Genomic DNA, 72,089 nt, shown 5'->3' with positions numbered 1-72,089 from the left:
CCAACTCACTACATAAACTGACACTTTAACCAAAGAACAGATGCAGATGATACCCACATAGATGTTAGAGACTCAGTATTAATTCACTAACGAGCACAGTGAGCAGGCAAGAACTCCAAGAAGAACCAGAGTCATTATTAGACCACATCTGCCTGACCAGATGGACAGAGAAGGTAGCAAAGTGGAAATAATTTAGACAATTTAAAGATGGGCGCATGGTTTAACACGACCCCAGTTCCAAAAAAGCTGCAACACTACATAAAATGTAGATCAAAACAGAATGCAGCGATCTGCAAATCTCATTAACCCATATTTAATCCACAATGGCACAACATATCAGATACTGAAACTGAGACAATTTACCATTTCACTGAAAAATATAAGGTCGGTTTGAATCTGATAGCAGCAACATGTCTCAAAAATGTTGGCACAAGGCAACAAATGGCTAGAAAGGTAAGTGGTGCTAAAGACAAACTACTGAAAGAGCATTTTGCAACTGATTAGGTTAATTGTCAACAGTCAAAAACATGGAGACAGAGTCTCTTGAAAGTTAAGATGCAGAGGTGCACCAATCTGCAAAAAAACTGTGTCTAAAAATTGTGGAACAATTTTAGAAAAATCTTTCTACAAAAAAAGTGACTGAACAAAAGATTCAACGAATCTGGAGAAATCTTTGTGCACAAGGACAAAGCCAACTGTCAATACTAGAAGCTTATTATCTTCAGGCCCTCAGGCAGCACTGCATTAAAAAAGGCATGATGCTGTGCTGGAAATCACTGCATGGGCTCAGGAACACTCCAGAAATCATTGCTTTTCAACATAGTTCCCTGTGCTATCCACAACTTTAAGTTAAGGCTGTATCATGCAAAGAAGAAGAAACGCTGCTGTCTTTTCAGGCCTAAACCTTATTCAAAACGGACTGAGACTAAATGGAAAACTATTCAGTGGTCACTTGAATTAAAATTTGAAGTTCTTTTTTGAAACTGCAGACACTGTGGACCAAAGAGGAGAGGGACCATCCAGATTGTTATCAGCACACAGTTCAAAACCCTCCATCTCTGATGGTAAGGGGTTGCATCAGTGTGGTATGGGCAGCTTACACATCTGGAAAGACACTCTCAATGCTGAAAAGTAGATAGAAGTTTTAGGGCAACATGTGCTTCCATAGAGACAATGACTCTTTCAGGGAAGACCTTGCATATTTCAGCAAGACAATGCTAAACCAAACCTATCACAACAGCATGGCTTCATAATAAAAGAGCCCAGATACTTGACTGGCCTGCCTGCAGCCCATATTTACAGGTAGAAGAAAACATTTGGTGCATCATAAAACAAAAAAGCAAAGAAGACTCAGGACTGTTGAGTAGCTATAATCCTATATCAGACAACTATGGGACAACATTCCTCTCCCAAAACTTTGGCAACGGGTCCCCAGCAACTTCCCAGACATTTACGGACTGTTGTTAAAAGAACAGAGGATGCTACACATAGGTAAAAACAGCCCTGTCCCAATGAAGTTCAAAATGAGGTAATAATTTCATGAAATGGTAACATGTCTCAGTTTCAGCATCTGATATGTTGTTAATTTTCTATTGTGAAAAAAATGATTTATGAGGTATGCAAGTCTTTTGTTTTCTTTCAGTTTTACTGAGCAGCCCAACATTTTGTGATTCAGGGTTGTAGAGTATATTGAAGTTTCTTTTCCCAATCAAATTATGGTGGAAAAAAGAACATTTCCATGATATTTTGCTTTGTTGAGATGCATGGAATAGTGGCATAATGTGGGCCAGGACAGAGGTGGCTTGCTACAGCCTCGTTAGTTTTAGCTCAAACTAACATAGCTTTGCTAGCTATGTTATTAACAGTACTATACAAGCCAATGTAGTTATATTTAGCAACGTGAGCTTTAGCAAACATAGTTAAAGCTAACCTAGCTTCATAGATAATGTACCCACGTAGCCTACATAGCTGTTTTGTGAGATAGTTAGCTTCATAGCAACATTATCTATAGTTAAGTTAGCTTTAGCAATGTGAGCTTTAGCATACAAAGGGTAAAGATAGCTTAGCCATGCAGATAACGTGGCTGCTTTGTGAGCTTAGCTTTAGCTATGAGCTATGTAGCTATCATAGCTTAATGTTATCTATAGTTAAGTTAGCTTTAGCAACATGAGCTTCAGCAAACATAGGTAAAGGTAACTTAGCCACGAACGTTACGTAGATACTTCAATTTTTTGTGAGCTTAGCTTTAGCTATGTAGCTTTCACAGCTTAATGTTATCTATATTTAAGTTAGCTTTAGCAACGTGAGCTTTAGCAAACAACGGTAAAGCTAACTTAGCCATGCAGACTATGTAGATACGTAGCTGCTATGTGAGCTTTGGTTTAGTAATGCAGCTATGTTAGCTTCATAGCTACATTAAGTGAGCTCAAGCAACATGAGCTTTAGTAAACATAAGTATAGCTAACTTAGCCACGCAGATAACATAGATACATTGCTGCTTTGTGAGCTTAGCTTTAGCAATGCAGCTCTTAGCTTCATAGCTATGTTGTCAATAGTTAAGTCAACTTTAGCAGCATGACCTCTAGCAAACATAAGTAAAGCTTACTTAGCCACAAATGTTACATTGATACGTAGCAGCTTTGTGAGCTTAACGTTAGCTATGCAGCTATGATAGCTTTGAGCTATATGATCTATAGTTAAGTTAGCTTTAGCAACATGATTTTTAGCAAATGTAGTTAAAGCTAACCTAGCCACACAGATAACGTAGATACTTAGCTGCTTTGTGAGCTTAGCTTTAGCTATATTAGCCATGTAGCTTCGGTGCCAGCTAACAAGCTTTTTTAGCTATGTTAGAATGTTTTCATGGAGGACGGGCCTTTTTTCTGTAAGCAGACTGTTCACTTGACTTTTGCTATCAGTTTTTGTAGGTCAGGTTTTTAACTTTTAACTCTTTAAATCCTTATATTTACCTTGACCCTAAACAGAAGTTAAACAGATTTTGTTTCAAAAGTTTTAGCTTGTATTTTTGATCTGACGAGATGGGGCTGTGTGGTGCATGTTTGCCCCATTCTCCCTCCCCATTTTTCTTGCCTCTTTAGCTGTCCTATCCAAATAAAGGCAAAAAAGAACCCAAAAAATCTTAGACAACAAAGAGATACATGGTCTGCAGCCAGACCCCTCTCAAAAATTAAACCATCACTGAGGATGTCTTTCTCCTGGAGGACTCCACAGAAGATTGTAGGTCTTGCCTCCCATACTACTTTATAAGATATTGGATACCATTAGCAGACAAACTGATCTCCCCTTCTTCAAATACATACTTATATGAGAGCATGGACCCACATTCCTTTATCTAAACAGCTCAATCAGAGAGAAAGTGTGTTTGTCCTTGGATAGTCTTCATGAACAAGTCTGGACATGTCCCAGAGGAATGTGAGTTTTCGGCCCTTCGTGCACCGACTATCAACACAAAGTCCGAAAGGCTGTTGCCCTAAGCTCATCCACCACCGCCACCCTCACCATCCACCACCCTCAGCGTGGGAAAACCATCCTGGAATGTCTTTAAGAGACACAGCAGCTCAAATAAACAAGCTGCCTCATCTACAGGTATGTGCCTGAGCAGATAATAGGGGAGAAACTGTCTGCGAGTACAAGCCTTTGTCTGTGCTCGAGTGTTTCTTTCTGCAGCAGCAAAGTGTGTCTGTGTGTTTGTGAGCATCTGAGTGTTTGAGCTTTTCCTCATCAGTGAGCAGTGAGTACACACAGTAAGAGGCGGTAATCAGTACCAATTATCCTCAAGCACGAAGAGAGTCAAGAGGAGCATTCCTCCTCAGCACGACAACAGCTCAAGTCAGGCCTGATTAATCCAAATGTCTGTCTGAAGCAACGCAGGAAATTAACGGGACTCCAAATGCAGAGGAGAGCGAACGCAGCTTTAAAATGATGAGATGTTAACACAAGAGTGACATTTTAATTACCATCAAGATAATAATGGAATTACTTGTTTATTCCAACAGCATTGAATCAAGTCAATGATCAGCATGTTTCTGTCCCTCATAATTAATCTGAAGTGTCTTTCATATCAAGCTCTGAAATGCTTCAGTGAGGACCTGGCTTTGATTTCAGCACACAAAGCTCACATCTTTTCAAAAAGTGCAAAACATTAGCGCTTATTCCGAACCACGGATCCTTGCACACATTGACACACAAACACTCCTTTTTCCTCAAAGCCAACAGAAAGCGAGCAGAGCCTTTGGCAGTCTCTCAGTGGGTTTTCGCTGTTTTAATTGACCTGCAGTCTGACACCCTGTTAATGGGGATTGTAGGAGAAAGAAGAGAGGCTGATCACAGGAATGTGGTCCGAATGAATAGACCTGGTATCAAAAGCAGGAAAACTTCAGACAAACAAGTACCAATGCAAAAGGAGATGAAAAATGTTTGTTTTCCCAGAGCCTGATGGTAAAACAACCGTTAGCCTGTGTGCCAAGTTAAACCAGCCTCTTTAATTTGCTCCACAGCTCATCCTGCCTCTGTCTAACATATATAAACCTATGCAGTCAGTTTTTACAGGTTTCTCCTATGTTTCAGGCCATTCCTTGCCCAGTCCCATTTTGTTATTTCTCTCAGGAAACTCCCATCATTTTTGACACTACCATAAAAGATCAGTTAACACAGATCAATAGGTTTTTACCTTCATCTCAAGATATCAAAGTTGTTATGCTGTTTCTCATATCTATTGCATGGGATATTTTCACATCCATCTGGGCAGCTGCTCATTGCAATTGTTTTGGAAGGGCAGAACTGACCTAATAAGAACATCACTTATAGGAATAACCCGCTCTGGAGTGAACAGAGCAGTTTGCTTACAGGAGAAAAGCTTGTCTTCCATGAAAACACTCTTAACACAGCAGGCATAGCTTACATAGCTCTATTAGCTGCCTAAGCTACATAGATAACATAGTAGGGTTGCCACCTTTTGAGCATAAAAATAAAGGACGCCCCACAATCCTTAGGGCCTCAGCCATCATGGGCCGGAGGAATGGGGTGCCTGTACCATGACTACTATTACCACTCTTTAAGTTTTGTTGTGGAGGCCATTGTTTCCTTTTTGGAGTGTTTTTAATAGGGCTGAATGATTTGAGAAAAAAAATCTAATTGCAATTTTTTTTGCAATTGTGATTCCAGTTTAACATGCGATTACTCTTCAGGTTCCTCACCTTATAAGCCATTCTATATTATAACACACAAAGCTATTTCCCCCAGAAATTTATATCCAACAACCCAAAATCCACAAATAAATGTTCCAAATTTCTAAGAAAATAACTAAGATTTATAAAAGTGCCCCCTTCCCAAAAACATGAAATCAACATCCCAAAAATGTACAAATAAATTCCTCAAATTTTAACAAGAATTCTGAAAAAAAATCAAAGCAACTTCTTAAAAATTTACAGACATTTCCAAAGTTTTCATGAAATTACCTGAAGTTTCAAACCTAATTCTCCCCAAAATTTACAAATAAATGTTAAAAATTTCCCTAAAATACCTACAATTTTCAACAAATTTCCAAAGAAATTCAAATTAAAATTCCTAAAAAATTCAAATAATTCCTCAAATTTCCATAAAAATATCTACAAATTTGTTTGCTAATTTTTCTCTAAAATTCAAATGGATCTAACAAAAATGTCTTATTGCAATTATTTTGTCCTATATTTCAACTTTGATATGAGTTTTAATGAAGGGAGTGATGATTTCATGGATTTATTTTGAAGACAAAAATATACAAAAACAAGGAACGTAGGAACTTTTGTCACTTATTCTGTAAAATATTGACACTTGAATTTTTGCAATATGTGTAGAGAAAAACACCTCTGCCTCAAAAATTTTATAAATGCATATCAGCAAATCAGTGGCAAAGTTGTACGTGAGGGACGAAAAATACGAAACAAATGGCGTCCTGTATTGACTCAAAACAGGACGCTGCATTTAACTGTCAAATACAGGACGATACTGTATTTTAAAGGACGGGTGGCAACCCTATTAAAGCTACGCTAACAAAGCAGCTACGTACGCTGCGTATCAACTTTATCTACAAAGCTCAGTTAGCTATAGCTACATTTGCCAAAGCTCACATAACTGAAGCTAACTTAGCTATGGATATTTGGGCTACAAAAGTAATGTAGCTACAGCTTAGTTCACAAAGCAGCAACATAGTTATGTACCTACATTGTCTATGCAGCTAAGTTACCTTTAGTTACATTTTCCAAAGCTAATGTTGCTGAAGCTAACTTAGTTATAGATAAGGAAAAAATGTAGCTAACGTAGCTTAAGCTAAGCTCACAAAGCAGCAATGTCAGCTACATTGATATGCCTTCTACATAGCTAAATAAGCTTAAGCTGCGTTTCCCAAAGCTCATATCACTAAAGCTAACTTAGCTGTAGATAAATAGGTAACATAGCCAAAGCTACATTGATCTGTTATCCACAAAGCCGGGTTAGCCTTTGCTATGTTAGCTAAAGCTAAATGCTTAAGCTAACTTAGCTACATTGGCCAAGGTAGTAATGTTTATTATTTAGCTAGCATAGCTGAAAACTAGTTCTAAAATGATTTGATTAATAGTTTAATTTTAGATTATACTTCCTTTTACTCTGTTTATTTCTGAAATGCTGCTTAGTCAGCAATGTTTGCAATGTAGTTCATTCGAATGTAACTGCCAGACTTTGTATAATAAAGTCGAATTTTAAAAAATTACTCAAACTTGAAACACGTGCCAGCAAATTATGGCGCTTCCTGTCTGAGCTAAACAGCGTCTCAGATGAACGGTCTGTTAGAGTGGCCATCTGAGATGTATGGTTTGCACTTAGACCACTTTCCTTCCATATGCAGAAGATTATAAACATACTTTCCACCAAGAAAAGCTTTCAGTGTGATTCTTTGCTCTTCTTTTAATAGGAAATGTAGTTCAAACTGCCCTGTAGCTACAACAAAACCACACACACTATCTGCAATTAAATTTCAAGAACTCTGCCCTTGTGACCTAGCAACCTGGTTCAACGGGTTGGTGCATGTTATGGTACTCTAAAGCCAAGTTCAGATTTGCAACAGGATGATAGTAACTGGCTTTTTGTAAGATTTCATGTATCCTTATTTCTTGAACAAGACCAGTATCTTGGTGAATATGTGTAATAGGCAGCGCTCAGTACAATAATAAGGGCTGGATGTTCTCTGTGACAACGCAATCTTGTTTTCCGACTTAGTTGTGAGCTTCTTGCATTAGGGGGTATAAAATGTTCATGTAGAGTACCTCAGGGGGCTCTGTCACAGGAACAACATGGCCTACATACCCACAGTGCACTGCTGTGGGTCATTTTTCTTATAATCATGGTCAACAAGCAAAGGGTCAATGTAAAGGATCAGCCTCCATAATGCCAGACTGTTTTAATGTTTGCTTTCTCTTATTCCTGCACGTGTTCTCTGGTTACACCTTCATTTTTTTGTACCTTGTGATCCAGAAGCCCCTCATTTCAAAGAGTATAAATCATGTCCTATTTTGACGATGCCAGATTTGGGTGAGGCTTTTTTCTCCAGTTGCCACTTCTGTTTCCACTCAGTCCTCTGTGACTAACATCAACAGTCATAGCTTCAGTGAAGGTATTACCACAGTCATCTCTGCAACCAGCTCTTTCACCAGAACCAGACTACACCCACATTCGGCTCTACCAAAATGATACTGTACAGCCTGGTAGAGAAGATGAAGAGCACACGTGTTTATGAGAGAGAGAGGAGAGGAGTTCACCCTCCGCCTTCCTGCCCCCGTGTCTGAGAGCATAATGCGAGCAGAAGTGATTTCATTTGTTTTCAGATCTGGAAGGGCTCCAAGAGAAAATCTGAGCTGGTGTATTGTAATCCTGCGTTTATACATGGTGTAACACACAGGAGCATTTAGCACGCCTCATTTCCTGGTTGGACAAGGAAACAGCTGCTGCATCCGGAGAAGGAAATGGAAAAGGAAATCTTGAGATGAACCAATCAGAGATCCATTTTGACAAGTTAAAGTTCGAATCAGTTCAAAATTAAACTTTTGTTTGTTTTGTTGGACAGCACCAACACAAAAATGTACAAAAGTGCCAGTGGCAGCAACACATCTCAGAACAGTAGGGACAGGGCAACATTTACCACTGTGTAGCATCCACTCTTCTTTTAACAACAGCTGGGAAGTGAGGGGACCAGTTTTTTGAAGATTTGGGAGAAGAATGTTGCCCCATTCTTGACTAATGTGCGAGCTGCCTTCTTTATAATGCACCAAATGTTTTCTACTGGTGAAAGGTCTGGACAGGCCAGTTCAGCACCTTCTACTGTGAAGCCATGATGTTGTGATAGATGCAGTTTAGCACTGTCTTGCTTAAAAATACAAGGCCTTGCCTACAAGAGATGTCTGGAAGGGAGCATATGTTGCTCTAAAACCTCTATCTACTTTTCAGCAGTGATAGTGACTTTCCAGATGTGTCAGATGCCCACGCAGTAGACACTAATGCAACCCCATACCATCAGATGTGTGCTGATAACAAGCTTAATTTTCCCTCTCCTCTTTGGTCCACAGGACACAGCGTCCGTAGTTTCCAAAAGGAATTTCACATTTTGATTCATCTGACCACAGAACAGTTTTCCATTCTACCTCTACCCATTTTAAATGAGTTTTGATGCTGAGAAGACAGCAGAATTTTTGGATCCTGTTAAACAATGTCTTCTTCTTGACATTATACAACTTTAACTTGCATTTGTAGATGGCACGGCAAACTGTGTTGACAGACAATGGTTTCCTGAAGCCCATGCAGTGATTTCCAGTACAGAATCATGCCTGTCTTAATGCAGGGCCTTGAAGACCATCAGCATCCAATATCGAGCTTTGGCTTTGTCACTTGCACACAGAGATTTCTCCAGATTCTCTGAATCTTTTAGTGATATTATGCACCCTAGCTGGTGGGATATTCAAAGTCTTTATATTGACGTGCATTTTTTTGGAAATTGTTTCACAATTTTTAGATCCAGTTTTTTTTTTTTTTTTTTAACAGGTTAGTGTTAACCTTGCAAAGCAGATGGATATGCCTGTTTCTGTGTTTTTCACTGTCGAATCCATCTTGCAAAGCTCCCGTCTAAACCGTTTGGGCCTGGTTAGAAAGTTAAAGGACCAATCAGCAACGAGGGGCAGTACTTTCAGGCACAGGGGAGTCGTGACGTAAGCAAGCAGCAACAAGAGGCCGGTGCAATTATGGCGGAAGAGATTAGCGTGGATGCTGCTAAAGCGCCAGTTTTATCAGAACTTGACAACATTTCTTTGTTAAAAGAAGAACAGAGAACAGCAGTGAGTTGTTTTCTTTTCAAAACGACAACAGTCATGTTCTGACATGTTTAAAGTTGCCATGGTTCACGTTATACCTCGGTAGCTGCATACGCGCACCTTGGTCGTGGCTACGTGACGTGTTTTGTTGCTCTGATTGGGCGGAAAGATGTGACAGACAGAACATTCATCCAATCACACTCCAAATTTTTTCAAAGCCAGTGCCCTTTCCCAAGCGCTATGTATTGAAGGTTATTGAAGGATGTATGAAACAAATCCATCCGGTGTGTCAGATTAGTGTACCTCTGCCCGACATTACTTCTGAGAGACTCTGCGTCTCTAAAATGTTCCTTTTATACTGACCTGTTAGCAATTAACCTTATTAGCTGCAAAATGCTCCTTTGCCTGTTTTTCATTAGTGGCACTTACTTTTCAAGCCTTTTGTTGCCCCATCCCTATTTTTTGTTGCTGCTGTCCAATTCAAATTGAGCTAACATTTTTCATGAAATGGTAAAATGATTTTCAACATCTGATATGTTGTTTAGGTTCTATTGTGAATAATATATGGGTTTATGAGATTTGCAAGCCATCGCATTCTGTTTTGATTTCTGTTTTACACATTGTCTCAACTTTTTTGGAATTGGTAATTCATACAGCCCGACCTCAAAACATACAGAATCTTGTGTATCTTTCGTATCCTACTCTGAGACAAAAAAAACCCCAACTAAGTTAGAAACCATGATGGGCTAAAAAGATGCACTATGACTTTAAAATGTGGTGCAACAGAGGTTGAAAGTCCCATAAACCATACTTATGTCGTTTAAATGCATTTTTAGTGCATATTTAGACCAAACTTTTAATGTGAAATACCTGAGCCTCAGTCAAAACCTTCAGTTGCATTTAAGTTAAACCTACACGTTTCAGAAATACCTTTATCCTTTCTGGTAATCAGTCTCTGCCACTTTCTTCAGTATAATCATCCTCCAAACCTCTTGTGTGTAATCAAAGAGGAGAGGACACTTGGGCAGAGTCTCTGGTGTTTAGGCTAAGCCATCATTTAGTACGCACATAATCAGAGACTAAAATAATCTGTTTATAACATGACTACTAATTTACCACAGAGTGACGCCAGCCACACGACTCCCTGCATCGCTGTGTGGTCACAAACACACGTGGTTGAAGATGCCGAGGATAGAATTAAGTGTGTCTGGGTTCTTTGCATGTACGTGTGTGTAAGAGAGTGTGTGTTCTGTGAGTGTGTTGTTGGCAGCTGAGCAGAGTGTGGAAAGGTCTCGAGGGTGAGAGGTTTTTCCAGCCAGACCCAGAGGCGACCAATGTCCCACATACATCCAGTTTCCTGAGGCGGAAAACAACAATCTGACTCACTGACTGACCCTCCATCTACATCTAATGTGCAGAGGACACATTGTCCCATGTGTCACTGTCCTCACTGTTTTTACTCATTTATAGCAGGTTTGGGTAAAAAATAGGAATGACGATGATAAAACACTTGTATGAGCACTGCAATAAATCCAAGCACAGTGCCAGAAAACATTCATTCATATTTTGACTTGTTGAATCAAGAACCACTAAAATAGAACCTGTCTGACGATGTGAAGTAGGCTTAAATATCAAAAAGCAACACATCATGCTGCCATCTAAAGAAATTTAACAAAGTCATTGACATCTATCAGTCTGGAAAGGGTTGCAAAGCCCTTTTCTGAGGCTTTGGGAGTCAAGTGAACCATGGTGAGAACCATAATCCACAAATGAGGAAAACCTGGAACAGTGGTGAACCTTCCCAGGAGTGGCCAGCCTACCAAAACTGTAAGGACGCATCCTTGACTCGTCCAGAAGGTTGCAAAAGAACCCAGAACAGCATCTAAAGATCTGCAGGCCTCATTTGACTCAGTTAAGGTCAGTGTTCATGATTCAACCATAAGAAAGATACTAGGCAAAAATGACACCCATAGGAGAGTCCTAAGGCCAAAACCACTGCTGACCACAAGGAACACAAAGGCTCATCTCACATTTGATGATCCCTGAGACTTTTAGGGGAATATTCTGTGGACTGACAAGAAAAAAGCTGAGTTTTTTTTGGAAATCATGCATCCATTGTCTGTTAACCTCAATGGGTCCGAAATAATCAGTACCTACATGGGTAAAGGGGACACTCTGTCCTTTTTTGTTTTAACAACTTCAGCCTGCATTCGTCAGCAGAGGACACGGGTCTCAATGATACTAGTACGTGTAGCAGAAGCGTTGGTGTGAATCAATTGTAATTTGGAGAGTATGTAGCTTCTCTCCAGGTGTCCAGTCTGCTGATGTTTATAGTGTAAAAGTAGTTTGGATATATGAGAATTTTTGGGGAATATGATCAGGTTTTGTTGGCATTGATAACTTCCTTATTTGGCCTCCTACTTTTAGCATGTCATTATCTCATCTTTGGGTCCAGTTTACAGATTAAACTACCTGCTTTTACCTATTCCACATTTTTGAAAGCTGTGGCTTTCTCAAAGAAAAAGCATTCTTGCTCAAATAAAATGATTTTTTTTTTTTTCAAATTTTGGGGGATTTTTTTGCCATTTTACCAATTTTTCCCAATGTTTTTCATAATTTTATTCAATTTTTTTCATTTCTTTTTGTAATTTTTCATCATTATTTCTGATTTACTTATCATTTTTAATTATTTTTTCAGTATTTTTTTCTTATTTTTTCATGATTCTTTCGCTATATTTTTTTAAGGAAAAATGTTTTCATTGTTTAAGAAATTGTTTCTAATTTTTTGTCAAAAACCACTTTCATGATTATTCTCGTCTTTTTGTCATCTTTTCTCAATAAATTGTTCTGAAATTTCTCTTCCTAATTTTTTATCAAACTTTTCCTTTTTTTTTTTTTTCAAAAATTTTCCATATTGAAATTGCTGTCTCAACCGAACTTTGGATCAAACTAACAACAGACAAGAGCTCACCCACTGAACTTGACTTCCTATTAGCTAAGCTATCACTACAGCTAGCCTTCTGGTTGACAGATAGGTAGTGTCACAAAGTCTGGTCTCACATTTGATGATCCCTGAGACTTTTGGGAGAGTATTTTGTGAACTGATAAGACAAAAGTTTAACTTTCTGGAAGGTGTGCGTCTAGTTACATCTGGCCTGAACCTAATCCAGAAAAGTCACACATGGTCTCGGGTTCCAAGATGTGTGTAATACATGTATGTAAGTGTGTCATATGTTTGTGCTCCAAATTCAAGAGTCAGGGGAAGTGTGTGTTTGTGTGCTCTTCTGGAGGTTACTAGCACATAGCCCCTTCAATCTACTGCTTCCAAGAGCAGGCAAAGCTTATCAGTTGGTCATTGCAGGATGCTGCTCTTGGTTTCCACCAAGGCACCCTGAACAAGCACTTTAGATCCTGGAAGAGTCTTCATAATACGGCCCAAGAGCCAAGAGCTCCTTGGTGCTGTGTTGTCCACTATGATGACAAGGTCGTTCAGTTGAAGGCTCTGTTTGAGGCGGCACCACTTGCTCCGCTGCTGCAGAATTGGAAGGTATTCTCTAATCCAGTGGTTCCCAAATGGTGTGGCAAGGCACACTAGTGTGACTTGAGACAAGCCTTGGTGTGCCTTGGCTAGGCCAGAGATTGGACCCTCCCCAGTTGTGATTTGTTGATGAGTATGAGTGTTGGATCAGTAGCATTGGTGCTAGCATCCTGGCTAACAATTACCTCATTTGGCAAGCTATTATTGAATTGAAATTGGTGTAGAAATTATCAATACTCATGCTACTTTTTACCAAGTTAACCGATTTGGCTACCCATTTTTCCAGTAATTTTGACAACTTAAAACATTTTTGCTGCTTTTTTGCAATTTTGCAACTATTAAAAATACTTTTGATCCATTTTTTGCAACTTTTTTGGAACTTTTTGCCACATTTGACCCATTTTTGCTACCTTTTCATGGTTTTTGCCTACTTTTGCTATTATTTGGACTTTTTTTTTTGCCAAATTTTTCATCACGTTTTACCACGTTTTAGCAACTGTAACCCTTTTTTGCCACTTTTCTGCCACTTGTAACCTATTTTGTCACCTTTTTGACACTTTCAACCCATTTTTGCCACCTTCTTGCTAATTTTCACTCACTTTGCCTTTGTTTGGCCACTTTTTTGCCTAATTTTGCCAATTTTTTAATCACTGTTAAACTATTTTAACCACCTTTTTACAACATTTAACAATTTTGGCCACTTGTAACCCATTTTTACCAACTTTTTGACACTTTCAACATGTTTTGCCACTATTAACCATCTTTTTGGCCCTTTATGCCAGTTGTTAACAACTTTTGACTTTGTCTTGCCACTTTTTACCCAATTTTGCCATGTTTTATTATCACTTTAACCAATTTTTGCCACCTTTCAGGCACCTTTTGCCCACTTTTGCCACCCCCAGTTGTCTGGGCCCCAGGAACCACTCCCTTTATCCCCCCTTATGGGCCACCTTGACTGTTACATTATTTAAAAAGTCTATTTTGTATTGATATGAATATGGTGTGCCTTGAGATTTTGGCTTAACCTTAGGTGTGCCTTGGGCAAAAAAAGTTTGAAAACCACTGCTCTGATCCATCTTATTGTGCTTGTCTCCATCTCCTCTGTGAGCAGAGTTCATCCCTCTGAGAGAGTCCTGGAGGCATGGTTGGTTTGGTTTTGAGTTGAAGGAGATGATTCAGTGTAAGACGCTCGAGGCTGTTAGGTTCATCAGATTTTTTTGCACCTTAAAAGATAAAATCAAGCTGATGTTGTTGCAATCATATTGGCACACTGATGCCAAAATTTTTTTCTGTCATGATTTATCTGTCAGGTTTGGATTTTTTGTGAAATTTTGCATCAGTCCAAGTAATTTAAATGGGCGATTGATGATTTAGATCAAAGTCCACTGCTTTGTTCTCACTTCCCTCTCATTTTCTCTCCCTCTCTGAAACCTCACTTTAAACGCCGTAGATTTTTGGTTTATTATATGGATATGAGCCATGGAAATATAACAGATAAAGGCAGAAGTTTGTTGCCTGCTCACAGGTCAGAACAGAGACTGAATTAAAAAGTTGCTCTCAGGGCACAGGTGGCCTAGTGGTTTAAGCCGTGCCACATATACGTGTGCGGCCCTTTTCCACATGTCTCTTCCCACTCTCTCGTCCCTATTTCTGACTCTATCCACTGTCCAAAGCTCAAAATAAATCTTTTGAAAAAAGTTGCTCTCCATCTCTCCAGCACAGCGCTATGATGCGTGAGTGGGTGCTGTTTCAAGCTCTCTGTCAGGATTATGGTTCTTACAAAAAAAAAAAGAGAACAACACGTGTTACCCCCCAACTTAGTTGACACCAACTAACCAATAACGCTGTTAATGTGCTATTGGGGCATATGTCGGGCACCTTGTCATAGCAGTCGCTTTGTATTGCATTCCTTCAGTATCTGAGTTTATGTTAACAGTAGAGGCTTCCTTCACGTCTTTAGTGGTCACTGCTCTTGGGGTTGTATTTGTAGCTACGGACCTCACGTATTCCTGTTCATCAGTCTCTTTTGTGGTACTTTTTTTACAGGGGGTCAGCAATGTTGTCCTTTACTGGAATGTGACCCACTCTGAAATCATATGGTTGGAGCCTAGGTGCCCAGCGGTCAATACGGGCGCATGGTTTTGAAGCTGGGTTGTAGATAGCCTCTAAGGATTTGTGGTCTGTGTTAAAAGGCGGACTTACAAGTTGCAGACAAAATTCCAAAGTCAGAGTAAAATCATCTGAGTCTTGCTAAAATTGCAGCACGTTCCCATTGTCTCAGTCATCACGTGTAAGGTGGTCATAGGAGTGGATTTGGACAGTTTTAAGGCAGTCTTTCTGCAATCTTGACGCTCCAGTGTTGTGAGTCTTTAGTCTGATTTTATGCAAATTGTGCTTTCAATGACGTGACCATCATCCACAACCAGTAGAAGCCGGTGCGTGTAAGCACATTAACACGCTTTTTCATTGGAAGCTGTCCAGACCCCTGCTCCTGGCTCATCATTGGAGGCCCTCCACACCCTTGCTCCTGGCTCGTCATCGGAAGCCGTCCCAACTCCTGATCCTGACTCGTCGTCAGAGGCCGTCTGGACCCCAGTTCCTGATTCATCATCGGAGGCCATCCAGACCCCTGCTCTTGGTTCTTCGTTGGAGGCCGTCCAGACTCCTGCTCCTGGCTCATCATCTGAAGCCATCCAGGACCCTGCTTCAGGCTCGTCGTCAGAGGCCATCCGGCTGTCTAGACCCCAGTTCCTGGCTCGTTGTTGAAGGCCATCTGGTCCCCAGTTCCTGACTTGTTGCTGGAGGCAGTCTAGACCCCAGCGTTTGGTTCCTTGTTGGAGGCTGTCTTGACCCCAGTTCCAGGTTCCTCATCGTCAGAGGCTGTCCAGATCCCAGCTCCTGACTCTCCAGATGACGTCCAGATCCCAGTTCCGCACTTGTTGTTGGAGGCCATCTTGACCCCAGTTCCTGGTTCTTCATTGTCAGAGACCGTCCCGGCCCCAGCTCCTGATTCCTCGTCAGAGGTCATCCGGATCCCAGTTCCCAACTCGTTGTGGGAGGCCATCTTGACCCCAGCTCCTGGTCCCTCATCGGAGGCCATTCTGGCCCCAGCTACTGGTCCCTTGTCGGAGGGGGCCTGGAGGAGGGACTTAACATGAGTCCAGAAGGCATGAGAGTTCAAGTGGGCTGCCCTGGGGTAGCCCAGAGGCGCACAAGGGTTCTGGCGGGTGGCCTGGCAGCAGCCCTGATGGGCAGGAGGGCACAGATGGGCAGCCAAGCGGAGATCCCGTGGGGAACAAGGGTTCATGAGGGTGGCCAGGCAGCAGCCCCAAGAGACATGATGGCTCTGGTGGGCGGTCAGGCGGCAGCCCAAGAACATAGGTCAGGGCCAGGAACTCTGACAGGGAGCCAGGAACAGAGGTGGGGGTCAGGACCTCTGACGGGGAGCCAGGAACAGGGGCCAGGACAGCCTGAGGCATGGATCCAGGGGCTGGGGCCGGGACAGCCTTCGACGAGGGACCAGGAGCTGGGCCCGGGACAGCCTCCAGTGACGAGCAAGGAGCTTTCAAGGCCCCAGCGGTTCCTGCTTCCAGTGCCCCACAGACTCCTGCTCCCAGTGCCCCACTGACTCCTGCGTCTGGAGCCCCAGAGCCTCAGCCTCATGTTTCCAGAGCTCCAGAGCATCAGCCACCAGTCCCAGCAGAGCACCGACTGTATCCTGTCAAGACTGAGTGCCCTCAGCCTCCTGTTGCAGCTAAGCGCCTACTGTATCCTGTCCCGGCTGAGTGCGCTCAGCCTCCTGTCCTAGCTGAGCGCCATCAGTGTTAATTAAGAGATAAAAAGCAATTATTTATGAGATAAAATGTTGGAATAATGAGTTAAAAGTCAAAAATATAAGATGACTTTTTGTCTCAAAATTTTGACTTTTAATCTAAAAATTTTGACTTAGAAATCTTTTTTCTGTTTTTTAATTGCCTAACTTTAAATGTGATTATTTTGATTGTTTAATCTCATAACGTCTGCTTTTTATCCCATAATTTTGACTTTTCCTCATGATAATGATTTTATCTCATAATTTTGACTTTAATATTATAATTCGGACATTTTTTAGTATAATTATTTCTTTTCATCTCATAATTTTAACTTTTTGTCTCATATTTTTAACTTATCTCATAATTATGACTAAGGATTCCTTTTTTTAAAGGATTGCCTAACTTTTTCTAATAGTTTTGACTTTATATCTCATAATTATAACTGTTTCTGTCATCGTTATGACTTTTTATCCTAAAATTTTGACTTTTTATCTCATAATTATGAGATTTTTCTCATAATTCTGACATTTTATCTAATAATTTTGACTTTATATCTCACAATTATGACTTTTTCTCATAATTATAGCTTAATATCTTATAACTGTGGCTTTTTTGTTCATAACTTGAACTTTCCATTGCATAATTTGGACGTTTTATCTAATAATTGGGAACTTTTATCTCATAATTTTACATTTTTGTCTCATAATTTTATCTTGTTATCTCATAATTATCACTAAGGATTCCTGTTTTCAGAATTTCCTAACTTTTTATCTAATATTTTTGACTTTTTATCTCATAATTATGACTTTTTCTCACAACTATAGCTTGATATCTTATTATTATGACTTTTTTTGTCTCATAACTTCAACTTTTTATTTCATAATTTTGACTTATATAATAATTGGGAACTTTTTATCTCATAATAATGGCATTATATCTCATAATTTCATCTTTGTACCTCATAGTTATGACTTTTTATCTCCTAATTATGACCTAGGAATATTTATTATTATTATTATATTTTAGAACTCCTCAACTTTTACATTTTTTCTTTTTTATGTGGAAGAAATGGGCTTTCATATTATTGACATTGAACAAATATTGACCAATAAAATGACGTACTCCTCTTTTAAACTAAAAGCGGTTTAGCAGCACATCCCCCTGATAAACATCCAGCTGATCTGTTTCTGTACCGTAAATGGAAGTAAAAGGGTCTAATCATTGTTTACTTGTCCCTTTAGCTCCAGAATGCTGTTTGCACATTTAAAACCCACACATTAAGTGTTTAAAATCGATGCTGATGCAGCTCTGATCAATGTCGTCACCCCTGCCTCTCTGATTGAAACTGTTTAATTCAGCTGATGTGACTGAGAGAGGGGGGAGGGGGGAAATGACTCGGAGCGACTGATCCTGAACCCCTTTTGACCTTTTTTAGTCATTAAGAAGGCAGGCCTTCTGTTTTCATATAAACACGGCACTCAGCTTAAAGACAAGCTCATCTTTGTGTAACTGACTTCTTTGTCAGCCATGAGACTGGAGCGCACCCTGAGGAGACTGTCACACCACTGACATGAAGAGAGCACCTGATGCTTTTACGTTAGCAGCTGGAATATTGTTGAAGTAGCTGTTTTTCTTCCTCTTCTTCTAGGACGTGACACTTGCAGGGTTCACCTGTGTGTTTGTGTTGAGGAAGTTCAGTAGAAACAAACATAACCATGTATAGCTGCAGTGAAACGGCCCCTCACGGGTTCCTGAAACTGCGGTAACATTATAGGAGGCTAATGCTATCACTGACATATTAAGCTAACCACAAAAATGTCACTGCTTGTTCCAGGGTGTTTTGGGGTTAGCTTCTGTTTTAAGAGTTGTTGTTGCTGGGGTGTAATGTTTAAAGAGTCAGCAGGTCTGGAAGAGAGGTTAATGTAAACTATAAAACAGTTATTTAAAGAGTAGTAGAATGAGTTTTTACGACTTTTGAGACCAAAATACCAAAAAAATCAAAGTGAAAAAACTTGAATACTGGAAACAGTCCTGCACTAAAGGACAGATATATTATCAATAAAATGATACCTGACAACTGTGTAGATGTATAGGGTTAGGATTGGGTTATAATACCACCTAATTACCAGAAAATTACAATATTACGGGGAATTGCTTGATAATTGACACTTAAATACTAGGTAAAAAGTACTAGGATGCATTAATTGTCATGACAGGAGTATATGTCAACCAAAAATATACAACATTACATTTGCAGCTGTAATAGGGAAACAAAAGTATTAATCCAACAGGATTACAATTACCTGTGGGCCCATGGGCGTAGCAAAGGGGGACAAAGGGTACTGATTACCTGAGCCCACAGAAGGGAGGGGCCCTTGAGAAGCCTGCAATGGAAACTGTGTTTTTATTTTTCAACATTAAATCAAAAGTGACAAAATGAATTAGTCATCAGACTGAAATTTGTTCCAAATAGAGTAAAATACACCACTGGGGGGCCCTGCTCCTCCTTTAAAAATGTCCAAATGGTGTAGTCCAGCACTGCAAAATAATAGAAGTAAATTTAATTTAAACATTGTAAAAATATTGCTCATAAATGGGGAAATTATGGTTCAAAATGCATTAAAATGCATAGATATTTGTAAAAATGATGCAACACTTGTTGCTCGGCTAGCTGGTTGAGGGGGCCTAATGTAATACTCTTTCTGGGGGCCCAAAATCCCTAGCTATGCCCCTGTGTGGTCCCATGATGATTTGTGAATTACTTCCTGACATCAGTGTTTAGTGTGGTGTATCACATGGGATTGTGAAATCTGAAATGTTTTGGAATTTGCTGGAATTTACTGGAAGGTGCAACATCACTGCAGCAATGAAAACACTTTTTTTTTTTTTACTTAATATCATATACAGCGGTTTCTGTGGGTGTCTTCATGTGTCCTATAAATTCTGTTAACCTGAGGTTTTAATAGACAACATGTGCTAAAGTACTCACCAGCCACTTTATTAGGTACGCCTTGCTAGTACCAGGCTGGACCTCCTTTTTGCTTTCAGAACTGCTTTCTCCAACGAGGTGCTGGAAACATTCCTCAAAGATTTTGGTCCATGTTGAAATGATAGCATCACACAGTCGCTGCAGATGTGAATGTCCCGTTCTACCACATCCCAAAAGTGCTGTACTGGATTGAGATCAGGTGACTGTGGAGCTTTTTTGAGCTTTGTGGCATGTTGCATTATCCTGCTGGAAGTAGCCATCAGAAGCTGGATACACTGGTCGTAAAGGGATGGACATGGTCAGCAAGAATACTCAGTGGTGTTAAAATGATACTCAGTTGGTGCTAAGAGGCCCAAAGTGTGCCAAGAAAATATCCCCCAAACACTATCACCAGCCTAAACCACTGATACAAGGCAGGATGGATCCACGCTTTCATGTTCATTGTGCCAAATTCTGACCCAATCTTCTTTTGTCCAGTTTTGTTGAGCCCGTGTGAATTGTAGCCTCAGTTTCCTGTTCTTAGCTAACAGGAGTGGCATGTTCGAAGTCTTTTAAATACCCTTCTGGTAATACCCTTACCAGAAAGAATATTACACAGGGCCCCCCCTTAACCAGCTAGCCAAGCAGCAAATGTTCCGTTATTTTTACAAATATCTACACATCTGTATGTATTTTTGAACCATAATTTTCCTATTAATTTTCCTATCAGTAAGCAACATTATTACTATGGTTAACTCCGATTTACTTGAATTATTTTGCAGCACTGGGCCGGCCATTTCAGCCATTTTAACTCCCTTTTTTTTAACCACTATTTGTGCCCATTTTTGCCACTTTAACCCGTTGTTGCCATTTGTTGTTATTTTTTGCCGCTTCTAGCCTTTTTCTTTTACTTTTAAAATCCAATTTCACAATTTCACCACCCTTTCAAACATTTTTTGCCATTATTAACCCATTTCAGCAATTTTACTTTAGACAGTCGTTGTCTGCAAATGACTGATCTTGAATGTGTTTAACCACTTCCAGGTATGGGGGGGTCCCAGGTCTTTGGCACTTTATTTTGGGGGTCGGGGGCTGAAAAGGTTGAGAACCCTTGCCCTAGGTAATACTAATAGGACACTTGTGTGAGGTTGGGTTGATGGTAAATTTGAGGTAATATTTGTGATTTGTTTCTGTAAGCTGCCCCTCTGACATTTATAGACATTTGTTCCTGTTAAAAAAAACTTAAAAGCATACATTTAAGTGTATTTATTTTCACTTAGATAACAAGGAAGAACTTTTGAATTATCATTTGCTAGACAGTTGCTGTTAGAGGTATGAAAGACGAAGGCACTCCTTAAAGGTACCAAAGAATGAATGAGTAATAGTAAATAGTTACACATTTGCCAACATTCAAGTGAAATTCCCCTGAAATTCTGACCTGCTGCACTAAAACAACAGACACTGAACTCATAGAGGTGTTCTGAAGATGTTGAGAGGTTGTGTAAATGGTGTTCATGCTGCTGTATGTCAGGACGTGACAGTGAAATTCTAAGAAGAGTGAGAAAGATGCAGTATACAAACCCATCAATCAAACTGAACCGCTGTGGGATCCATTATTTGTGCCTAAGTGTGTGACTGTCTGTCCTCTGCAGTAAATAACTTTCTGAGAAGTTTTCCCATCCACATAGACAGTGAAATTCAGAGAAAGGCATGATGTCACACTTTGACCTTTGTGCTGTGTCTTTAACACACACTATATCAGACGACTATTCTTCTGATACTCAATCTTGGCCTTGAGTCCATGCTGTGGATGATTTTTCCCATGCTTCCTTGGCCTCTTGTGAATCACTCATTCATATCACTTTTAATTATAGCCTGAATCCCTAATCTGCCTAAATGACTCCATTATGGTTCTGCAAACAATTATTCTTCAAAGTCGAACTCTTTTGTTAATGATGGATGAGTTTTTGACGAGAGAAAGACATTTGGTAGATTTATATACAGAACAGTCTACACATTACAGTGCTGTGAAAAAGTATGGGTTTAAAGGTACAAGGGCAAATACTTTCATAGCACTGCAGCTCCACGTTTATGTATTCTTCATATTTTTTTTACAGTTTAGGCAAAAATAATTTTACACATGGCTATAAAATGTGTCTTAAGATTTTACCATAAAATCTGGGTCATAGGTTGCACTGATACTGTATGACTTTATTGCAGGGTTATATTTCACATTCATCTTGGAAACCTCCCATATTTGGAAGGGCGGGACTTTCCAAAAAAAATCTTGAATGGTGATTGGATGAACTTTCTGTCTGTCACATTCATTATGGGCCAATCAAAGCAGCAAGAAAAAACAAGGTAGTGGACATGCCCAGTTTGGCTGAGTAACCTGAGCTCATCAGACAGGTGCTGTCATAGTTTATGAACAGTGGAGCTTGTTGGTGGATAAAACCCACAACGAGACTGGATGGGAGCAGTGCAAAAAATCTCTCCTTTCAGTGCTGCTCTTTCAAAAATGAATTGCTGTACAGCTCTAAAATGGTTGCCAAAGCTACATCCAGGCTAGCTTCATTGGGGTCAGTTATTGCTATTACAAACTCATGCAGAAGCATGTAAAGAGAAGAGCTGTCTGTGCAATTCTTTGGACTTCTTTGCTCTTCTTTTGACAAAGATATGTGGTCCAGTTCAGATAATGCTACTGCTGTAGCAACATCCGAGCTAACTGCTAATCAGCAGCAATGTATACTGGCTCACAGTATAACTTAACTTCCCCTGAAACTAACACAAACGTGTGCCAAAACAGGCTGAGAGAAATGGAAAAAAGTGCTGTTCTTTTCTCTTTTTAATAAAGAAATGTGGTCCAGTTCTGACAAAACTATCGCTATATCATCTGAGCTAATTGCAAACTGTCAGCAGCCATTACTATCAGCTTCTAGTACAACTAAACCCCGCCTTTAGCTTATTCTCCTCAAATGACACTGACTACTTAGGTCCAAGCATTGGGGCTTTGCAAGACTGATTTGCCTCATGATGGACATGGAATCTGGCAAATCCATCTTGCTTTGCAAGGCTTTACAATCAACATCATCAACTGATTTAAGGGAGCTATTCCAAGCATTCAAAGTGTGAAAATATAATCATTCTTAAGCTACCTTTGTGACCTGAAAGTAGTGATTAATGAATATTCAGGCAAATAATAAAAAACTCACAGAGAAGCTGCAAGAGGCAAAAAGCCTCCCAAGGCCCAGCTGGGACAGGCATTGCAAATGAGCTCTGGTTATAAATGCTGTGATGTTTACTTGCTTCATACTCGTCCCTATACAAATAAACATTAGATAAGAAATAAAGCCTGGATGTGTGGTGTCATGCAACACTCATGTATGATCCATTTCCACAAAACAGTCCAACTTGGTCCAGTAAGGTTTTGCCATGTTTTAGCACATTAAACTCTGATCTTTCCTGTGTTTCCTCAGCTGATGTCCATCTCACTTCTTGCAAAGATCACTGTGTGTAAAGTAAGATATTTATAAAGTGTTATTATTTTTCTGTTTAAAGGGGACATATTATGCAAAAATCACTTTTTGGGGCTTTTTTTAATAAATATATGTGCCCCTGGCTTGCAAATAATCCCATCAAGTACTAGAAAAACTCCATTCCCTCCTCCCCTCTCTTTCTCCATCTTTCAGAATATCTGTGCTGAAACAAGCTGTTTTCATATTTTCCCCTCATGATGTCATGTGGGGAGTTAGCCCCGCCCCCAGGTTTGGTTGGCCTTCCCCATTTGGAAGAAAGTTCCACCCTCCTCTCCTGATCCTCCTCGCAGCTGCCAACTAAGAGGAGAATCAGGAGAGCCACATCCATTAAGCCACATCCATTTCCTGAGAGGGGCGGAGTCATTAACATTTAAAGCTACAGACACAGGAACAGCTCGTTCTGAGCAGGGCTAAAACAGAGGGGGTTTTAGACATGCAAAAATCTGATACTGGAGTGTTTTTTCAACAACAGACTTCCCAGGCATTTTTGGGACCTCTGAGACTAAAATAAACTTGTCCTAAAAGGGTAAAATATGTCCCCTTTAAGAGCAGAAAGAGTTTTTTTTTTGTTTGTTTGTTTGTTTTTTTGGCAGATAACCGAAATGACTGAGGTCTATTTTTAGACTTCAATACTTTTATCTGACTTTCAGTTGTTTGAGGATCTGTTTCAACATCAGTGAACTCTCCATGTTTTGAACATCTGCATTAGAGAAAGGCAGCACATGCTTGTTTGTTTCACCCCAATCTGACATCAAGAAGGAATCCCTCTCTGGTTTAAAGCAGGGGTAACACACTGATGACAGGCTTGGCAGCCACAGACATGACTGAATAAAGATTGCAGTTGTTCTTAAATCTCCGGGTTTAGCCTCTCGGTCTCTGAGGTGGACCCCAGATATCCCAGGAATGAGGGGACTGTCTGTGTGCTGTTCGAGCTGCGGACACAGCTTAATCCTGCACCGCTGGGAGAATACTGATGAGAGGATCTGGACCGATGGAGGAGAGTGGGTATATATATATATGTGTGTGTGTGTTTTAGTGCTGGGCCTTGAACCTGAAAGACCCACAGTCTTATAATATATTTATGGGAGGTGTCACACACTACAGGGAGGCGATATATGAAATGCACACCCTGGAGATAATGTACAGCCTACAGTGACGGCATGGAAGGTTTCAACAAGCTGATACACATCTCAGTCCTACGCCACTGTACCAACACAAACACAGGGTGGAGTTTGACTGGGATGGTGGTTTTAAATACAGGATTACATCATCCCCTGGACATTTGAGGCATTCTGTGTAATCTACTTTCTGCCCTTCCGATCTTTATCAGTTTATATTCATCATGGGTAGCTGTCGTCAGGATTGACACAAAGGCTTGTTTTGAAAAGGTCACTAAAGGCGTGCACCAGCATTTTTCTCCGGTCCACACCTTTATTAAACCCAGCATGACTAATATCAACCTAAGCTCATAAGCACTATTATTCTTTCTGACAGTTTCCTGAAATCAGACCAGTCACTCCTTTGTTGATCCTTCAGTAACAGAAAAATTAGTTAAGAACATAGAAGTACAGACGATGATTGAGCCACTGCTGTCTGAGAAAGTGAATGTTCCAGGAAACTTAGACTGAGGGAGTTTATGGATGGCAGACTGCTGCCATCTGGTGGTTGTCACATGGAACTGCATCTTCTGCAAGGCATATCACGCTATAAATACTGGTCTCTGAAGAGTTTAAAACAAGATCATTATGCTAACTAAATATATATATGCATTATGCATATTGCATGCTATATGATATCTAAATTAATGTTTTTCAAAGCCAGCTAAAATTCTTTTAGGAAATCACGGCCTTGGGGTCCTCCATGCTTAAGAAGAAAAGGACCATCCAGGTTGTTATCAAGGTAAAGTTTAAATGCCAGCATCTGTGATAACACAGGGTGTATTAGTGCCTATTGCATGGGTAACTTGCACATCTGTGAAGGCATCTTTAATTCTCAGAGGTTCAAACAGTTTTGAAGCAAAATAAGGCCATACCACCTGAGCATGTGGTACTAGTACCTGAGGTTGAGATATACAGCAAACTTGGTCTCACACATGAGGCAGCTGGTTCCCTGGGCAAGGCAGTGTGGCGCTCCTGGTTCCTGAGCATAAACACAAAAGTTAAAGTCTTTCAGTCCTTGGTCCTCCCTATGTTCTTGTGAGGCCTGGATGCTGTCTGGTATCCAGAGGCGCTGGCTGGACTCCTTTGTAATGACCTCTCTTTTGCACATTTTTTGGGCATTGTTGGCAAGATCAAGTGCCTAATGCTTGTGTTCAGGAGGGCAGGGATGGGGAGGGTCAGCTGCTGCATATGGGAGCAGCATCTGTACTTCTTTTGGCACCTGGTGTGCTTTCCCAGGCTGGATCCAGCTCACCAAATACTGGGTGCCCAGGGCCTGGTGGGCAGGACCACGTGCATCGAGGAGGGTTCCACTGGGAGGATACCTGGAGGAATGGAGCATGGGACTGTCTCAGGCCTGGTTGATCAGATGGCCGGAGTAGTAGGGGGCCAATGTTGATGTGGAACTTGCCAAACTGGCACATGCTCCCATGTGGATCCTGACCTTGAGCATGTCAGATTTTGTCTGATCTTGGATGCTTAGCAGGGCCAGTGCTGGTTAGTACTTGGACAGGAGATTGCCTGGGCATATCAGGTGTGGTAAGCTTTGGGCGGCTGTGGATAAGAAGGTAGCATCGGTGGTCTCTCAACAAGAAGGTCATGGGTTCGATCCCGCACCCCTGCAGTCACATGTCAATGTGTCCTTGGGCAAGGCACTTAACAGTCAACTGCTTCCACTGCTGTGTGTGAATGTATGTATATGGAGGGAATTAGTCAATAGTGATTGCCATTCTACATGGCAGAACTGACCTGCATGATAGTTTGAGTAATGTGACTTGCACTGTAAAAAGATGCATACAACTCAAGCCCATTTACCTTTAACCATATGCTTCTATCCAGAGGTTGTGTTTTTCAGGCATGCCCCCGCTTATTTGAACAAGACAATGCCGAGTCACATTCTGCATAAGTTACAATAACATGGCTTCACAGCAAAAGGGGGCATGTGCTAGACTGGCCTGTATGCAATCAAGACCTGTGTCCTATTGAAAATGCATGGCACATTATAAAGGGCAAAATACATTAATAGAGACCCTGTACTGTTGAGTGATGCTAGATCACACAAGAATGGGAAGGGATTCCACTTTAAGTTCATCATTAGTGACCTCAGGCCCCAGATGCTCACTAAGTGTTAGAAGAAAAGTTGATGTAACACAGTGGTAAATAGACTCCTGTCCAAACTTTTTTTGGAATGTGTGGCAGACATCAATCTCAGAATATCTGTATATTTAATAAAATAAAAAAAATTACTTTTATCAGTTTGAACATAAAATTTCTTGTCTTTGTGCTGTATTCAATTGAATATAAGCTGGAAATTATTTGAAAATCCCTGTATCCTGTTTTATTCACATGTAACACAAGGTTCCATCTTTTCTGGAATTGGGGTTTGTAGAGAGAATTTAAGAAATTCCGCAAAAGGGGCCACTGCCATATATGCTGATTTTTTTTTTCTTTATCAGTGAAACAACAAAACAAATGTGTGACATGCAAGACAACCTGACAAGTGACACAATGGCACACTAAAGTCAAAGCAAAAGAGAACACTACTGAAAATTTCAAGGTATGAGAGCCAGAGACAAAGGAAAGATGAAGACAGAGCTACCACTAGGTGTCATGCTAACCAACCAACTCATGTTCCAACCCTAACACAGCCCTTTGAAAGACCTGAGGTATTTCACACATAGTTTATAGTTCAACACAGTCTTTGGGGCTTTTGTGTATACGGAACTATCACAGCAGTGAGTCTTTGTTCAGCATTCATGCCATGAAAGTCAGGAAGTTGACAAATCCAGATTTCACCAAACATGAGCCAACAGGTTTTTACTTCAGCAAGTGAGCTGAAACTTTTAGTTCACATGGCTCTCTGTTCCTACCACGAGCTCCCTTAGGCAAATCAATTGATGACATTTCATACAATACAGCACAAGCAGTCTTTCTGCTTCTAGCCATTTCTAATTTTTTATCTGCATGATCTGAACATGATCTAACAGTGACTTTAGGAAATCATGTTCAGATCTGCATGATCTGAACATGATTTCTTAAAGTCACTGTTAGATGTGAGTTCAAATAGCCCTATCCCTCAGTACACATTGTAAATATGCTCAGTGTGCTCTCACATGTCACAAAGCCGTAACGGACCTAAACAGCTCAGGTGGAGCTCAGGCAGAGGAAATGCATGATTAGATATCTGACAACAGAAAACTATTACCTTTTACAGTGTTCATTGTTTAACTAGGCTATCTCTAGGTTTTTCCAAGAAAAAAAATCATACACAATGGTATACGTAATGGTTGAGGTGCTGTACATTGTTTGTATAATTACAATTCAGCTAAGATTTTCAAACCTGTATCTTCTTGTGCTAAGAGGAAGCTCTGGTCTATGCTCACAACAATACCATGGGTGTTATCAGGATTTCAGGAGCCCCTTACAGATCATATAAGGCCCAGCACCACTGCCTCTGGGAACCTATGATATATTTATTCCAAACATCCATTATACAAATGACCATTTAAAAGCTTTAAATTGGGGGTGGTCATAATTTTCTACCTTTAATAACTTTTGTCTCCACACAAAGACTTCTCCATTGAGTCAGGGTGAACATATGTGCAGCATTTAAATAAAATTTGTTCATGCATGTTCTGGATATTGTGTTCACAATAATTGCCCAGATGTACAACAAACAATCCAAAAACGTAGGCTAATGGCTCTGGCTGCAGCTATCGCTGACCCGGGGTAGCCACATATCCTGTAGGCATTTTTCTTAAGGGCCTTTTCCTCCATTGGGGCCTGGGCAGTCAAACCCATTTCTACCCTACAAAGGCACTCATGTATCATTATCAAAAACGAACTGAAAAAATATTTTAGCCCATAAAATACTGAAAAATATGACTTCAATTAATTCCCTTGTAAAAAGTATTTTCTCTAATGGCTGTTGTATTCAGCTGAGGCAGAATGTGAAAACTGATGTAATACTACAAAATGATGATAACATCACATGGGCTATCATTTCTATTTTGTTGTAGTCTATTTGTTTAAACTTCCATAATGGGTGGGTTTGTTGTTTTTGTGTCCTGTTAGCTTTTCGAAATCCGGTAGCATCACTACGCTAAGCCACACTCTCACACGTGATTGGCTCGCCGCTCTCCAGCTCCTCCAATCAGAGAGTCGCTTTAGCTCCGCCTGCCACATCACTGGCATGGCGGAACATGGAGCAAGAATTCCGCCTATGCGATGGTGACAGCGTCGTGGAGGGGGGGAACATCGATAATGACCATCCTCTGGCGATACAAATCTGTTGCCCGGCGACGAGGAGTAATCCCTGAGGGCAACTAACCAGCTGGGAGCAACTTGGCAGCCACAGAGCATCGGGACACCCACAGCTGTTTGGGCTAACGGCTGCTTTAAGACTTGACAGACCGAGCCGCTTCTGCCCTGATGCTCTGAGTTGGACCGGTGCCTTTCATTCTCTCCGCTTTAACTCCTCGCCTGTTAAAGTTTCTTACCATTGCTGGAGACTTTAAAATATAAAACCATGGATTTGTTCGAGACGCTACATTTGGACGAGCTGTCCCACGGACTGGCAAACTTGTCCATGTTTCCATACTTTGACATGGCGCATTACATCGTGTCAGTCATGGCTCTGAGGGAGCAGCCAGGTAAGAAACCGAGCAGGAGTTAAGTTCAACAGCAAAACTGTTTCCAGGAACGACATCAACACTTGTTATAAAGTTTTGTGGCTCTAAAGGGCTGGTCAGCTTTGTTATGTAAAAGTTTGCAACCAGCTGAAAGTTGAACGTGGATATTAAGCTTCCAGCTATCCTAGGACTGGGAGTTTTGCATTACAAAGCCACACAGGCATAATGGATGCCGAGCTACAACACATTATGACAGGGTTACTCCAATGAAAACTGGCAGTATATATTCTGCGAAGTTAATCAGATTTAATCACCACCTTCCTACCTCTTTGGGGACCTTTTATAGTAATTAAAACATTTGTATTTACCAGCAAAAAAAAAAAAACTTCGCTTCAGTTATACAGTTATTTTATTAAATATTTGATTCATCATATAATCATTAACATATATCTTATTGTTTCCCCTTTTTATTTTGAAAGTTGACTTCATAACCAGAACTTCTCAGTACAATTCAAGGCAGCAGGCTGTGCAACTTCCTCTATGATCATTATGTAATCCTATATTAGAACAGGTACAGTACAAATAGATGGCAAGGTAAGAAATTTATGAAATAAGTCTAACAGATAAATATTTTTTTTCAGACTTTATTTATAATCAGAGTCCAACAGTTACAAAAAGAAGATGTGGGAGAAAATCACAGTGAAGTTGATAGTCCATAACTGGCAAAGGCACTAAAAAGTTAGCTATTATTTGTAAGCATTCACTATTATGATTTCATATGTGGCCCAAAGTCTCTGATGGTGTCCCTGGTTACTATAAGGAACAGGCATTTTTCACAAGCGTAGCATGGATGGTGAAACGGAAGTTTGCATACGCACTGCTTTGATGAAGGACTTTATATATTTAAGTTAAATACTGTAAGCTCAGTTGAGTAAAATAGATGTAATCTACCAGAGAGCTGCAGCCCATTCATCCAGAGATAGGGAAAAGTGCTTATCTTTGGTTGAGAGTCATTGTAGTCAAGTGATGCAATCATGGCTGTTGTCATTGTGGAAACTAGAACTCTAAACCAACTTTTCAGCCGTCTGAATCTAGGCTATGTGTTAACTATTGATGTGAAAAAGTAGTAGTGCAACTTAAATTTCTAACTTTATCTTAAAGAGGTGCAGATGAATATAAATCTGTGTTTTTAATCCAAAAGTAATGTTTAAGTTGATAATTAGCAATGCAACTGTAATGGAGTATTTTCTATCTGCTATCAGATGTTTTTTTAATACAAAAAGCAATTTTGTGTACTTGTTTTCTAACCATGTAAATCCACCTTTATCAAAACTTAAGGTGAATTCCCCAGTAGTCCAAATGACTGTGATATAAGTTTACAATTCGTGATAATTTTACTGTAACAGGATTGTCATAATGTCAGAATATTTAACTTTGGTATGATACTAGTACAAGTTAATGCGGTTTGATACCTGCTTCAGTACCATGGTAACAAAACTAGAAGCACATCTTGTTTTCATAATTACGTAAAAATGCAGGCACTGAACACTGTCTGAACTGCACAAAAATGTTGGCACAATTTCAGCACAGTAGCCTATGTCTTTTCTTTCCCTTGTGCCTGCTTTTGATTTTAAAAATGATACAACTGAGCATCTTTAGTTAGAAAAAAACTTTGGTACTGTTTGATAATTTGGATGGTTAATGCAATGGGGATGTGTTGTTTAAAACATGTTGAATTGAAAAGTGTTTCAGTGACTAAAAGTTTGATAACTGAAAAGGGTCTACAGTTGCTGGATTATAGCAAAAATTTCAGTCAGGATTAATATTAAGATCATGGTTATTGATAATGATTAACCATTGATTTTACATTGGCATTAAGTTCAGTTTTAGTCAAGCAATTTAACAAGCTGAACATCTTGAAAGACAAGCAGTGAATTAATATGAGGTTGCAAAAATGTAAATATTTCATTATAATAATAAAAATACTAATAAACAAAGTTCAACACTTTAACGGAAAGCAACACAAGGGAAAGTACCGCAATGTAAAGTAACACACAATAAAATAATGCAACTTAAAGTAATGTAATGTAAAGTAATGTACTGTGAAGAGCACGCAAAGTGCAGTAAGACAAAATAAAGTAATGCAACATAAAGTACCGCAACATAAAGTAACACAGCGTAGAGTAACGCAAAGTAAAGCAACGCAACATAAAGTAACACAGTGTAGAGTAACACAAAGTAAAGTATCGCAACATAAAGTATCGCAACATAAAGTATCGCAACATAAAGTATCGCAACATAAAGTATCGCAATATGAAGTAGGCTAATGCAACGTAAAGTATCGCAACATAAAGTATCGCGACATAAAGTAATGCAACATAAAGTAAGGCAGCGTAAAGTAACACAAGGGAAAGTAATGCAATGTAAAGTAACACAACATAAAGTAACAGCGTTTAGTAACGCAAAGTAAAGTAACACAACGTGAAGCAACGCAAGGTTGAGTAGCGCAACTTAAAGCAGCGTAACGTAAGTAGCACAACGTAAAGTAATGCAGCGTAAAGTAATGCTATGTAAAGTAACGCAACATAAAGTAAGACAACGTAAAGTAACACATCATAAAGTAGAACAACATACAGTAATGCAATGTAAAGTAATGCATCGTAAAGTAACATAATGTATGGTTATGCAACGTATGCTGTCGGAATGTACAATAATGCAACATAAAGTAACAAATGTAACACAATTTTCACATCCTTATGAGATGCCAAATTACTTGAGAAACATACTTGCAGATATAAAACCTAAATAGACTACTCTTTCCCTTTCTCTCATGGCATCTTAAAATACTTAGCTCATGGAGATTGTATGGATTTGAAGCATGTGCTCAAAAAGCATCAGAATGTCAACAGTTCTGACCAATGTATAGCTTCTACTGTGGAATTGCATCAGCATTCAAATTGAGGCTTCTATTTTGTAAAGAAGCGGTCTAGACAATCAACTAAACAACGACCTGCAGACAGCCCTTTATCATCACTTTACCGTGTTTCCCCTCTTTGTTTTACTCACAAACTTTAAAGACAAACACTTTCCTTGTACCACAGCTGATTGTATCAGCTCACACCAAAGGCCGGCACGGAGCCAGCGATGTTATGTCACGGGGATAGTGTCTACAGAGACAGGTGGACTTTAACTGCATACACACACAGGCCATTGTAGTCCCGCCGCCCAAAGTCTATTTTGGAACTTGCCTTGCAAAGCATCTGAGCTCCCGTGACCTTTTAACCCTTCGTCCTCTGCTCCCATCTATCTGTAGCTGATATACACAGAGTATGGACAAACAATATGGCAGTGGTTGGTAAACACAACAACAAAACCTCATGGATTCCTTGTGTGGTTTTAAGAGGAAATTAATTACTCGATCTAATGCAGAGAGGGAATAACAGTATGTAGGTTTTAAACCAGACAGCTTGCTAATAAAGAAAAGGAAGGCTCACATTTAAAAATGGTGTAGAAGTAGAAACATAAAACAGTCAGGAAGTTGGGTCTGGTTCTTTCTCTCCCCAAAATGGAAAGGAATGCTATAAACCTTTCAACCCTCTTTCTCTTTTCTCTTTCCTGTGCTAAATCTTCCCTTCCTGTCTTAAATTGCACCCAGCCTTAAAGAGCACTGCTGGAGCTTCTCAGCACTTGACAAATGGATAATCAACATTAGCATTTTTCCAAGTTCCAAGCTGGAAAACACCCAATTAATTAGCTCTAAGTCCTAAGAAGCTGTGCGCCAAGCATTTTAAAACAGCTCTCTTCACATGTTTATTTCACTGTCACTGCAGATTATTGTGGAGTTATTTTGAGCGGATTTATAAACATTGCAGCGATTGGTTTGAATTGGACTCAGGAGGACAGACACAAGAGGAAGGAACTGCAGTTGCGTGTCAATCAGCAGACAAATCCAAAAATAACTGGAGATAAGCCACTTTTTCTGATCTGGCGCGGTCTGCAAAGACAGTGTCCACAGACGGGACAAGATAGAGGGTTAAAGGCCCTCCTTGTTATCTCGATCAAAAGGGGTGTTACGATACAATATTTCCTTGTCCAAATCGGGAAATTCGTCTTGGACTTGAGGTGCTAAAAACATTTTTCTGCTTCTACAAAAACACTAGTCTGGGCTACAAAGAAGAGCAACATCATTGGAAGTTAGTTCCCAGTTTGATACTGGGTTTGCATTACCAATTTATCATAGCTATTTAAATATAAAGACATGAGATTGAGGTCAATCTACGAATAAATCTGGTGCCTGTGCTGAAATGTCAGTGCTGGTTTTTAAAAAAACACTACTCCTATGTCATGTGTATAACTTGTTCAATTCTTACATTACCTGAAATATTTCCAACAGTTTTCAAAGTCAGAGATTGATTTTAAAATTGTAACAGGAAGTGACTCATCTGCCGCAACAGACACAAATGAATGTTTGTTATTACTGTAGAAACACTGGATGTCGCATGAAAGAACGCTAGAAAAGAAAGTATAAACTGCTACAGGAAGCTGCCGCTCTGTTGCTGTACTCATTCATGTTTTTGTGTTGTTTTCTTGTCATGGACCATAGCTATTCCCTGCTATCAGCTGTGCATTCATGTGTTTAACCTTGCCCCCATAACACAAAACTCTATCCCCCCTTACCCCCCTGGCATCTCCAGGTCCATTAAAGCCTCCTCCTCCATTAGAGAGAATGAGCCGCTCAGCTCCGTCTACTTCTGCAACTCACTCCATAAGGTTTATTTACTAAAACAGTCAACCACCTGTTTTTGTTTCTTGGTTGAATTTTTCAGTTAATGAGGGAGAAAAGCAGTTAAAAACGAGTCATCCTGGTTTAAACTGTGAGCTACTCACAAAACATTCAGGAATCACATGCATTAGGAATCAGAAAGGGTACTTTTAACAGCTTTTCTCCCTCAAATCCATCCATGAAACCAAAAGGTGGTTTTATAAACAAACCCTACTGAGTGAAGTTTCCTCGATTCAAAGAAAGAAATAAACTACAGAGGTTAGTGGAGCTAAACAGTGAATCTCTACTCATCATCTTTTTTATTGCTTTGTTTGATAGCCCCCCGGCAGCAGAATTTACATCCTTTGCATTTAATTGTAAGGATATAAATTTCTACCGATATTTGAAGTCCACATATCAGCCGCACAAATTGGCACTATAAATCATGTGATGGCCTTAATTATTGGCAAAATATACAACCGTACCATATGATATAGCTAGGTGGTCTCCTTAAGGTGCTATACAGTCAAGGAAGCCAACTGTAAACCCTGAACATTTTGATAAAGCCCCAAACATCATTTGGTGTTTTCACTTTAAAAATATTGGTGTCAGTATCAGCTTAAGTGAGTCTGGATATATTGAGTAATAGCAAAAAACAAGTACCTGCAACTCAAAAAACGCAAAATATCCTCTTTCAATTTTTCTTTTTATATCCTAATAATACCTTATTTTATAGATTGTAAAGTTACTGGTAAATCAGATATTTTCTCTTTAAAAATTCTCAATTAGTTGAGACCAAATGGCACCCTCTGTTGCATCAAAGATAAATTCAGTATGTTGTATGTTTGTTGTATTTTTGTCACATCTATTTGAATAGCCAGTTTTTATATTGATATTAGATTTAATTGCAAGGTATAGTTACAGCTGTTTAATAAAAGAGCATTTGCAGTACGTCATATAAGGCAATGTAGCACAGTTTAACTTAACATAAAGCAGCTCAATGTAAAGAAACGCAACGTAAAGTAACACAACGTAAAGTAACACAACGTAAAGTAGGGCAGTGTAAAATAGAGTTATGTAAAGTATTGCAATGTAAAGTTAAGCAACGTAAAGTAAAGCAGTGTAAAGTAATGCAGTGTAAAGTAACGCAGTGTGAAGTAACAGCATAAGTAACACGACGTAAAGTAACACAACATAAAGTAACACAATGTAAAGTAACACAACGTAAAGTAACACAACATAAAGTAACGCAACGTAAAGTAGGGCAGTGTAAAATAGAGTTATGTAAAGTATTGCAATGTAAAGTTACGTAATGTAAAGTAAAGCAGTGTTAAGTAACACAGCTTAAAGTAACTTAACATAAAGTAATGCAACATAAAGTAACACAATGTAAAGTTATGCAGTGTAAAATAGAGCAATGTAAAGTAACGCAATGTACAATAGCACATCTCAGAGTAACACAATGTACTGAAACATAATGACGCCCAACATAGCATAGTGTAACGTAATTTTGTTATCCTTTTGTGGTGCCAAAATACTTGACAAATGTACTTGCAGATATAAAGTTTAAATGTACTACTACTTCTCTTTTTCTCCTGTCATGGCAGCTTAAAATACGACTGATGATCTGCTTTTTGTAAAGCTCTGATGCTTTTCAATAATGTTGATTACTTAAGTGATGGAGATTGTGTTGATTTGCAATAAACACTGTAAAAGCCAGAATGTATTGAAATTAATTCAACTGAATACTTAATGTAAAAATACAATTCTTTCCCAACTAATATGGTTTTATTTTACTTATCGCTGTAAGAAAACGCCAGTATCTGACCCCTTAAATACTGTGAACTACAGCATTCCTGGCAGTTAAATACAGTTTACCTCACAGGTGGTGCACCTGCGTCATTTACAGTCAGGAATGATCACCTGTGTGTGTCTGTGTGTGTGTGTGTGTGTGTGTGGGGGGGGGTGAGTTGCACAAAGTGTTAACTCTCGCTTGGCTCACAACTCAGTTGGCGTTTCATGCAAAACATCTGCCTTAACCAGAAAAAGCAAAGTCTGGAGGTATTTTCACTAAGAAGATCGTGTGCTGTGCAAGATGTAAGGCATTCTTGCATCACATCATTTCCTCGCCCTTTTAGCACATGTCATTGTGTTGACAGAGCTGAGAAAATTATCTGACTTATAATTAAACTAGTGGGTTAAGATATGCTCCCATTGTATTTTCTGAAAGGTGAAGACTTCTTTTAGCTGATGGCTTTTGTCAAGCAGGAGTACAAACCATCATCAATGTGGCCATCAGCTAAAAGAAGTCTTGCAATTTTTAGTTTCAGTTTTCACAGGCATGTTCAGCAGCTGTTGTGTTCTTTGCCTGTATTCCAGAAATTTGACTTGCAAATGTGCCACATTTAAAGGAAGGGACAGTATGGGTGTGTTTGTATCCTAGAGTTGGAGAATGAAAGAGACTTCTTGTAAGATATTTTCAGTAATATGTTGGTTATGTTGAAGCTAAAATTGTTGCCATTTTAAAAAGTTTACATCTTCCTTTCTCCTTTGGAGTTGGCACTCGTGTCAGGTTCAGACTGCAGGACTTTATTTTGCACTGAAACACAAAAGTGATGACAAAGCAACACTGTTTACTGTGTAAGCAGAGCTAGGCTCTTGTGAACTGTCTGCTAGAACGGCTGTGAGACCAAAGGAACAAATACTGAGCAGCGGTGTCAGGACTCATGTAGACAGAGGCTCTCTCACAGTAGTAGAGGATATACATGACAGTCAGGGTGTTGGACTGCTGGCATATTTTATAACCACTTTTTCCGCTGTGACAACTTCCCTTTTTTTTTTTTTTTTTTTTTTTTTTACTGTGGGAACTACTTTGAACCACAAAGCTTTGTCACACAAGTTTTATGATAAACACAAAGAAAAAACAGCATGGTAGAGCTGCTATTGTCACCTAAAATGTGTCATGTGATGCTGCAGTCCCAGTTATTCCTGGTGTGCAGGCAACTTTTCTCCAACAGTGTGGGGTGATCTGACGGCACGAGAGGATTGAGAGAGGCGATGCAAGGCTACTGTGTGAGATGAAAGGAGCAGGTGCACACTGGTGATTTAAAACAACAGGGAGGTGTTTTTGTTAGTCCTGCTTATAAATACAGTCAGAGTGGCAGCAGTGGCCGTGACAGTCTGCTAGCTGAGCCTCTCAGAGATACTATTAAACTCCTACGATTTGAGTCTAAATACAGACTCCCTGACTCAGTCAGATCTGAACCAAGCATCTACCCCTGGTGTTAAAAATGAAACTAATGCTAAAGTGCAAAAAGCCTACTGTTCATTAAGCCTAGGCTGGCTCTGAAAACCTAGTAATCTACACTAGGTGGTGTATTAAAAAGCTGAAATAAGGCCTAATCAAACCACTTTTCTCCCGTATAGTGAAATTTAACCAGATGTACAGCTTTTAGTTAGCAGTCCTCAATTAAAAACAAGAAAAAAATGCAGAGTTGGAAGGAGTTAGGCAGCACATTTGGGCTCTACTCGACTTTGAGATGCCTGGCAAGGCCACAAGGTTACAGGAGAACTTGGGAGTGGAGACCCACGTTTTGGGGGAACGCTTAGGGGAATTAATGTGCAAATAAATGGAAATAAATAAGCTAACAGCCTAGTACAGAAATGGTTTTGGTCTAGAAAGCTGACTTTTTTTTCTTCAAAACTGCAGGAAAAGTAAGTTTTACTGTAACTTATATTGTTTTTTCCTAGATATTTTCATCATTTACTATTTTAACTGTCTTTCGAGATCATCGGTCATTTTCATTTCTTTTAATTGTGTTAGTTCTGCAGGATTTTGTGCTTCAGTTTATTTTGACTTTGGGTTTGATTTTCAAGACTTTCTCTGTTTGGTTCATTGCTAATTATTTATTTCACTAATCCCTGAGTTCATGCCTGTACTACTTTAACATCTCTGGGTTGAAGTACTAATACACTCCTCATCAAAATTTTAAGACCAGTTGAAAAATTGCAAGAATTTAAATTTTGCACTGTTGGATCTTAAGAAGGTTTTAAGGTTTTTTTTGTCTCACTCCAGTTTCTTCTATTTGCATTTTGAAGCTCTACTTAGAACAGGGGAGTCAAACTTAGGGCCCGGGGGCCAAATCCGGCCGTGGTGCAGTTACACCCAGCCCGCAAGATCATATCCTATTCTTATTGTAACTGGCCCTAAAACATATGGTCTGCAGATTTCCTCCAATATAAAAATATAAACTTAACCTTGATGATATCAAATATCCTTAAGTCATAAATATGGGAAAAAAAATAAGGAATAAGAATAATTAGAGAAAAGAAATGTGAGAAAATAAATTAATTCGTGTTTTCTTTTCATATTTTCAATTTTGCATTGCACAATTATGACTTCAATTGATTATTTGGACTTTAATTTCATATTTGGACCTTTTACATTTATTATTAGGTCTTTTTTCTCTTATTTTGATCATTTTCAATGTGTTATTTTGACTTTTGTCTCATATTTTAACTTTGTCAATTTATAATTTTGACTTTTTATCTAATCATTTGACCCTTTCAATTTATTATTTCTACCTTTATCTCATATTTTGACCTTTTAGGTGCACCATTTTAAATTGTGACTGATTGTGATTGTGACTTTCTTTTTAATATATTTTTGCCTTTTAAAAATATTATTTTAACATCTAATTTTGTGTTTTGACCATTTGAACTAATACATTGAACTTTTATCTCAGATGATGAACCTTTTAACTAACCATTTTGACTTTTTAAATCTCAAAATCATTCATCATCAGTGCTAGTCTTTTCCACCGTAATTTATTAGTGGTGAAAATGAGGTTAACAGTTTTTGGTTAAATGTGGAAACTGTTAGGCCCTCAGGTTAGATCTTAATTCAGAATCAGGCCCTTCTGTGAGTTTGACACCCCTGACTTAGAAACTTCTTAAGATCCAACAGTGCAAAATGTACATTCTCGCAATTTTTCAGCTGGTCTTAAAATTTTGATCAGGATTGTATTGTTGTAGCCAGAAATACTACATTTAAAAATGAGTCAGTTGAATGCAGCCTTGATGTTGCGTTTATTGCAAGCAGAACAACAGTACACGAGTGAGACCCTTTTTTCAAAACTTTAGATATTCTCAGTACTAATGAATGAAAAAATGCTAGATTTTAAGCAGAGGTTTCAATGGTTTAAAGCATTTGAAAAATTTTAAACAACTTAGTTTGTTCATCTGTGAGTGGGATTGGTCAGACTGATACCTACTGACCAGATTTTGTGTTAGTCATATCACCTAGGTTAGTCTACTTAGCTCTGTATTACACTGGGACCTCCTGCAGGTGGCAGTGCAACCTGATTAAAGGAGCACAGAAGTTATCCATTTTTAGTCCACCCATGCTACAGGTATGCTGCAGTAAGAACAGCTGACTGACAAAACATATTTATTTATTATATTAATCAGGTGTTCATTTTTTATTTAGCTCACATATTAACAGACTGAAAAAAAATCCAGCCTTTTTAAAGATAAACAGTGCAAAGAGTGTTATAAATAAAAGGCTTAAGTCTCAGAGTATTATTGCAGTACACAACTGATGCAGTCATTTATAATGCTAAGAAAATAATCTTTATTTTCAAACAGCTAAATGCATTCAAGTTTCTCCCAATTTCTTTTCTTAAAGTTACACTTGAACACCTTAGTAGACCTTATTTTGACCGACCTTGGGCACATCTTAATGTAGCATTATGTCACCTTATTTATAAAGCTAACTAGCTTTGTTCCTGCTGGTTTCAATCAGGATTTCAACATTGGATTACTATTTTTAACTAATAGGATTTACCACAAAGTTTAGGGTATTTTACCACGGCTGCTTTTAGTGGAGGAGGATGAGCGGCCCAAAGCAGCAGCAGCAGGTGTTCTCTCCAAGCCAGCGGTCAAAGGTGCCGCTTTTCAGTTTAATTTGATTTACAGTGCTGATGTGCTTACTACTTATTGGCTGGCAGTTCAATTATAGAATTACACCACACCGCACACACAGTGCTTCTCTCAGCAGCAGAGACCAGAGCTTTAACAACAGGAGATCTCTGACGGGAAGCTTTAAATTCAATCCTCTCATCACGTCATTTTAATGAAAGTCTGCAGACATCTTATGAGACTTGTCTACAGCTCCAGGAGTACACTACTAACACCTTCATGCAATTTTGCACACTATTAATGGTGCCATAAACTGTAGGCTTACAAGCATGTCAACAGATAACTGATCATGTCACTCCATGCTAACATTATGAATACTTATATTTACATCCTGAAAGCCCCAAAATGAGGGGAAATGTTCAACACTTAGTTTTAGAGACTTAATCTTACAGTTGTACAAAGGTCGGTTTAGTACAATGGGTCGTCTTAAAGTTTGGAAACAACTGTATGAAATCCTTTTTAGCTGAAGGGTCTAACTGTACCAGCTTAGACGGATCAGGCTGTCTGGAAAATCAGGAGCAAATTCTCTTGATCCTTCAAAATGGAGAGAGTTGGAAAGTATAAAAGCAGATTAATACAGAACTGCAATTTAATAATATTTTAAACTATTGTCTGTTACAGAAATGCTTTTCCTATTTTGCAGCACAAAAAACTTTGTTTTAAAGTCCTAGGTAAGCCATAGTTATATCTTTTCTCCTTTTACCAGAGGAGAGTTTGCATCTGAATCATAACTATAAAAAAGTGTGTTTTTCAGCAACATTTCTGTGCAATTATACACTGTGAAGGGCGTTGCTGGTAGTTCTAGGGAATCAAAAACAAGAAATGATGAAATGGATGCCTTGGACTTTTATTTTTGTTGCTGTGGTATCAAAAATGGGTATCACAATCATTGGATTTTTCTAGACTTGTAAACAAGTTTAAAATACCGGTATCGTGACAACCCTAATCGCACTGACTCCACCAGAAGTCTGCAGAAGAGACAGGTAGAGCCATAAATCCTCCTGGTTTACCGATCTCTCTCCAGGAGGCTATAATCCCACTGTAATCCTTAGATTATCAGTGTGGTCCTGTGTCAACTGAGCAGCTACCTGTCTGGTTAAATAACACGCACATTGAAGGGCACCTTGGTAAAATAACCCTCCTGTCTTTTAACCAAAGTAATCTGCACTTTCTAAAGTCAAGTATTTTTCTTTTATACTGTTCTCTGTAAGCATTTTTGTTTACCGTCCACTCTAGCAAGCTTTTCTTTCCACTGATCAGGCAAAGGATTATTTTTCAAAATAAAAGCTTATATTTATCCAAACAGGAGGTGAAGTACTCTCATATTGAGAACAGTTTGTGGAGATTCAGGGCTTTTTCACACCTCTAGTTCTATTGCTCTGGTCTGAATCAAGGACCAATTTGTGACGGTGTTGCATCTGACATCAGGTCTGGTCTGTATCCACATGGGAGCATTTACTAGCTGACCAAAACCTGCGATGAGAGGGGAAAAAGCTCTCTGATTGGTCAGTTACTCGCAGTTTTTGATACACTTATATTGATGTACAACATGCACAGTTTGATATGAGATAAAAACATTTGAAACAGATAATTCTGAGGCATTGATAAAACTTGAATAAATATATAAATGAACCAAAAATTACACAAGAAAAAAACTTGATTTGATACTTTGCATTAAAAGTATCTTACAGTGATAACATTACCAGATTGCATAGTTTACAACTATTACACTAGAGCAGAAGATGATTCATTCATTAATTTTAGATTAAGTTATTTATCCAAAAGTAAACTAATTAATATAAATCCACGTAAGGTTTATGTGTTTGAAATGATTAAGTTATTTACTTTTTATAATATTTCTCACAGAGACAGCAGTCTGATTAGACAGAAAAAAACATGATTATTTCTGGAGCTCCTTCAGGTCTGTTTTTAGTTTTAACACATATTTCTGTAGCTATGGTAGCTGATTTAATCCAAAAAAGATCAATGTTTTCTGAATAAGGCTGGATCAAGGTCGGGTCGCATTCTCAGCTCAAACAAACCGCACCAGAGTGTGAATGTGGACTAAGACCCAGCTTTTCAAGTGGTCTCGGTCCGTTTGTTTATTCTGCACCAGTGTTTGATGGTCAGCTTTCACACCAGCGCAAGCTAACGGAACTAACACTGTTAACAAGCTCGAGTTCTTTATCAATCTAACCAAAGAGGTTAGGTGTGAAAGCACCCTAACACAGACAAATCAGCTAAACTCCTGAAGCAACAATGCTGTCACATTAACCAGAAATCATTGGGAATCAGTGAGTCATTTTGTACATGCACTCCTGCATGCATCTTTAATTTAAACAGTGTTTAACAGTATATTTGATAGAAAAGCCCCTTGAAGTTGTGTTCTACCTCCAGGTCATAGTTTCAGACCTCACTGGTGTAGCAGTCCAGCTCTTATTCAAATAATGAAACTCCAGTCAGTAACACTAATCGTACATTTAACTATCTTATTGCAAAATGGATACACAGTTTTACATGGCAGAGAAGGCTCCATGGGTTAATCAAGCAGTGTGCTTTGACTTTCCAGGGAGCGCACAGCTAGAAACCTTGTTATGGATAGATATGTTTGGCAATGGCAATGCATATTGAATACAATAAAATGAGTTCAGAAGCTATTTTGTCATAGTAGCTTGAATCTGAATATGAGGGTGCAACTAGCTTTATGCTATAAAGGAGGAGGCTGGGGTGGAGGAGGTCAAGCTTTGCCAGCAGCAGCAGCATTGTGCATCAGCATTAATGCAAGCAAATGGGCCGCTGTGTTGAGAGATAGAGCTGTGATTGGCTGTAAGAGCTGGGATGCGATATTAGTATCACAGCTGGATATATGACTACTGTGTTCTGCATGAACTAACACTGAGCTTCGTTAAAAGTAAACATCATAAAGTGAATCTCTTTGCATTCGTATGATTCCCAAATTAAGTAACTGGTAAAGATGATTCCATATTTTCAATATTGATTCAAAAACTGTTTCGCAGTACAATACAATTTAATGAACTCTGCCATTAGAAAGTACCAAACCAACAAAAATCCAGATCTGCAGTCTTATCTTAACCAGAAAAGAGAGGCAATAAGTGATTAAAATTCATCAGATTCTGTTGTTTCTCAAGTCAAACTGTCATCTCATAAAGACATAAAAGTTATGCGTGTATCTCTTGCAAACAGACTATGCAGTCGAGACGCTCCCTGTCTGATAGAGATATGAACTCTGCAAACTGACAGGGACAGTGGTCAGGGTTTTGGTTTCAATTTCTAGAAATTAAAAATAAGGAAATGCAAAATATTGGTTGTCCTGGACTTCATTTTTTATTGTATTCTCAGTGTTGTATCTCTCAAGTAGAAAGGGAATACTGTGTTCTTTTAAACCGGGGTGGGAACACAGCAGTGATAGTGATCTCCAGATGTCATCTGTAACTGTAAATGTCATTTCTTTACTCTGCACTTTGTACTGTAAACCCTGACTCAAATAATGTAACTGTGCTTGTCAGACCAGTCTCCCAGTGTTCTCTGTGTTTGTTAATCAGACTGGTTAATATTTAAACAGTGTTATGGATTATTGTGACATACTGGGAGGGGGACAGTTTCAGACTTGAGTGTCGTCTTTAATTCTGATATGATAAAGTTGATATCGTCAGTTTCTATCGAATAGCCTTTTAAGTCTACTCTTATTGCTGCAGAGCCTGACTTTGCTGTAAAAGAGGGATTTGTATAATGACAGTGTTCATTCATTTATTTCATGTTTATCATAGGAAGCACTGTTGCAGGAGTTTCCCAGAGTTCTTTAACATCCATATAAGGTTGCAGCTACTTCTTGACTCCACATGTTTAAAGCAGTATGAATTATTTTTATGTCAAACAGATATGTTACATTACTGCAATGAAACAGTCATGTGTGCCTTTCCATTTAAGGGCCAAGTATGTGAAGCTGTAAAGATCCTGCTAATGATTCCCTCTCTGTTTTTCTGTAGGTGCTCTTCAGGTGTCCAGAGTCAGTCCTCTGGCCTGCTGGTTCAGCTCCATGCTCTTCTGTTTTGGCGGAGCTGTGCTGTCTGCCATCATGCTGGCCGAGCCTGTCGTCGCACCTCTGTCCAACAGCACCAGTGTCCTGCTCGCCTCCATCATCTGGTAACAGTTTCACAAACAGAGCATGGATATGATATGTAGACAGAGAAAAGAGTGAAAGATGAAGAGGAGGAGAGAGCGGCAGGCCTGGGGAGAGGCCCTTTGTGGCTTTAGGGAAAAGAGTAAAAAACATAAGTACAGTATCTCCTCCTGCAGTTCTTTAGCTCTTCATTAATGCACAAGAAACAAGAACAATGTTCAAAAGTAGGACAGAAGTAAAAACAAGGAAGCATCTGGGATGTCTTGTTATAAATTACTCTGCAAAATTCAAATCTTAATCAACATCAGGAAGATTTTAATCAAGCTTTTGCCTTTGGTAGAGAGTCCAGATTTCTCCAAGGACTGCAGATGTAGCTTGATAATAAAACCATTACTGTGTAGTTTTCACTTAAATCAGCTCATAAAGTCCAGACAGTAAAACCTCAAAACTTAGCATGTGTTTTGTCCAGTTCCTGGTTGAAAATATGTGACTGCTGAATTGAAATGACACAAGCCCAAGTCAATAATGTTGTAGATATAAAAGCAAAAACGAATGCCTGAATTCCTTTGTCAGCTGTTTGTTGTCACGTGATCCTAAATGTCTGCTGGGGGTCAGCTATTAGGACTGAATGGGAACAGAAGAATGTTTGAACTTTAAAGCTCTAATTGGACTTGAACGCTGCAATTATCATCAGGAAATGTTTAGGCCCGTGAGTAATCTGAGGCACGACCAGGGGCTCAAGGCAACCCTACTGCCTGCCCGGACAGTACCCTAGGCTCCCTACATCCTGCACTTTCTCCACCCTGAAAGTGAGAACTTTATTTTTTTCAACAGATTTTTCCTATCCCCTCGTAAAACGTGAGGACATCCAGGACATGACCAGGGTTGTGTCAATCCTCCTTCCAGCTTGATGCTGCCTTCAGGCAGCCTGCTCGCCACATCTATGTCATAGTGCAGCCTCAACTTTTGGCCCAAATATGCCTGAAACTTTTACACAGCACTGTGTGTCTGTTTCCCTGTTTTCCACTGCATTCAAAATAATCCACATTCACCAGACAAATCCAGATAACCAATTTTTTTTTACTATTAAAAACCCAGACAAATAAGACCTACATTGTGTGAAATTTATATAAAAATCGCCCAGTGCAGCAGATAAATTGGATAATACATCTCATTCCAAGACATTTAAAAAGTGATACTTTTCTTGCTTTAACAGTGGATGTTTTACTTAAACAAACAATCAAACAAATTACACTTTTTAAGGTTTGAGTTTTTCAGTGTGCAAGCAGATTGAGATATTCACAAAAGGCTGGAAAAGTAGACAGTTACCAGACATTTTACCAATTTCATGCAAACTCAAACAGACATCATCCAAAACAGTACAATATGCTTTCAATTACTCCTGTCTAGGATGTTTTAAAAACCAAAGTAATAGGAGGAAGAAAGCCACTAATGACTGGATCTCTGCACCTTACTGAAAACTGCCCTGCATAGAGGTCCTTTGTGAATCTAAAGAGCTGAATAATGAGGATCTTTTACTAAAATGTGCAACTAATTGATTTCTTTTAAACTGGAGCTTGAAATGTTGAGGATGTTGCATGAGAACAGAAGGTTTATTGTGAGGATTCCACTTTTCATTATGTATCATTTGGCTCCCTCAGGTGGAGGCTCATGTAATTACACTCCTCTCTTAATAAAAAGGCATACATTGCCCTCTGCTGTTGAAAACGGGTAATTAAGTGAGATTGGCAAGCTTTACTGTTTATAGATATAGAGCAAAAATATGCATTTAAACTATAAAAAAAGGAAGAAGGGGGAAATTGAGAAGAAATACTTTGCTAGAGCAGGCTCCTCATACTCTCTGCTGCAGAAGCATGAAGAGATTATAAAATGTTATTAAGCCTCCTCAAAATAAAGATTAATAAAAACAGTTGGGTTTTTATATTAATTGCATCATTTGTGTCTGTGCAGGTACCTGGTGTTTTACTGCCCCATGGATCTGGTCTACTCCACAGCCGCCCTGCTGCCCCTCAGACTGGTCCTGTCAGGGATGAAGGAGGTGACGAGGACGTGGAAGGTTCTGGGAGGCGTCACTCAGGCGCACAACAAATACAAGGACAGTCTTCTGGTCATGATTGCAATCGGCTGGGCTAAAGGTCAGCAGCTAGATTTATATTCTGAAGTTTTATTATGATGAATGTGAGTATGATAAAGTAATAATAAAATTTTAATGTCTTTTTCCAGGTGCTGGAGGAGGTCTGATCAGTAATTTTGAGCAGCTTGTTCGAGGCGTTTGGAAACCAGAGACCAATGAGCTCCTCAAAATGTCTTAGTAAGTTTAACAAAGACTTAAGATATCAGATCTGTAACTTTTCTGTTTGTGCATAGAGACTTTGAGTTATGAGGCAGCATTAATAAAAGGAAATTGAAGGAATAGTCCGACATTTTGAAAACGCACTTGATTGATAGCCACAATTTTTCTTGTCAAAATGCAGCACTCCCACGTAGATCTACTGGAAAAGTCTGGCAAACAAACCATCATCAAGTAGCATTTTTTACTTTGTACACTGGCCAGTCAGGCTAAAAGTAACAAACTGATTACAAAGCTTTTGTATTTTTAGGGAGCTTTTGCTGCCCTCCCAACAACTGTGATAGCTGCCCTCCCATGCTTTTGTAATTCATGCGAAGGTCAGGGGCTGTTTATTTACTCCACAAATGACAGAGTGGTATTTATGTCTCAACTTGGCAGGAATTACTAAAGAAAGGAAGTCAGTTTTATAAATTGTTAAGAATATCCTAAACCAAGGATTTATTTTCTAGGTTTGCAGTGATAACAGGCTTTTTAAACATTGATAGGATTTTAGTAAATGTCAGACAATGTTGATGTTCCTTTACCACAGTAAGAAAAATAGAGGTCCATGGTGCCAAATTCGGCTAAATTCTTGTTTTTGATTAAATGCATGCAAACTCAAAATTGCAGAAATAAATTGCCAAAGTTACAAAACATAGCCAACATGTCTGCATGGTTAAATAATGATCTCTCTTTAGCTTGCAGCAGCTTCTGGTTAAAATATGCCTTAAAAATCATACAGTTTTTTCCCTGCATCACTAAAAAACAGACTGTATTGTTACTTTAGTTAAGGTATTTTAAATCGTGTTAACATTTGTGGTCTTTACCAATTGAAAAAACTCTCAAAGGTGTTGTTTTTCATATCAAATGGCTACAAACACTTTCATTTATGTAATCTTCTTAACATTATGCCATGTGCATCTACAGTGATTATGAGCCTCCAGTTTGGTTCACTTGTGCTCAAATATTCCAGCATAAAAATGTCATGTCCATCAAGCGTGAGTGTGCAGAAAAGTGATTGCTCTCACTAATAAAGAGGTTTTAATTTTTCTTCAGTCTCAGTTTCAGGCAGCTTTATTTATCCCAAAAGGGCAGTTCAGTTTCACAGCCTACTGAGCGTATAAATAAAGGAAACAGTCTTAGATGCAGTCAGACATTTCACACAATAGTGCTGACTGAGCTTCTAAAGTACGGTGGCCTGTTGCACCAGCTATTTTTACTATCTTACTGTCTTAAGTTATAGTTTTATGTTATTTTTTAGTTGCACCACAGAGGTTAAAGGTTAATCCAAACTAGCAGAGTAAAACTAACTAAAATGTTGTATTAGCTATGACGTTTTCTCTGTAGCAGTGTTTGATGCAGTGCTGGCTGTTGTGTCTAATTGTTTCTGAACAGACTTCTAATAACAGCCACTAATCAACAAGCATTTATACAATGCACTCTTCACTCAGATGATCTGAGACAGTTATTGCTCTTCTAAATAACTTGTCCAAATCCTGAAATACTGCAGTGGCCTGAAGAGCAAAAACTAGAATGGTAGATGAAGTTTGATGTGTTCAGACAAGCAGAGTTTGCCTTAAATGCCTGGAAAAGAAGACAATTTCTTCATTTAGTCTTCATGATTTTTTTACACTCTCTTCTTCTTTCACATGACAGTGAGTAGACTGACTATGCACTCTAATCCTGGATAACTTAAACTCATGCTTTCATATCAGCCTATGCTGTCTGGGCATATGATCGGCGTCTGAAGTCATGCTGGACACATTTCAACACGTGTGTCACTGGGCAGCCAAGGTCAAGCTCGACAGCATCTCCCAGACAGCAATTCCCTTGGAATTACACCCGAAGACCACCAGTGGTCTTCAAACCCTTGGGACATCCACAGCACAACTAAGGGCTTATGGTAACCCTACTACCTGGTACCCTAGGCCAGTGGTTTTCAACTAGTGGGTTGGGACCCAAAACACAGAGTAGTTTTTAGTGGGGTGCAAATATGACTGGAAAAAATGGTGGCAGAAGTCTATGAAGAATGTGTATATCTTTTATTTATCTCTGTTTTATTGTGATAATGGGTAAATGTAATTTTTTTTTATCAATATTTAGTCTAATTGATGTCTTTTCTTGCAATAAAAAATCTGTTTTTACCAGGATAATGAAGTAATTTCAAAAAATTTCTGGAAAATTGGCGAGAATATACACATTATCATGGAGAAGGGAAAGTAAAGCATGTCCGTTTTTTCCTGTCTTTTTTCATCATAAATTCTGTTCCTCCAAGATATTAAGTGCAACATTTTTATTTTCTAATCGTGCATTGTTGAAATCTTTTAGAAATTTGAGTCACGATTTGTCATCGAAGATATGTTGGGGTGCTGAGGCTGGACCAGTTGAGAACCACTGCCCTAGGCCATGCTTACTTGCCACATCCACCCCTTACTCTGCTCCAAAGGTGTGGACTTTGTAATTTTTTTCACAGATTATTTTCCTGTCTCCTGGTAATGCGTAAGGACATCCAGAGTACGACCGGGGTTGTGTCAACCCTTCTTCCCACTCAGTGGTGCCCACAAACAGCTTACTTGCTGCATCTACACCTTACTTCAGCTTCAGTGTTTTTCTGCCCAAACTTGCCTAAAAGTTCTGCACAGTGCTGTATTTCACATCCATCTGGGCAACACCCCATAGACAATGTCTGGGAAGGACTGAACCTTTAAAAAACTTGGAAGGTGACTAGATAATGCACTGCCAGTCACATTTATTAGAGGCCAATCAGAGCAACAAAACATGTGGTGTTGTAGATGTGTGTCACATGCAAACTGGACAGGCAGTCATTATCATGTCAATTCATGATTCTTCATCATCAGTGGAGTCCGCTGGTACGTTAAAGCTACAGCTACTGCTACAGCTGCATATCATCTGATACCTTCACCGGTCGAATTGTTTATTGGCTTGCAGTTTTAGCTAAACAACGCCTGTAGCTACCACCTCTTTCTCCTCAAATGACCCTGATCAGTCTAGTCCATCTCTGAACATGAACAAAAGTTTCATCTTGAAGCTTTGTAAGATGGATCTGCCTGATGACAGACAAGAAATCCATCTGCATTGCAAGGCTAAAAATGGCCGCCATGACCATAGTACTTCACGCCAGAATTTTACCTAATCGAAGCTAGGTGTGAGATTAAAGATGCAACTTCTACCTAGGTTGGAACTATCTAAGGTGGTGCAACGTTCAAAAATTTTAGTAAAACAAAAACGCCATGCCAAATTAGAGATCACGTTCAAACTAGGCTTTGTTTAACCGATGCACAGCTGGTGCAGGGCACCACATCAGAAGCCTGATCCTTTAAAGGCCGTGAATACAACTTCTCATAATTAGCTAAAGCTTTCAGGAACTGTCCATAACTTACAGTCTTTGTTCAAACTGGCCTCTCAATACAACCCTAGATAAGTTAGAAAAGTGTACAGATGGAGTTACGACAATATTAATTGGCAGCCTTATGGCCTCAGCAGTAAGTCTTAAGTATTTTTGTTCTTGTAGGAAGGGTTAAATAGCGTTTTAGTAAGCTTTAAATGATACTAACTCCTGTATTGTTTCTGTTTTTCTCCAGTCCCACCAAGATCACCCTCTTCGGGGCGGTGTTGTTTGCTCTGCAGCAGACCCAGTACCTTCCTCTGCAGAAGCACCATCTGATGCTCATCTACACCGTCTTTTTAGTCGTCAACAAGGTCAGTCTGATCTGCTTGCTGTTTGTCATGTCTGGCGCTGTGACCTTGAGGAGAAAAACATTAGATCTAAAAAACAAGATTCATGTATTTGTCTACCTATACTAAAGTAAAGGTTTTCTTGTTTTTAATGATGTTTTTCTCAGGTATAACAAATGTTTCATTGCCGTCGCTCCCTCTAAGTCTGCAGTGTCCTGTCTTCTAAATGACCTTTCTCCCTCTGCTTTTTTGAAGTTTTAGCTGATGTGACTCACATTAGCTCGGTATTACCCGTAGGGCTGAGGCTTTTGCATCATTTTCATCAGCTTGCATCATCCTCTCTCCTCTTCTTTTCTCTGGGAAACTTGTGCTCTTGACTGAGACACAGATAAATCCACCATGTCTTCTTTCAACTCTCATTCTGTTCGCCCGCTCTGACTCTGATCCATCAAATTAACGCAGAGACATTTCATCAGATTTAAGGAGCGGCTTCCAATGCTGCTGTTTGTTAGTTTGTGCTGCTGATGACAAAGATGCTAAACTTTAATTCTGTGATGAGAATTAAATACTTTTCTGTAAGCCAGCTACTAAAATGGCATGTAGGCCCATTACATTATGTAAGTGTTTCATGAAAAAATGATATATCGCATACCAAAGAAGTTTAGCGTTTGCACATTTTCCAGTGATGTTTAATTTCTTGTTATGAACTTGATCTCATCAGTTCGGGACAAATAAAGAAGCTATAATCACAACGTGAATAAAACTAGTCCTTTAAATTAAAGGTATGGTAAGGAAATTGTTGGCAAAATATTGCCAGTTAAACACTCCAACATCTACCAGATTTTTATCTCTGTATTTGGTCTCCACCAGCCTTATAGGGAAAGGTTTGCTTCTTAGCTGTCTTACACTCCCCTATGCTCTTCACATTGTTGCTCAATAATCTTTGACATCTCACCAGCTAGTCAAATATCTTAGCTTGACCACCTGCTCTTTGCATTCAAACGTAAGGGTGCTGTTTTAGCTCAGTCGGTAGAGCAAGAGCCCCGTTTATGGCTACAGTTGACAACGCATCAACTGCTTGTTCGATTTCCTGTTTTATCCCTTTGATGCCCGTCTGTTCAACACTCTAACCCCCGTATTTCTGGCTCTCTTCATCGATTTTATCCAAAAAAGGCTAAAAGAGAAATCTACACTTTATTAAATACACCTGTTCAGCTCAATAACACAAATATCTAATCAGCCAATCACATGGCTGCAAGTAGGGCATTTAGGCATGTAGACATGAGCCGCATCCCAAGTTGTTTATTTCGTCAGTGGGACTGAGGATCAAGGACCAAAGACTGAGATCTGAAGACTGATGAGCAACGACACTCGAGAGCAGGCTTTTTCGGAAGTCTGAACTTAAAGACACACCCCCTTATTGGATATCACTCACTGATTGGATGCTCCTGATCAGTGGACGTCACTAAAACTTTACATCATCAACACAGATTAAAGGGATGTTCTAGTATTTTTGCAGTTGGGCTGTATGAGGTACGTAGCAGCACTAGCCTCCAGTGAGTTCGGTGAGCACTGCTCCTTTAAGAAGTAGGGAGCTAGTTGTACCGGCCAAGAAGCTAGGCTATACAGCGTAACAGATGGGTACAGTTTATCAGTGGAATTAAGAGAGTTTTTGGTAAAAATGGGCCACAAAACAAAGTTGGCTTGAACGCACGCACTGTTGAAAACTTTTGAAGAATTTTATTTTTACCCAGAAAGCCTTAGTGTTTTTACCATTTTGTGTTGTGTCTCATTTTTACACAAAACTTGCTTAATTCTGTGGAGAAATTGTACCCATCTGTTACACTGTATAGTCTAGCTTCATGGCTGGTACAACCAGCAAGTCCTTCTTGAAGGAGCAACACTGGGGTGCAGGTGGCCTTGTGGTTTAAGGCCCACGGTCGGCCCAGGTCTGAATCCAGCTTGTGGAACTTTCCTGCATCTCCTTCCTCAGCTCTCTCATCCCTGTTTCCAATTCTGTCCACAGTCTTCCTCTGTCAATAAAGGCATAAAAAATAAATCTTTAAAAGGAGCAATGCTTACTGAAATCACTGGAGATTGATGCAACTACTACTGCTAGGTCTCTCATGTGACTCAACTTCAAAAATACTGAAATATACCTTTAACGGAGGAGAAACAGACACAGAGGAGAAACAGACACAATAGACACATAACAGATTATAAACATCCCAGTTTTAAAAGAGTCAATTCATGATGAGTTGGGATTTCAAAGTGTTTTAAAAAAGTATTTTCAGTGAAATATTGAGTATAAATTTTAAGCGAATCACTACAGAGTTTAGTATCTGATTTGTTTTCTGATTCACCATCAAATATAAAATCTATTTTAGGTCTTAAAATCAAAAGAAGCGTATAAATACTTCCTTTAATGGTGAGTAACTGTCTTGTTTAGTCTGTGAAGAGAATCAAAGTCTGATGGAGCAGGAGTTTGTCAGAGAGGAAAAACATTTTACATCCATTGTGGATTCAAAAAAGTTTATATCAGTCTGATTGTTGATGAGCGCTAGGATTGATCGTCATTTTCTTTTATTTTGTTTGATACTCTGTAAAAGAATCAGCGTCAATGAAAAACAGAGATCATAATCAGACCAAACACTGCTGATGGGGATAGTTTATTAGAATAAATACAGTTCATATTTATACAGACACAATCAGCTGTTTAAGCCTCCTGACAGCTGATTCATGACAATTTTTTTCCCTGCAGAGGGAAAAATGTCTCATGAGCTCCAAGAACATTTGTCCTCTGTCTTTAGTCCCTCTGCCTTTGTCTCTCCATGACTCTCTGATTGGAGGGACTAAGACTTGAGGAAAAGTGTCATACCAGAGACTCACCATGGTCAAGATGATGTAGTGACATTCAGACTGAGTACCAGAATGAGGAAGAAAGGTTAGGTTGGTCGATTTGAACTTGCCATGGTATTCATGTGATCTGCCACTTCCCAACCTTCAATACTTAATGAGTTGGGATTTAAACAGTCTGCTTCATTTACTAATGAAGCACCACCGGTAAAAGAAAAAATAAGGCCAATGTTGATACCAACGTTTAAAATTTAGCATTTCTGCTCACACTTGGGCATGATAAAGATCAGATCAGGGTTATGTTGGGATGGACAGGTACTGAAATGAAGCACTGAAATCTGGATTGTAATTCAGTCTGGTAGGTAGGGGATGGGTTGGTACCGGTACCATGTTGGCTCTGGAATTTGATACTCATCCCTTTTTACAATTTCTGTCCCGCAAAGCCCTAAATGGCAAAGGGGACTGATTACTTGCTGAATATATTCTCTTGTCCACAAATTCCCCACGTAATCAGTGTAGTGCACATGTTGTGCAAGGAAAGTTAGGAAATGTCAGTATAAGATACCTGCAAATCTTTTAATGATGTATCAAACAGTATCTTTTATAGGGATTTCTACGAGAAGCTTTAATGCTAACAATAGCAAACTGTGGTGTTATGGACTGAAATGTGACCTTGTTTAATGTGACATGCATGAGATGTTGAAAACAGAGTCTTCACAAATGCCACTTTGTTTAGTATGATGAGTTTATTTTGACATTTCAGAGTAAAACTAAATAGAGGCATTTATGTGAAAACCTACATAGGCGTCAAGGCTTTTGTGTGCTTGAAGATCACAGACTTTGTGTGGAGAAATGCCTCTTTTATTCCGATCTTTACAAGATTCTGTTTGTGAGCACCTCAAGGTGACTGAGCTCACTTGACAAAGTCACTGACATCTGGTTAAGTTTTATTCTGTTAACTTTTTCTTACTTTAATAGCTCCCAAATAATAATAATAATAATGTAATCATTGACTAAAATGCATAGTACCCTAATGTCAACACTGGTGCTTCCACCATCTTTTGTAATTTTGTTACTTTTGAATATGTTTATATATATATATATAAATGTATTAATTCTTCCTAATTGTCTTTTCTTTTTCAGTCGAGGATGATGCTGACAGGCTCCTCCACCTCACCATTTGCCACCATCGAGTCGGTGGTCTACAAGACCCTCTTTACCGGCTACTCTTCTTATGCAGCCCTCACTGATGAGGTCACTAAACCTTGTATTGATAATGTCACAGCAAACCCGGTGACCTCGACCGCAGCCAAAAGGAAGGAGTCCAGCGAGAACGGAGCCGCGGGGAGGCACACTCCGGTCTCCCCCGTTCAGGGACAAAGTGAATCACTCGAAGCCAAAGACGAGTCAGAGAGCGCTGAGACGACGAGCTGCAAGAAGACCGACTAGTCAGCCTCTGCCCCGTAGCGCCTCTTCACCTCAAAGCCGGGTAGTGGAGTCATTTCTGATTCAGATTTGTCATTTCAGGACCTAAACTTTATTCTGACTGCTGAGGAAGAATTTCAATGAGAGCTGACTCTCACCAACCCTGCACCTTATTGTTGGATTATCAGCCTATTCGTAAAGTACTGTGAAATTCTGCTGAAAATCAAACTATCCCTTGGCTATTGCACACTAGCAGAACATAAAGTGTAGCTTAATTTTTAATCTATATTTATAATGAGTACAAATTTTATCTCTGGGTTTTGGGAACAATGCTGTCCAGCTGCTGCTCTATAAATGTCTGTCTTTTCTTCTCTCTGTATATATTCAGCTTCATGTTAATGCTATATTTCCTACTCTGAAGAGCTTAGAATAATTTTATAAAAAGAGAGATTATATTCTATAAAACACAGATATTTTAATCTATTTATATTGAATAATTGCACTCTTGAATGTATGACATCACAAATTGTACAAGAACCTTTTTATTTTTTCTGTTTCTTTAGTGAATGCTTTTGAATAAATTTGAAAGCATGGGAATAAAAAGGTTTTAATTTACTGAAGGATGTGTTTTTTTTTTAATCTCTGGCCTCTTCACCGCAGAAACTCAAATCTTGCAAAGACATTGGTCTAGTTTCTGGTCAAAAAGTCTCTAATTACACTTATTGTAAGCCACCTTTAACCGACAACTCCACATTTACATTTAATTTTAAGACATTACAAGGAAAAAACAGGCATGAATTGCTTGTGATAATTAAGCAACTTCACATTCAAGGTTGAGGTCTACTGAATATCAGTACAGCCTAATCTAATTAGAGTGTTATTGCTTTTATACAACAGTTTTAAAAGCAGAAAATGCCTACTGAAGGGCACTTATTTACCGTAATCGACCAAAACGCTGTAGACACGCCCTCAAATGGGTAGCTCGCTTGGGTGGAAACGCAAATCCCCTGCTGCCCCGGGCTGCCGTGCCAGGTCAAACCAAGTAGAGCCAAGCCGCTCAGTGTTACGGAGAAGCCCATGAGTGCAGATCACACTCAGGTGTGCTGCAGGTAGAGAAAGGAGGGAGACTAGAGAGTCAGGAAGAGAGAGGATATGCAGTAAACCAGACAACATGTAACACCATTGTACTATATCTACATCCAAGCTAAACCCTACACCGATGGTCAACATTGCTATCGAGTTCCAGTACAACTGAACCCCCTGTTTACCCTGTTTACTGACTTGCAGTACAATTAAAACACACCACTAGTGACAGCCTTGTTCTCCTCAGTTGACACTGATTGGCCAGGTGGCCAATCTTCGTTCCAACCCTCACCTATGGTCATGAACTCTGGGTAATGACCGAAAGAAAGGGATCGCCTGTTCAAGCAGTCAAAACGAAATTCCTCTGGGGGTGACTGGGCTCAGGCTCAAAATATTTGCCAATGCAGTTAAATCTGTGAGAATTTTTACTTGTTGGACCTTCAAGATCAGGTTGGCGTCTTATTAGTGTAATGAGATATTCTTTTCAGTTTTTTGCAGTGTACAAGCAGAAAAGGTCCTTAAGTAGGAAGAAAATACAATAAGCAATCAATAGATTTTTATGGAGACTAAAGTCTTAGCAAGTGTATTTTTTCCAGTTTATGGCCAAAAGTCTCTCTTTGCATTTATTATAATTTTTTTAAAGAAAGCAAGAACACCTGGTAATCTCAGTTGTTGGAGCAGCAGGTACTATGCAGTCTTGGACACTCTGGTTGCAGGTTCGAGTCCCAATCCTGCCATGTTTTTGTGCATGTTTTCCCTATTCACTCTCCTTATATTTCCTTCTCTCTTCAGCTGTCATGTCTGATCAAGGCCAAAAGCCCAAAACTAATCTTAAAAAAGCAAAAAGTAAGGCCAGCATTGCTTTTCAGATCATTAGTTTGGTGTGAGAGTTGTACAGCCCCTAAAAGATTTCTCCTCTGGTTTTAAAAGCAGCGCAGCGTCCACAAGTAACCTCCTCTATAGGCTGAAACATTGCATCAGAGTAACATCAGCACCTGATTGATACCTCACCCTCTTTTAAAAGCTGCTGGAGAGAGATCCCCTGAAATCCCCCCCTCAATTCCCATCTATGTAACCGCAGACGTGAAGAACCCCCCTGTGAATACAAATTAAGAACAGATGGTTTTTGGTGTTGAAGAGAAAAGAGAAGACGTTCAAAAGACGATCAAAAAGCCATGCTGCTTGAGATGATGTACCTGCCTTTAATTTGCCTCAGATGTCAGATGTATGCATGTTAAACTGCTGCATGTTAAACTGCTAAACTGTATGTGTGCCTGTGTTGATCCTCCTGACTCCAATGGTGAACTGCGTGACCTGGAAAACTGAACGACACATTAATAAGCTGCTGTTTTCCTCCTATGACAAGAAGGCAGGTGACATGACGGCAGCTGAAAGTTCCCAGACAATTCTCTTAATGAGGTCTGGACCTATGTGACCCCCCTCCACAATTACCCACTGAACTGAGCAGCACCCCCACTGTCGGGAACCCTGCTCCTTTCACCTCACTGCGCCTCACCTGCCCAGCCACATGTCTCCCCTGGCTCTTTTTTCCCCTCACATTTCTGCCTGTTCTCCAGTTGTCAGGCGGAGAAAATTAATCCTCTATTCTTCACACAATGCATACAGACATTTCCATAAACTTGACTTTAATCCCCACTGTGGCGTCTGAGTAAAGGTCACAGAATCAGAACTTATGTGGCAAAACTGTAGCTCAGACATGCTGTATATTTCTGTATAACAAAGTGTTTGGATGGGAGTAGACAGTGAAGGATCCATTTCTTTTCACAAGTCTTTAAACCAAAGGAATCTTCATTTGGAGATGGGTCGAAAGCTCACTGGCTTCAAGGGTGGTACTGTGATGGATGCCACCTTTGCCATAAGATGGTTCATGAAATTTCATCCCTGCTGGATATTCCATGGTTAGCTTTAAGTGATATTATCGGAAAGTGGAAGCGTTTAGGAACAACAGCAATTCAGCCAAGAAGCAGTTGGGTCAACGGTGCACAAAAGTTACCAACTGCTGATTCCATAGCTGAAGAGTGTAACGTAAGTATTCATAAAAACTGTGCAACATCACTCTTGGATGGAAAAAACGCAAAAAACAGAGACAGGACCAAACTACCATGTTTTACAGCCCATTTCCCCATGATTGCATATACATTTTTCCCAGTTCCCAGACATCTTGAGAAATGACCTCATCAGTATAGGAAAAGTAGCTTTGTTTTTGCAAGACAGGGATATAATAGAGTTGAAATACTGAGAAAACATTGAAATTAACTCATTTTTATGATAAAATAGAGTCAACTGAAATGCATGGATGCATGTCAACTAAGATTTAAGTACCTCATTGGTTTTAGCCACTGTTCCAAACATCTGGGTTGGCCGATGCTTGAAGAACATAACCTGCCTGACTTGATTGTGCCAACTGTAAAGTTTGGTGGAGGAGGGATAATGGTGTTTTTCAGGGTTTGGATTAGACCCCTATCTCCATTAATGCTTCAGCATACCAAGACATTTTGGACAATGCTATGCTTCCAACTTTGTGGCAACAGTCTTGGGAAGGCCCTTTAGTGTTCCAGCACAAAGCAAGGACTCTAAAGACATGGTTTCATGAGTTCAAAGTGGAAGAACTTGATTGGCCCACACATGGCCCTGACCTCAACCCCACTGAGCACTTCTGGGACGAACTGGAATGGAGATTGTGAGCCAGGCTTTCTTGTCCAACATCAGTGCCTGACCTCATAAATGCTCTACAGAATGAATGGGCACAAATTCACAAATCCACAGAAACACAGAAAATCTTGTGGAAAGCCTCCAAGAAGAGTGGAGGCTGTTATAGCCGCAAAAGGGGGACCAACTCCATATTAAAGTATATGTATTTGAATACAGTGTCATTACACCAACCACAGTTGACATAACGGTGAGGCAGCCGAATACTTCTGTCCATACAGTAGTCAAACTTTCCCCACACAATTTAACAGCAGATACAGACCATCCAATGGATGGATGAATGGATGGACAGGTCAGAGACTGAATATATCATGGACGTAAATTAGATGTTACTCATTTTGAAGAGGTGTTTTTGAAGGCCACCACCACTGTCCTACCTCAAGACGTTTCTTTGAGGGGAGGAGTATTAACACATGACTTATCAATAGGGGGGGCCTCAAGGGTCAATACTTGGCCTCTGTTATCACAGCTATGCAGATGATACCCAGCTTTTCCTGTCCTTTCCACCAGATGACTCAGCTGTCTCAGCTTGGATCTCCTCCTGCCATTCTGATATTTCTACATGGATGAAGGAACATCACCTTCAGCTGTTTAAGACTGAGCTTATTGACATCCCAGCCAGTCCTAGCATTAAACCCAACTACAGATCAATATCCAGGTCAATTTATCTTTGTAAACTTTCCCCTCTCTTTTCCCCTTCCATCCCTTGGCAACCCCAGCTGGAGGTCAGGACCCCCACTTTTAAAAACATTGCTCTTATATGTATTTTAGTTTTATATAGTACCTCTTATTTGTTTTAGCTGTCATATTTATTCTTATTTTTGCTTCTATTAATTTGCAAATTTGTGTCTGTGTTGCTGCAATGCCTGAGTTTCCCTTCTGGAGATCAACAATAGACTATCTTTTTCTGTTTTTTAATTGACCGTCTGGTAAAACTTTATTTTAGTGAAACTAATTACCTAGTAACCTTCATAGTAGTCAATGTAATTATCCAGTAATTTTCTCAAGAATAGGTGGTAATAACCTAGAAATAAGTGGGTATTTTTTACCAAGTAACTCAGAAATATGGTAACATAAAGAAAATATTTACCTAGTAACAGTGTATTAGTTATAAAGTAATTCCTCATATTATTACATTTCTCTGGCAGTAAAGTGATATTTTAACCTAACCCTAACTCCTAACCTCAGACCCTAACCCTAAAAATTATATGAAAATTATCCAGAAGAAATCATTTTAATTTAGTGGGCCAACATAAAGAAATTACCTGGAAATTATCACTCAACTTATACAGACAATCATCTTACAGTTATCTTATTTCTAAGAAATTACATGGTAGAATACCACTTAATTACTAGAGAATTGCCACAATATTACAAGGGTTACAGGGGTCAGGGTTAGGTAAGAATACTACATAATCATCCAAAAATTGCCACAATATTACAAGGGTTAGGGTTAGGCTTAACCTTACAAAGCAGATGGATTTGCCCATTTCTGTGTTTCTTACTGGTGAACCCGTCTTGCAAAGCTCCCACCTGAACCATCTGAACCCAGTTAGAAAGTGACAGTGACGCCCTTTTCCAAAGGTTGTCTATGGAGGTTTACCAGATGGATGTGTGAAACACATCCATCTGGCGTGTCAGGTTAGGTTCGGCTTAGGTTAAAATACCACCTAATTACCAGAGAATTACTACGATATTATGAATGCCAGTGTTACAGTACGACACCACCTCATTACCAGAGAATTGCAATGATATTTTGAGGGTTAGGGTTAGGGTAAAATACCGCCTAATACCAGAGAATTGCCACACTTTTAGATTAAGGTCAAAGTAGCAGCTAATACCACCTAATTACCAGAGAATTAGAACAATATTATGAGGGTTAGGGTTGGGTTTGGGTTAAATTACTGTCTAATCACCTGAGAATTGCCAAAATGTTATGAAGGTGAGGGTTAGGTTTGAGTGAAAATACCACCTAATTACCAAAGAATTGCCACAATATTACAAAGAACTGCTTGACAATTTAATACATCATGTCTAGATAATTACTCTCTTAATACTATATTCCCAAGTTATCGCTTGTTAAAATTCTGACTAATTCTATGTTATTACCACCTCCAACTAGAATAAAGTTCTACTGACTGTTTTAAGAATTAACCAAATTTTTTAACAGAAGAAAAATATTCATCAAACAGGATTAACTGTGGCATGTACTTGTGGAGAAACACTGAAAACAGTGTATTTCTTTATTAATAAAATGAAATAAAAGATTTAATGAACTAGATTGACATTAAGATAACCACCTTCAAAGGTAGCATGTTACAAATCTGATACTTTAACAGCTTATCTTTATCACACAGTGTTTGATAAAGTGGCTTTTCAGTTAAAATGATTATTTGGTTCCATCACTCACAGCCTCAACACTCATGCTGGTTCTAAAACTCTGTCAATAAAAATGCTGCAGACATTTCTGGAAGCATCTTCCCATCAACCTCTTCCATGGAGACTGAGCTCCTGTGGCTGACTTGCAGTTCAGTGGATGACCACTGGGTGGCGTGTGGAGGCGTCATCCCTGATGGCTTGATGCCTGGGAACTGACAGGCTGGCCAGCAGCTGCAGGCGTGTGGGGATGGGGACAGGAGGGGACCCTCCTTGCAGAGCCAATGGTGGCTGGCTGCACATGTGAGAGTGTGTGGTCTGGTTTTGCTCTGTTTGTGTGGACTGACCTCGGACTGTTTACCAGGCTTAGGAGGACATTAAACAGTGCTGTGACAAAAGTATCTGCCCCCTTCCTGAGTTATTATTTGTTGCATATTTGTCAGTTAAATGTTTCAGATCGCAAAAATAATTTATATTATTAGACAAAATGCAGTTTTCAAATGATAATTAGATTTATTAAGGGAAAAAAGACATCCAAACCTACCTGGTCCTATGTCAAAAAGTAACTACCCCCCTTGTTTGATCATGAATTTACTGTGATTAACAACAACGCTCTGAAAGTTGAGTTCAACTTGACTAGCCACACCCTGTCCTGATTACTGCCAGACCCCTTAAATCAAGAAACCACTTCAATAGAACCTGTCTGACAAAGTGAAGTAGGCTTAAAGATCTCAAAGAGCACCACATCATCTAGTGATCTAATGAAATCTAAAGACAGATTAGATCCATTAACATCTTTTAATATGGAAAGGTTACACAATTATTTCTTAGACTTTGGAACTCTAGCCAACCATGGTGTGAGCCATTATCCACAAATGGAGAAAACTTGGAACAGTGGTGACCCCTCTCAGGGGTGGCCAGCCTACCAAAAATACTCCAAGAGTGCAACGAGACTCATCCAGGAAGTCACAAAAGAATCCAGAACAACATCAAGACCTGCAGGCATCACCTGACCCAGTTAAGTCAGTGTTCATGAAAGAGAAGGGCAAAAAAGGCATCCATTGGAGAGTTCCAAGGCCAAAACCACTGCTGACCAAAAAAAAAAAAGGTTGTTTTCAGACTTTCAAAAGAACACATCTTGATGATCCCCAAGACTTGGGCAAATATTGGGGATGGCTTAAAAGAATGGCAGGGTACAGTGAAAGTCTGGACATAAATCTGATTGAGATAGTGTGCCGTGGCCTTTAACAGGCAGTTCATGCTCAAAAACACTCCAGTGTGGCTGAATTAAAACAATTCTGCAAAGAATAGTGGTACAAAGTTCATCCACAGTGATGTGAAAGACTTGTTGCCAGTAATTGAAGACAATTGCTTGCAGTTGTTGCTACCAAGGGTGGCACAACCAGTTATTAGGTTATGAGCAAAATCACTTTCTCATGTAGGGCCAGGTAGCTTTGGATGGCTTTTGTCCCATTGAATAGAGTCTCTCTGACAAATTGAACCCCTGTGCGAGCCATTATCCACAAATTGAGAAAACTTGGAACAGTGTTAAACATTCCCAGGAGTGGCCGTTCTACCAAAAGGACTCCAAGAATGCATTGACGGCCCATTCAGGAGGTCCTAAATGGGCAAATACCCCTCCACAATCAGTAATTAGATTTTGGGGGGCAGTTACTTTTTCAGAAAGGGCCAGGTAGGTTTGAATGGGTTTTTTTTCCTTAACAAATGGAGATCATCATTTAAAAACTGCATTTTGTATTTACTTAGGTTATCTTTGTCTAAATTTGTTTGATGATCTGAAACATTTAAGTTTGGCATATATGCAAAGATATAAGAAATCCAGAAGGGAAAAATAGGGAACTTAAATGCTTAAAACAGATAATTTAAGGGTACATTAGGAAGGACTCGCTCTCTTTGAGCCCTAAATTCATGAAGTAATTGAACTGTTTTGAAGGTCCACTTTACCTCATGACTCTTTGTAAGCATTGTCCTCAATACAGCTGGAAAACCAGCTGACTTGAATGCAAATAAATGCATGTGGGCTTTAGTTTGTCCATGTTGATGCATGTGCATGTGACGTGAAGAGTGGCAACAAAGGCTGAGTCCATCAAAAAGGCACAAAGAGCTCTGGGGCACACACACCTCAAAACACACATCCACACACATTTTCCAAATCCCTCCAACCACCAGTGAGACCAAGACCCTTTGTTTCCTCTGGATCTCTGCTGAAACAAACATAACCTGCATGTATTCACACCTCTGCTGTCACTGCATCTTTGTTCAGCTTCAACTGTTTGGTGTAAAAATGATCCTTTTTGCTATCTTTTTTGTTTTAGAGAAAGAAAATCCAGCTAGAAGATGCATTTCTGCTTAATTTCAGTCAGTGTCAGTAATCTCACTGCTATTTTGCCCTACTAGACCTCCCATCACACCATGGAAATGAGTGTGAAAGTGTTAAACTAGCTGCAATCTTATGGCTTGTGGCTGTGCACCTGCTCCAGCTCGGTGGTGTCTGAACGTGACGTCTCAGGCCGAACCTTGTTTGGCCTCTCACCGCATACTGACATGATCTCTATTGGGACCCTCTGAGCTTGAGTCTGCCATGGACGACACATCTACTACAAATTAGGAGAAACTAATGGGATAGAAAGTTTTCATAGGTGCTTCATGGTGCAACAGCAAAACGTAATTATATCTCACTGACAACTTCTTCCTTTTGGGATATTTTCTAAATGATCAAAGTGTTTTTTAATCCAAAGTTTTGTCGAATGACTCCACAGGGTGATGCAATCAAGCTCATTATCTCTTCAAGTCAGATAAAAGTGAGGCGAGATCTGCTTGGGACCACACAGGAAAAGACTGGGGAAGTAAGGGAGAAGGAAGGAGAAAGGCAAATAGAGGGCAAGACGGATAAAAAGAGGGAATGCTAACTGGATGAGAGGGAGCAGAAAATGTGTGTGGAGCCACGTCGTGACAACATTGTGGTGTTGTGAGCATGACATCTCTCTCTATCTCTCACACACACATGCAGAAACACAGCAGTCTCTTCAGAGAGCTCTAGCCAAGCGCCAGACCGAACGGCCGATGTCTCCCAGCATTCAAGATCTGACTGGTGAGGAAAGAACAGCTGCGAGGGAAATGCCAAATAATGGAGTGACTGTAATCTGACTAGCTGACTGGTTAGCTTTGTGAACAAGTGTATTATTCAGGCTGCCCAAACTTTCATTCGCCAAAGAAGGAGATAATTATACTGGCAATTTAGTTATAATAACTGAAAACAAGGACCCTTGGGCATAAATTGGGATGATTAGCACTTACAAGAACAATAGCAACAATGTTTAAAAAATGCTTTTTTTCAATGCCATATTTTGACCCATGTCCCATCTGTTAACATGGAGAGGGTAGCGTTTACAATCTATTCTGTAGGGGGTCAAATAAACCTAGCACAAAAAGTAAGGACATCCATGTTATGTAGATTAATATTTTGTTGTAACAATGCTTCTTGGCATCTTATCTTATATCACTGGAAAGTCTGTTTATTTCCCTTTAAAATGGTGCCACATTTGTAAGGAACACTCATTTGTGGGATGAGCAGCAGAGCTGAGTATGTGGGTTGCACCCATGAAAAATTGTCCAATCTTCTCTGCCAATTTCAACAGCTCTTTCTGCTGTTGCTACGGACTCTTATTTTGTGCTTCTGGTGCCCCCAGGTCCTGACTGTCAGCACCTGTGAGCATGGGCCCTACTACAGTGGTCACTAGGTGTCTGCACCAAGAATTGGCGTGCCACATTTGACTGATCTGGATAGGGCCTGTGCTGTAGGGCAACTTCAAGCTGGTGTTCCGCCAAAGCAAGTTGCAGCATTATTAAGAGTGGGTCCTAGAACAATCTCCAAACTGAAGGCCGAGTGTCGTATAGTATATAGAAGTAGGCGTCCAAGAAGACGACACCCCCACGAAGACTGTTTCCTATCAGCACTTAGTAGGCTGTCTTCTACAGATCTACAGTCAAGGTTTGCAGGACGCTGTGACCGACGGCTCTCTGCCTAGACGATCCAGAACAGACAGCAAGCAGTCAACCTCCAGTCTTGTCAGGATGCCAGGAGGCCTGCCCTTCACCATCAGGCATGTTTGCACTGGTGCTAGCAATTTGTCCACTGAAACCTGAATATGTGAAGGAAGGTTGTTCAGCGATGAGTCCAGATTCTGCCTACTACAGTTGGACGGTAGGGTCAAAGTGTGGAGAAAATGCAGAGAACGTTACGCAGATTGCTGCACCGATAGAGTAAAATCTTCTGGTGGGAACTCTGCAGTTGCTTTTCCATTACAGTGTTTTGCAAAATAAAAGCAATATTTCTTAAATTTCGACTTAGTACAATTGCGCTTTGAATGTGTTTCCATTAAAGGGAGTTTTGGGCATGAGCCTCGTAATTCTTGAAAAATCTCATCTTGGGAGACTCCACTGCAAGAAAGATGGCGCTTGAAACCTGTTGCATGCTGGTACGGTTATGATTATAGTTACAGTGGTTACTTTGACAATTTTGAACAAAATACGAAGGCAACAGAAGTCCAAATGTATGGCAAAAGCCACATATAAGGGTATAAGTATGATGTTAAGAAAAGTCTTATCTCCTTTTCTGTCCACACCATGTTGTCTCAGACTGAGCTGGTCACGTGGCACCGTATGTTACACCCTGAGACGTGTAAATGCTAAAACAGTGTTTCCATTGCACTTATCTTTACTATTTCTTTGTTGAAACGTCTTAGGGTGATGGAAACGCAGCTTGTGGTAGTGTGGAGCAACATGTCCCTCACTGAAAGAACGAGGGTTGTCATCAATGGAGTCAATCTCAATGTACAGAGATATCAAGATAAGATTGCAACCAGTGGTAATCCCATATCTCCACAGTCTGGGACCGAACTCTATCCTCCAAGATGACAACGCCCGCCCCTACAGAGCGGGGTTTATCAAAGGCTACCTCCAGACTGGCACTGCTTTGATGATTGAGGATCTGGATGGATTGTCGTAGAATTCTGCTCTCTACCAGAAAATCTTAAAGGAGAATGTCCAACCAGCAGTTTCTGACCTTAAGCCCAAGTGTTCTTGGGTTAGGCAGCAGGACAACAATCCAGAACACACCACCAAGCCCACCTCTGAATTGCTTTAAAAAAAATGAAGGTTTTAGAGTGCCCTAGTCAAAGGATGGACATAAATCCAATTGAGATGCTGTGGCATGACCTTTAACAGGCTGTTCATGTTAAAAACCCCTCCAATATGGCTGAAGGAAAAAAGAGTGGGACAAAATTCCAAGTTACCGCAAATGTTTGCTTGCTGTTGTTGCCACCAAAGTTGGCACAACCAGTTATTAGATTTAGGGGTCAATTACTTTTCCAGTAGGGCCTAGTGGACCTGGATGGCTTTTCCCTTCGTAAATCAAGTCATCATTTAAAACTGTATTTTAAATTTACTAGGGTTATCGTTATCTAATGTTACAATGTATTTGATTATCTTAAACATTTAAGTGTGACAAATATGGAAAAAAAGGGAATCAGGAAGGAGAACAGGACCAAGAACCTATCCTTGGGGAACGCCACCTCATCCTTCTACACTCAGATTTATAGATACCAAAGACTGATTTTAAAATTAAACTAGGCTACTAAACTGAAATGTATGACTAAATGGAAAGGATTTGATACAAGTTGGTCTGTGGTGAGGAAAGATTGGCCAGTCCTGCTCTGGCTGGATGCTCTGCTGGTCCTTCATTGGTTCCTGCTCCATCTTGGAAACGAGGTAATCTCAGTGGCCTCCTTTGTTCTCCTCTGTATTTCTGCTCTCATAAGCATGGCCAGTAGTTGGTACATGGTGTGCTTCTGTCACTCCCCCCTCCTCTTCCTCCTCCTCTCCTCCACCTCTTCTTTTCTTCTTTCACCGAGGAAGCAGATGGTGTTTGGAGATGGTCTTTTTCCTCCTCATAAAGGACCTACTAGATATTCTTAGCTCTGGGTCTGTGCGGGTTGAATGTGACCTTGCAAAGGAAATGGAATTGAGGTAACCAAACCACAATGGCTACACCCTACTGCTGGTTATTTACCGCTCAGATTGGACGATGTTATACAGTCTGTTCATATTTCCTATTGTTCCTTTCTCCATGAGCTTGCCTTATTTTCTTCTCCTAATCTGCTCTATCTCCTCCTTCTCTCCTCTCCCCCCCTCTGTGTCCCTCTCTCACATCCTGGGGGACCCTCATTTCACCACCGTCACCCCTCCCTTTCTCCCTGCTTGGCCCCTCCTGTATGCAAAGCAGGTGTCAGCCAGGACAAGGAGGACAGCGACTATACCTCACAAAGGAGGCGACAGGGTCTTGGGGGCAAAAAACGCACACTCTTTAACACGTGCAAGTCTCCTTCTCTGTCTCTGCCGTGCACTTCACACATATGTGCTCCCTTTCTCTCGCTCACATACACAGTCTTGCGGCTCCCGTGGGCTGGGCTGGGGCTGGGGACAGGGAGAGCTGGAGCTGTCTGTCTGTCTGTCATTAGTATTCCAGCAGGAGGCTCCTGGCCCGGCCAGACATCTGAGTGGAGCAGCCGCAGCAGATAAAGAAGAAGCCATTAATCCACGGAAGATTACCAGCACTGATACTTTATCCCAGCGTAATACAGCAATGCAACCAGACTCATTCCATTTACAATGCCGTCAGAGGGAGAAAGAGGAGGTAGAAGGAGCTCACCTTGTGGATGGAAAGATGGCAAGAAAGCCAGCCTCCCCCGTCCTAACTCTCGTGATTTGAATTTCTTCTTTGATGGAGCAGGGGTCTGGCGAATGCGTGAGCGTGCGTGTGTGGTCTCGCATTTGATTTGTAGATGTTTTGAATTCAGAACGGGTCACCCCCCTCAATCTCTGCGCCACAGATGGCCACTGTTTCAGAAATCTAGGATGGTCCGGAGAACAGCTGGCTGCCTTTCCTACACCATGCTGTGCCTGTTTAAACCTAATATCCTTAATAAGAGTGTTTGTATGGGCCTGTGCGTGTGCGTATCCCTGATTAACCTCCTAAAAGAAACAAAAAGCAGCCCACCAAGCAGCCACACCAAAACCTTACACCATTTTTGGAAAGAAAGAGATCACATCCAGAGTGGAAACCATCGTTTCCAGTGATAAGACTATCAGCACAGTGGGGGAACATGATACAGTGGAGGCAAGCTGCTTGGAGATACAGTGAAACAAAGAAAACAGGGACAATAGCACAGCAGATGTAAGAGATTAGATTGGAGTTAGATTCATTCACACTAGTAGATAAAGCCCAGTCATGGTTGGGATTTCTAGATGATGAAACACCAGGAGGAGGAAGGAAGAGAAGGGGACGGTTGACTCAACAAGCAGCAATGACAGATGAGCTGAGGAGAGGAGGTGGAGACGGATAAAGGAGACAAAGAGATCCCGGGCCAAGCAAGGAGGAAGAAATGAAACATTGAATAGAGACAGAAGGAGAGAGAGAGATGAAGGTGCAGGAAGGAAGCTGAGCGTCCACCGCTGGTACAGTGTCCTGTTAAAAAAACAATCCTTCAGACTTGGCAGATAGTGTTACCATGAGAACAGCGGTAGGGTTATTGTGAAGAGAGAGAGCGCAGAGAGAAAGAGAGGTGGGGAAAGGCCACACTTGCTCCAGCAACCATCTGTTACTCCAGCTCCCCCCTGGCACCGAGATCAACCTGCCTCTGGAAAGGAATGTACAAGTTTGACTAGGAGAAAGTTGGAGAAACATGGCCTGACATCAAGTCTATGGACTTCAGCTTTGTGCCAATCTAGAGTCAGTACTGAGGCACTTGTTAAGATTTGAATATAAAAACCTAAAGTTCTGCTTTTTATTTCTGTATAAGACAACTGATGCTTATGGAGCACTGACTGTGTCACTCAAGAAACATAGCGATGGGCTTGCTCATTAAGGCGGTGTGGCACTCGAAGGACGAAAGTCTGAGTCTTTTGGTCCTTGGTCCTCCTGGTCTTACTGTACTCTAATGAGGCCGGGATGCTGACCAGGTCTGCCCACAGAGTTGGCCGGGCCCCTAAAAAAACAATATATGGACCTACCCCAGTTGTGATTCACTGATCATATCAATGCATGTGTGTTGGATCAGTAGCAATGCTGCTAACAACCTGGCTAACAATTACTTCAGTTTGGAGCAAAACAGTGTGTCAAGAAGCCACTTTTTAAACAGTTTTCATCTTTGTTTCTACCTAAATTGTCATATTTGTTCTCACATTACAAATTTTTGCCACTTTTTAACCGCTTTTCAACATTTTTGCCACCAATTTTTGTCGCTTTTAGCCAATTTTTTTTTTACACTTTTTAATTGGTTTTCACCATTTTAACAACTCTTTTTGCCATTTAAACTTTTTTTGTTGCCATTTTGAACCCATTTTTGCCTCTTTTAACCCATTTTGCCATGTTTTAACTGCTTTTCACCATTGTTACAACCTCATGTTGCCACTTCAAGCTTTTATTGCGATTTTGAACCCATTTTTGCCCCTTTGAACCCATTTAATTATGTTTAAACTGCTTTTCAACATTTCTACAAACCATTTTGGCCACTTTTAGCCAATTTTTAACCCCTTTTCAACATTTTTACCACCCATTTTTGCCACTTTTAGCCAATTTTTTTGCCACTTTTTAAACTGCTTTTCACCATTTTTACAACATTTTTTGCCACTCAAAGCTCTTCTTGCCATTTTGAACCCATTTCTGCCACTTTTTAGCAATTTTTATGCTACTTTAAACACATTTTTCCACTTTTCGTATCATATTTGCCACTTTAAAACAATTGTTGCCACTTTTTAACTGCTAATCACCATTTTTACTGCCCATTAATGCCACTTGCAGACAATTTTTGCTACATAAAACTCATTTTTTCCCATTTTTGCAACTGTCAACCACTTTCTGTCACTTTTTAACAGCTTTATTTACCCCCATTTTCCCACTTTCTTCCTGCCTTTGCTGCCTTTCCTTTAAGGCTTCTTTTACCTTATTTTTTTTACTTCTATTTTAGTTTCATGGATGATTCACAAAATGAGGGAGAAGAGCAGTTAAAAGTGCCCTGAAGGTCAAACCAGCTTAATCTGACAACCAAAGTCATTATGTTCTTTAATAATCTGGTGTTAGCACATCTGAAGGACATCACAGACCCCGCTCCCCCCTCTGCAGGCTGTCTACAGGGATGGCAGGTAGGTAGAAGATATGGTCAGCATGGGATTGAAGTGCATCCTGCAACATCTTGAGCCTCAGGGCAAATGTATAAGATCCTGCATGCATACCCCCACTTGGCTTTCAACACCATCATCCCATAGTGCATCACTCTGAACTCATCCAGCTCACTGTCCACGCCCACACAAGTCACTGGGTCACCAGCTGACAAGGGTGCAAATCTAATTGCTCTTATTTTATGCCACATTCCCCTGACATTTCAAGACATAAAAGGTCTGAATCCACTCGGAGTCATGTTTTACAGGAGAGCTAGTCTTTTGCCTTTAAGCCCTTCATTTACCAGTTTCTTGTGTGTGTAATGTTACATCAATAGATGGCGTTCATTTATCTTCACTTTTAATCACTGAAGGATTTTCTACCAAGAACAAAAAAGTGTTCACAATCTTTATTTTAATAGCAACAGTTTACTTTTAATGATGCCGTCTCCCTTTGACTGATCTAGTTTTTGCGGTCTCAAAGGGAGGAGCTCAATTCCCCATCCATCCATGACCTCCACAATTAACTCAGCGACCAATCATATCAAAGAGAGAAATCAGAGGATGTGAGTCGCTCAGAGCTCTGGAGACTTCAGGTCCTCAATACTTCATCATCACTGTCATTATCAGACATGGACCACAAGACAGCATGTTACCAGGCAGAATTCAAGACTAGGAGGAGAGAGGGGAAACAAATATTTCTGGTCTTTGTGCAGATGATGTTTTAATGTGTCTATTGTGGGGTCAAATTCAAACCTGGCATCAAGATGTTATGTAGGAACTGGAAACCAAATTAAAATGCTAATTTCATCATACATCATTAAGTAACACATTTACTTTTGCTCTTACTTTTAAAACATTTACTTAAGCTCTTTTCATAAAACTCCTGAAAATTTGGGGACGTGATCTGGATCTGGAAATCTTTCCCTCTGATTCCATCAATAAACTTTTTTGGCTCACACCAGAGTCCAAATGAGCTTCCACCCCCACTCAAAACAAATCAGATTGTTCAAGGAAACAGACCATGGTCAATTCAAAACAGAGCAATTTGGTCCACTTTAATTGAGATTCATATTTTTTATTGATCATCTGTGGCAAAGTCAGATGTCTGCTGGGAAGAAAAAGGAACACAGGAACAGCCCTTTCATGAAGGTGGGAATATTACTTTATAATTCCCCAGGCATGAACTGACTAACTCAGTGGTTAACTTCACCCATGGTGCGGATAGTTAGCAGTGATAATGACAGCTTTACTGAGTTCGCTCCAGTGCTGTGCCTACTACAGTGTATGTTTCATTGTTCTGATTGGCCCATAAAGGATGTAATGGATCAAATGATGACTTCATTTATGTTGGCAAAAAAACATCCAAAGCTACATGGACCTTTATGGAAAGGAATTCTCTACACCTATTAACTGGTTGTGCCACACCTTGCAGCAATAGCTGCAAGCAAGCATTTGTGATAGCTAGCAATGAGTCTCTCACATTGCAGTGGAGGAATTTTGGCCCACTTTTCTTTGCAGAATTGTTTTATTCAGCCATATTGGAGGGTTTTCCAGCATTAACGTCATGCTTCAGCACCTTTATCAGGTTTGAGTCTGGACTTTGACTCGGCCACTCCAAAGTATTTGCTTTATTTTTCTGAGCCATACAGAGGTTGACTTGCTGGTGTGTTTCAGATCACTGTGCTGCTGCATGAGCTTGAGTTTGAGGTCATGAACTGAAAGCCAGACATCAGAGTTTCCACTAGACTTTTCTGTCTCCGGCTAAAGTGGCCGACAAAATCCTTCCATTCTGCTGATTTCCCAGTATAGTTTTCAGAGATCTAAACTTTCCTAAAGGCAGGCTTTCTTTGATGTCATCTACGTCAATCATATGAATATTTACCACCTAAATTAGCCACATGCCAGGGTTGTAGATAGACAGGCCAAGCAGGGGCATAGCTAGGGATTTTTGGCCCCCAGAAAGAATATTACACTGTGCCCTCTTAACCGGCTAGCCATGCAACAAATGTTGTGTCATTTTTACAAATATTTATGCATTTAAATGCATTCTGAACCATAATTTCCCAATGTATGAGCAATATTTTTATTATGGTTAAATGAAATTACTTGCATTATTTTGCAGCACTGGACTATACCATTTTGACATTTTAAGGTAGGAGCAGGGCCCCCCAGTAATTTATTCCACTCTATTTGATACAAATTTCATTCTGTGACCAACTCATTTAGTTGCTTTCATTTAAAAATGACACTAATTAGAAATAAGAAATAAATAAAAACACAATTTTCATTGCAGGCTTCCCAAGGACTGCTCTCTACTATGGTCCCAGGTAATCAGGACCCTTTCCCTCCCTGTGTTACGCCTATGAGGCCAAGCACCGAACTGGAAATGGTAAAATTACTGAGAGTTCATATTACTTTGAGTTTATATTAAAGTTATTGCATTATGTCTTTTAGGAAACACAATATATGTTAAT

General features: G+C 39.8%; 1 protein-coding gene across 1 annotated transcript; it reads left to right on the top strand.

Moving 5' to 3' along the window:
• Positions 1–28,539: 28,539 nt before the first annotated feature.
• Positions 28,540–54,806, top strand: tmem38b (transmembrane protein 38B). Its single transcript, XM_041811642.1, has 6 exons — positions 28,540–28,998; positions 43,726–43,882; positions 45,831–46,015; positions 46,104–46,191; positions 49,812–49,929; positions 53,905–54,806. The coding sequence occupies exons 1-6, from the start codon at positions 28,875–28,877 to the stop codon at positions 54,208–54,210; spliced, it is 978 nt and encodes a 325-aa protein (XP_041667576.1). The 5' UTR covers positions 28,540–28,874; the 3' UTR covers positions 54,211–54,806.
• Positions 54,807–72,089: the final 17,283 nt, after the last annotated feature.

This window comes from Cheilinus undulatus, linkage group 17 (genome assembly GCF_018320785.1).
Source record: "Cheilinus undulatus linkage group 17, ASM1832078v1, whole genome shotgun sequence".
NCBI classification, from domain to species: Eukaryota; Metazoa; Chordata; class Actinopteri; order Labriformes; family Labridae; genus Cheilinus; species Cheilinus undulatus.
The sequence above is the reverse complement of the archived record's forward strand: the minus strand, read 5'-3'. Positions and strand labels throughout refer to the sequence as shown.

Bases quoted from the DNA above. Each gene is read 5' to 3' on its own strand.
- tmem38b (XM_041811642.1), top strand. From the start codon at position 28,875: ATGGATTTGTTCGAGACGCTACATTTGGACGAGCTGTCCCACGGACTG. The intron at 28,999-43,725 runs GTAAGAAACCGA...GTTTTTCTGTAG, and splicing joins GGCTCTGAGGGAGCAGCCAG to GTGCTCTTCAGGTGTCCAGA. The intron at 46,016-46,103 runs GTCAGCAGCTAG...GTCTTTTTCCAG, and splicing joins TGCAATCGGCTGGGCTAAAG to GTGCTGGAGGAGGTCTGATC.